The 72,089-nt window shown below is 38.8% G+C and overlaps 1 protein-coding gene across 1 annotated transcript; it reads right to left on the reverse strand.

Moving 5' to 3' along the window:
* Positions 1 to 7,142: 7,142 nt before the first annotated feature.
* LOC149271729 (lipoma-preferred partner homolog) lies at positions 7,143 to 56,455 on the reverse strand (the record flags this gene model as incomplete). The annotated part of the gene is made up of 7 exons (XM_089507168.1): positions 56,254 to 56,455; positions 53,561 to 53,563; positions 39,108 to 39,220; positions 35,188 to 35,307; positions 25,999 to 26,679; positions 9,836 to 9,947; positions 7,143 to 7,312 (listed from the first exon to the last, which is right to left on the reverse strand). Coding segments are annotated over exons 1-7 (1,401 nt in total), but the record flags the coding sequence as incomplete, so codon positions are not given.
* Positions 56,456 to 72,089: the final 15,634 nt, after the last annotated feature.

The raw sequence follows: 72,089 nt of genomic DNA on the forward strand, positions 1-72,089 counted from the left end.
TATGTCCATTAACTTGGAGGCATATGGTTATTGTCTAAAATGGCATCAGAGTTGGTAGACATCAAGTATGGACATTTATGTAAAAAGAATACCTGTGGCTTTTAGGAATATATCATGAATGTGAGTAGCAATATAGAGCTGTTGTAAATGGTGCAGGTGAATTCCCTTGAGTAATGCACTTGTCATGATGTATTTCTCCTGAAAGGTCTTTTTATAGGCAACTTTTAGATCCCAACTGCGGTATACATGTTAAAATTAACTTTGTTGCCATGTTGAGGCCATTGACCATTTGCATTTTGATTTTAACACATTTAATATTCAGAATGTCAGCCAATTTGACATTGCAAGAAAGAACACCAGAGGGCAATAACGACAAGAAAAATCATTTGTTGAGAAATTTAAGGAGCTCAGCTTCTGTAAAGGTACAGTACTTCCAAAAGAAAAGCAACAGTTAAGATATATGTCAGCAACACATTGCTTCCTAATGCTTTCCTGCTTATCTGCGTGAACAGTTGGGGCCCCCAAACCTCTCCTACACACACACTGCCACATACTTACACACTGCTACATACTTACACGCACACACTAGAGATGTGAAATTTCCAAAAAACATTTATGCCATTGGAGTATGTATTTTTCCCAGAAAAATTGTCATTTTCAGAAAAACAACATGAAGAGTGGAGTAGTTTTACAAATTGAAAACTCATTTTGTTACACAGGGAACATGAAATGCAGTGTACATAAAAGTATTATGCTTGAAATAAAAGTACAGTTTATTCTGTAAATAATAATAAAAAAATGTAAAGCTTTATCACACAAATGGAACAAGGTCTGTCATTTTAACTATACATGAGAACAGAATGTTGGTCTCACCATTTTACTCAGACTATAGGTAAACACTGCACTGTGATGGGGGGGCATTAATAGGAATCATTTAAATAAAGGTTATAAAGATAACCTCATTTTCAGACAAATGTAACCTCTTACCTGTTCGTTAAGGCCTAACTGAGAGGACAGAAACAATCAGCTACCGTATACCAACAATCAACTTCTTTATGGCAACAATCAACTTAAGGGACTTCGCTCGTATGGAGTGCAAAGTCCCTTTGAAGATGGGCCTGTGCATAAATACATGACCCATGTAGTATTAAAACCTTGATGATGTGCCTGTCCTCTCTAACCTGGTTCTAGATACTAGATTAAAATAATCAGTTCAACCATCAGAGCAGTATACAACATGAAATCACTTAAACATGTGTATTGCTGTGTTCCGTGTCAGATTGTAGATTAGAAGGCACCACTATTAAATTAAACGTGTAACATGCATACAGGGGAACATGTTCGTTGCTAATGCTTACAGGATGCTGTATGAGCTGTCATTTATCCTCACTAGATCTAGATCATAATGCTGTCTGCTGAAAAATAAAGGTGGAAACAAGAGGTTATCATCTAACCATGTAGGCGGATCAAACACTCACAGCAAAGTCAAACAACAAGAGAGTCAGGGAATAGCTCTTACACATTAAATTTTCGGCAACCCCTTTCACTGGTAAAATTTAGCTTCGAAAATGGGGCAAGACATTTTTATACGCTCAGCTTAAAAACATGAAAGATTTAACCACATTTTCATGACGGAAAGAATGAATGTTACAGCAACAATAAAAATGATTTAGCGGCGTTCATAAAAGACTGCAAGGACTAGCATACTGTCATTAAAATAATTAATCGGTCGTAAAACCCTGAAACAGATAAGGAAGAGTGAAGAAGCTGAAGGCTTTGGTTTTCAGGTTTTCTTTGACCTTAGCTTTTAACAGACCAGATCACTGGCCTCTATGTAATTCTAGACTAAGACTCATGTGTTAGATCTGGAGCCTATGAGCATGATAATAATGTAGTTACGTGTCAATTTATATATGCACTTGTTCTATACCAAAAACCTGCCAATAGCGTGTGAACTCATTTGATTTTCATCTAATGTGTATATCACCTGCAGGCCAGAAAAATTATAATTAGGTGAAAACCCCAATTCCAGACTTGCTAATAACAGACGTATACCGTATTTCCCCATGTATAAGACGCACCTTTTTTCGAAAAATCTGGGGTCTAAAAACTGGTTGAGTCTTATACAGGGGTTGTAGATTGCAGTTACTACTTCCCAGTCCTGCAGTCACACTGATGATTGGCCCCACCCCTTTCCTTATAGCATCCACATGGCTCAGCAACTGATCGAACAGTAAGTAAAAAAATATTTGGGCTGCTGAAAGTTAGGGGAGGTGGGGGTTAATTAATGGTCAGTTATGGTTAATGGGGTGTTTAGGGCTAATTTAGGGGCAGTTATGGTAAATGGGGTCTTTAGGGTTAATTTAGAGGCAGTTATGTTCATGGGGTCTTTAGGGTTAATTTAGGGGCAGTTATGGTTGATGGGGTCTTTAGGGTTAATTTAGGGGCAGTTATGGTTGATGGGGTCTTTAGGGTTAATTTAGGGGCAGTTATGGTTGATGGGGTCTTTAGGGTTAATTTAGGAGCAGTTAATGGATGGGAGTGATGAGGAGGATGAGTATGAATTTTATGATTAATAAAACTTGAGTTCAATAACTATGCAATACATTTTTTTTTTCAAGTTTCAGGCCCCAAAATTAAGGAGCGTCTTATACATATATGCAGTATGTAATTCTTTAACCAGATCTATAAACACATTGAAAAAGGTATAATTTTCCTGCTTGTAAGCCTATAACTCGCTTGTGCCATATAGGTATGGGTGCCAGTTTAAAAATACAGTCACATTTAAAGGGAAGAAAATCAAAACAACAACAAAGGGTTCATTGTGTCCTAAAACAGAGAAGGGGAGCAAGTTTTTTGTTTTTTTTTTATATAGGGATTTGAAATAATGTTTGTCATTCCATTCTCCGTATATTTGAATGAAATAATATAAGGTTAATCAAACCTTAAATATAAATATCTTGTTGGGGAAAATAATTTCGGTTAAACTATCATACAACCAAAACTTCTCTTAAAGAAACAGGCCCACTCAAAATGCGTATGTTGTGTAGACAAAATGTTATGAAAAGCATTGAATGAGAAACTGTATTTTCCTTCATGTAATATGTACAAAAGTACTGTTTTGTTCAAGCATTCATGACGTTGTCATTTAAGCAAAAAACGTCTTAGAAATTTTGCATAATTGCCTTAATGATACCACTGAGCAGCTTAAATTGAAATTACAGAGCATTTGAAATAACATACTGACAGCATTTTTCATAAATTAGTCTCTAAATGTTATACATAAAGGGGCCAATTTTATTATTCTGCCATAAAAAATCTATAAAATTAGTTTGCCTTTGATTTTGCTAAATAACTATGATTACGAAAAAGTTAAGGCAATTGCTTGTTCTCCTTTATAATGTAGATTTCATTATGGTTTCGAAAAACAAAACAAATAGGTTTATGTTGCCTAGTTTTCAGAAGGGGTTAAGAGGAAATCCATAGCAGATAGTGTATTCTTACATGATCTAAAAAATGTGCAGGAATCCCAAATGCTTTTTTTTTTTTTTTTTTTTTTAACAGAAGTCATACTAGGTCTTATTTAAGGGACACTCCAGCCATGATACGCACTTTAACGTATATGACAAATGAGTGCTCTCTTTGTTGCAAACGCATGGGGAACCCTGCAGAATCCACCATAGACATTTACCCATTCCCTTACTATTTGGCCAAACACATCTCCTATAACAGTTTATACTTACACCAGCCATCTGCGCAGTTGAAATACAAATTGTTTATTTCCAGTTGGGTTCCACGGCCCATAACCTGGCCGCTATATAATATCGTACATCCCTTTAAGTGCATTTACATAAATGTGTTTTATTAAGGAGCCACAAAGTCCCTTGTGCCAATTAAATGACATCTGCAATTAACTGTAACTGAACAGATATAACTACCGTGGATATAAAAAGTCTACACACCCCTCTGTTAAAATGCCAGGTTCTTGCGATGTTAAAGAACGAGACAAAGATAAATCATGTCAGAACTTTTTCCACCTTTAATGTGACCTGTAACGTGAACAATTCAATTGCAAAACAAACTGAAATCTAGACAAGGGTGTGTAGACTTTTTATATCCACTGTATTTCTTTGAGTTTATACTTCAGTCCTGGTATACAGAGATTCAAGTCACATTATGCAGGAAAAAAGTGATTATATAGCCTTATATTAATAACAGGAGAACAACAGAATGGTGTGTGATGTCCAGACTACATGTGGTTCATTAAACGAGAAGTTAAGTCTAGGTTCTTCATTTAATAAAATGAGCAGCGATTGAATCAAACACCGCGTCTTCGCATTCTGCAGAGGCGTCTACTCACTTCTTGCCATGTATGTACTGTATGTATGTTTTGTGCGCACAGATCCACCGAAAGCATGTATTCACATATGTGTTACGTTAAAGAACAAGAATGCATCTAGACAAAAGTGGTTGACTGTCCTTTTAAATTTTTTAGCGTTCCCTTCTTACAGGGCGATTCAGGTGATTCAGCACCCCCAGGGCTACCCGACATAAAAATAATCCTTTAATGTTGTTTTTAATGTTGTAAAGTAAAGCAATAATATACAGAAGTTGCTACAAACCCATTATCAACCTCCAGCGTGATCATTAAACTGTTGTGTTTCCCAAATCTTACATTACAAATTATAATAAGCTATATATATTTACTTTAAACAGGGCCCTCTTCACCTGCTGTTTCTGTAAGTCAATTTGTTATGTTATATACTACTTGTTATGTCTTGTTTACCCATTGCACAGTGCTGCAAGATATGATGGCGCTATATAAAACAATAATCATAATAATTCTAGGAATTCTCTTTATATGTACATCATTAGTGTAAGCCATCTAATTTTCCTGTTCTCGGGATCTGCATGATTATCCCTTCCCATTAACTTATCTCTGTCCTATTGTTCAGCTTCTGATTGTTGTCGATTGTTTCAGACAGCCTTAGTAAGGGTGGCTGATAGGGGAGTAAACTCCAGGACACAAAATTGATTAGATAATGGACAGATTAGATATGCCAAATGGTTCTTGTCTGCCATCAAATTCTACGTTTATTTGTTTATGTCATATGCAGTTACAGATCTTAATGTAAATCAATAAAAATATTAAAAAAATAAATAGTTAATAGATTAACAAAAGAAAAACTGCAAGCTATATATTAATGTATATGATGACAGCTTCCCTTTAATTCAAAATAGAAAAAGGCTCCAGGCACTCAAGGGTTCCATCAGACAGATTTATTGAAGGAAACGGACAACAACGTTTCGACCTCAACTTGATAAAGACCTCATTGTGAGGTCGAAACGTTGTTGTCCGTTTCCTTCAATAAATCGGTCTGATGGAACCCTTGAGTGCCTGGAGCCTTTTTCTATTTTGATTTACTGGGGAGCTGGCCCTTCCCGGCACAGCTAAGCACCTGAGTTCCTGTGGGGAGTGAGTGCTGATTCCTGATACTGGTAGCTTCCCTTTAATGGCATCATCTGCTAGCCTTAGAATATAGGGTTGGTCTTTATGCAACCTCCTCTCCAGATCTGGGTGGACAAGATGTGACGTTCCAGAAGTATTAACACTGCATCATCTCAAGCACAACTTTTCTAGATTTAAAATTATATATATATATGTATATGTAATATCTACTATAGTTCATTATTTAACACTTTTATGCAGAGATGTCAATGTATAGTTAAGGGATCCAAAGATTAGAGTGTGCAGTAAAAACTGCAAAAAAACCTATTTGTTGCGTAGACTGGTTGCTTTAAAATGAAACTATTCAAGTCAAGAAGAATATTTATTAAGCTAATCTTTAATGGGAAATCAAAGGAACCAATCTCTGGCACGAGTGTCATCAAAATATCACAAAGTCGGAGAGAGTATGATGCTATTTTCCCAGCCAAGCAGAGCATCGTTTTAACCTTCACTCATCTTCTCATAATGCGGTCCTTGGAAAAAAGACAACTGGCTGGAGTCTGCACTTTTACTGTTTCAGAAAATGTCTCAACTGGTATCATTCACATTCCTGCGTGCCAAATACTTGAAAATCGAATTTTATAAAAAGACTAAATCAGAAGACAAAATCAAAGTCACTCATGCAGCAGAGACTATTAACTGCCTTGCAAATCCAATATAGTGGCCACTGAGCTAGAGGTATAGCTACAACGTGAAAATCATTCCCACCGGGGAGTTAAGGTTTATGTTAAGTTCATTGGAACTAGAAGGACCACAGGAGACCTTGACAGGTGCAAGGGCAGGGGAGAAAATGGAGAGATATATAGTGAGAAGGGTGAGAGCTAGTAAGAAAATGGAGAGATAATGAGAAAGAACGGGGATAGATGGGAAAAAGGGGAGATAGAGAAAGAAGAGATGGAAAGAAATGGAAAAGTTGCAGAATAAAACAAGGGGAGCGATAAAAAGGGGGTGGACAAAAAGGAGAGATAAAGTGAAAGGAGATGGAAGAGAGGAAAGAAAGAAAACGGAGCGATGAGAGGAAGAGAGGAAAGAGAAAACGGACAGATGAGAGGAAGAGAGGAAAGAAAGAGAAACAGAGATGAGAAATAGGGAGAAGGGGATAAAGACAAAAAGGGAGAGATAAAGAGAGGTGCGAGGAGAGATACAATGAAGTGAAAGAGCAGAGCTAATGAGAACGGGGGATAAAAGAGCAGGAGAAATAAACATAAAGAAGAGAGAAACAGAAAGGTGAGAGATTGTACCAGCCCTGCATATTAGTTGTGTATGCCCTGACTTTTCGATGATACCTGCATTGACCGGGAATTTGAACATCAATAGCCAGAGCAGCACCAAAACACTAGAATCACTTTCTAATTATCCATGCCCTGGTCATCGTATGTCTTAAAGTATATATAAAGCTGGGTGGTGCTTTGTCAAATTTCTGGTCTAGATTATGGACAGGTTCCAAAATAGTATATATGCATCACTAAAGTCAGTATGCCTGAGCAAGAGTAAACTTTGTTTGATCAAAAGAAAACTAAAGAATACATGCAGTAAAAAGCAGTTCAATACACGTTTAACAGGAAAGTAGCGCTGCAGCAGTCCTTTAAAAGAATAGGACTTTTTTTCTAGGTTTCACGATGGCAGTACTTACGATGTAGCAGGGCTCACAAAAGGCCTTCTTTTCCACAGCATAGAAAGGCTGTCCACGCAGCTTGCTGTTGCAGGTCATGCAGGTGAAACACTCCACATGGAATACTTGGTCCATGGCTGTGCATCCAGTACCTTCTCCCACAACGTTCTCTCCACAGCGGGAACAGCGCCCTAATCCCAAGCAGACAAGCACATCGGTATAACAATCAGGGCACCTGGATATCCTCTTCACACATGGACACCTGTCAGATCTATAGGCAACTTTTGGGATTATGGCTTCATGGACTCCCATTCATGGCGTTTGCAATCCCTTTCCCACATTTAACAAGTATCCATCTGAAACCAGTTGCAGTTAACATAATATATTAAATGACAGTGTTTCCCATTATATATTTAACTCCTCTAATATCAATGGGTAAACTATCCCTGGGAACATTAGTAAAATTATTCTGAAGAAACATTTTCTTATCTTCGTAAACCTTAGTCACCTCATTGGCATAACCACACATTGCATAGTAGCATGTCATTGTAGTATTTGTACTTACAAGAGCACACGTTAACATGAATTTCTCCTATGTTTTTGCATATTCTGAATGTCTCTTAAAGGTCCTGGTTAGCAGCAGTCAAATCAAACTAAGAAACAGTTCTAAATTTGGGACGTTTCTTGCCACCAAACATAAAATGCATTCAAACAACCCATTTCTTGGTAAACACAGACTTTTTTCCCCTTACATGGTTTTTCACCAAAACTCAATCTCATTGTAATCAACTCCACACTCCACCATGTTTTAGAGTAGATCCCCCCAATTCTCATCACCTTAGCTGTCTGGCATGGAGCAAATTGCATAAAGGTCACTAGTAATCTGAATACATGCTCATTTGGACCAGGTGGGGTGATGAAAAGCACAGTATAGATGTTCAGGCAAAAAGTCAAAGAAACATATTTGGCACCAAAGCTGTTCTTACGCAACACCCAGACACAAGATATTAATGTTAATCTTTTCCCTGCTTACGTCAATAATGTAAGAGCTACACCACGCCGAAAATTAAGCTTCATGTTTAAACGTTTAGTTCGCGGTTCTTAAGAAATTCAATCAGCGTGCTATTCCATTACCGAATAACAGTATTAAAATTGTGGCTGTCGTTTACTAGCAAAGCGTACGCTGGAATCATATGGCCAGCAATTTGGACCAGATAAGAGATCCAAGATAAGCAACACAAAGCAACAAATGCATTATGGAGGCTATGGTGCTGCATAGCTTCGCACCGGAGGTGGTAGACATGATAAAAAGGCCATCAAATGTACCCTCGTAAAACTCTCACAATACATTCTGAATTAGACACACAGAGATGGGCTCCCTACGGTGCAAACTTGGCACAGGGGAAACGTCACGTATGATGTCCACATAGTCAGACTACACACCTAACACGCCATTAATACATGCTATTAAATAAGGAGTTAATCTTTCCGACGAGAGGAATGAAGGATTTAATTCACAACGTACCCAAAGCAGGCAAGTTAACTACTCAAGATCCATTTAGATGCACAATGAAAACAGCACATGCCAAGAAAAGTATCTCAAGCTTAAAGAAGGATATACTCCCTGAGAAAAAGATAACAGAGGTTCAAAGGTAATATACAAGGACAGTGACCTCATTTAACCTAAGGGACTAACATTTAATTATCTGTAAACATTTTCTGCTTGGCTTGCCATGAAGCCTGGAAGCCTGCTTGCATGGTTAATTAAATCCCTCTATTCAAAGCCTATCTGCTCCAGTACAACTTTTAATATGCTAAGATCCGGCTTTCCATATTCCGACTAATATAGTTATTAGCTGACAGCTATGTGGATGCAGCAATTACCATGCTACATGGACCCAAGGCTGGAAATATTTCATGCAAATCACAGGCACTGCCTCTGTCTATTTGCCCTTTTACAATTACTTGATCAATGGGCCATAATAACAGTGGATAAGCTGTCGGCTCTATACTAAGTGAAATGGATGAATGGAAGATAAAAACGTGAAGACAATAAATTGGCCGAGGCACGAGCAGTGTTAAGAAAGAAAATAAAAAGGTTTGATGCGAGGAAGGCTGGAGGAAAAGATTAGCATTATAAGTGAAAGAACAATTTGCTTTCATGGCAGAAGTAGTTTAAGTTCACCAGTGTGTTTTGAGGGCAGACAACGTTAGTTTATAGAACCAAAGTCTTGTGTCAGAGAAAGAATGACAATGTAAATGATCTGCGGTCACCATAAACAAGGTGCTGTTACAACAACACTTACAAGCTAATCAGCCATAGCGCATATATCTTCTGCAGTTTTACTCGCAGACAAGGAATACTCACTGATATCACAGAATACACAAAAAAGGCTCACTGAAGTTTTGTATCACTAATATAATATTGAGTGATCTAAGGAAGCAATGTACCAAGCCTGGGAGCTCCCTAGGTTTGATAGGGAGCCTCCAGATGAAGCCTTGCTTCCCTGGGTCAGTTTGGCCATGTCCTCTCCTCACCTACCAAGGGCTGTCTGGGGTTAGCCCCATACCTACACACAGCTGGCACCCAAAGGTACCCCAGGAACCCTAAAAGTTCCCAGGTATGCTTAGAACATGAGTCAGTTGGGACACCTATGCGCTTCTAAATAAGATGAAAACATATTGTACTTTTCACATAGTGGGTCAGCCCTTACCAAAGTACTCTTCAGAAGGCGGGTTCTCCATGTCGTACAACATCTTCTTAGTGAGACGGTCAAGTTCATCCTCGGGCCGAAGAGCAGAGCCTGGAGCGGGATAGCTTGGAGTCTGAAAGCGAGGTAAGACGGACAATGAGCAATACTACACAACAACGGGTATCACATTCCTACTTCGCTTTAACATACCACTTCTGCATCAAACCCGAGAGTTTATACACAAGTAGATTATTTTTAGCAAAACAATCCAAGACCGAGTTACAGTAATTCAAGTGCATCAAGGTCACTAGACGAGCAATGTACATATATTATTTGTCAATATCATGGTCCAATGAGAGATAGTACCCTTATTATGGTAGAAAAGACAAAGGCTGTGTGCGTTACACAGCTGTTAACAGGAGCCTTCTTTGCGCTGCCTATATTTTTAGCAGATTGTAAAGAATACTTGTGTTTTTTTTTGTAATTAGATTCACAGAAAACATAGTAAGTGATGCAAAAAGAACACAATGTTCAGAGCTGCCAGTCATGGTTAAATAATTAGTCGCTATTACGTGGAAGTGCTCATGATGCTCTATGCAAGGAGGAATAGGGCTTGTTATTATACGAGCAGCACAATTTAGTAATTTGTATAATGCTAACATCCTGTTCTGAAAATGACTGCTTGCAATCTGTAATACCGCATGTAAGAACGATCCACGCAATACAACACAATCACACAGACACATTTAGATGGATTACTTGTATCTCCTAATATGCAGAAGTCTTATTCTATAATTAATACATTCATTTCAAAGAGAGAGCCCTTTACTCCAGATGTGCTCTGTGCTTTCTATTTCTAACGCAGGTCTGTCACTTTTCCCAAACCCTTTATTGTGTCACCGTACGCACTAAATCACTAAATCAACTTGTAAACTGATAAAAACAAGAAATATGCAGCTATTAAAAAGACAGCCACTTCGCAGACCATGGGGGGAAAGTATTTTATCTTTGTGTTCTTTATATCTCCATAATTATTCACCCCCATCATCTTTCACATAAAATCCAGCTGTTGATTGGTTCAGGTAAACTTTTTAACGCCGGGTGAGGAGAGAGAATATCGAGAAGAAAAGATCACATAATGTTGGCTTTGCCGTAGGCGGCCACCAGTCTCCACGAGGTTAACATTTAGACTATAATCACAAAACTAATTGGCAAACAAAGTTTCAAACAAATTAATTTAGTAAAGGTAAAAGTCGTAACAGATGGCTTTTAAGTTTTATCTACTCTTATATAAGGGTTCACACCACATTTGGGCAAACAATTCAAGACGAAACCAAATTTCTATATATTTAATTTATTTAGCACCAAACTTTCAGCTCCCCGCAGAGGAATGACTGCAGACACCAAGGGCACTATCCTGTGCAGTTTTAGATATACAAGGAAACTTCTCGTCATATCTTAAAAACATATTTCCTCACCATACATTTTTTATGTTGCTGGTAACCAGATAAAAAAATGGACTAGATAATATTTTATGCAGGTTGTTGTAAAAAAACCAAAAAAAACCCCCCACACATTTCTTGCTTACTACGAAGATGGCTAATTGTTTAATACGGAACAATATACCGGGCAGTGAAAGCAGGCTTGGTTGGCGGTTTTTGTTTATTAATGTCTGTACCCTTTTGCATCAGAAAAGAGCAGCTGAAAGAAAGAGGAGATGGCATTGGTAGCAAACGCACTTGTGGTAGGAAGTCTGTCAGAGATATCATATTGTTCATACTGAAGCTTCTTAAACAGGGAGGATAATTAGATGTCTGCGTAAGCATATCCTCGCTTGGCAAATAGTTTGTGCGCAGACTACCAGCTCATGAACGCCGGCTCTCAGCAGATGTGATGCGTAGCTTTTCAGCTGCTAAGAACGAGCGCGTAACCAGTCTAAAAATACATGAACACAAAAAGACAACCGACTGCAGACAACAACCTCATGCAGGTGGTAATGGTGAAGATGAGGCACATGAGCTGTTTGGGCACAGAACAAGAGGCAGATTCCGTACGAATCGCAAGTGCAAATAATATGATGCATGTAGGTGGGAGACGAAGCAGTAGGATAGGTGGGAAGCCAGTTCAGAGAAGGTAGATCGGGCAAGCGAGGGAAGGCAATGGCCAAGTCTGATTACGATGGCACGTCGTCTTCATTGATGGGGAGAGATACAGGCTGCAGTCGAGAAATGAAGGACAAAAGGAGGGGAAAGCCTACAGTAAGAAATTGATACAAGCACAGCAAGGCAGGCCATGGTAGGAATATAGTGCAGTAAGAGGTTAATTATTAGAGAAATAAAAATTGAGTTTAGTTACAGATGTACTGTGTGGGTGCTGGTTAGTCTCATCCTTAATTACAGTTCATGGATTTTAGATGGCTTACTTTTCACTGTTGCATTGGTATTACCAAACTGCAACACAATCCACTTAACGACACAGCTAACATATGGATCTTTGGGATTGTGCTTCTCCGCAGTCTAGGCTTTGCTAAAAGTGCATTTTTTGTCATGGAGGCTCGTTTGACCATCATTTTTTTTTTTAAAGAATCGTTACCGTCTCTAAATAAAGGAACTTTGTATAGCAATAAAAGCATTTGTACCCCAAGTCCCTGCCTTACCGGGAGCATGCCCAACAATCTGCGTGAACCGGTGACATCTCTGGCTACCTGTTATATGCTTCATAAGACAATTTTTCAGGTCACGTGATTTTAATACCCACTAAAGTATATTTGCTCAATATGCTAAAGATCTCCAATAATATTGAGATCACTTTTGCATGGACTCCAGTACATGTTTGCGCAAACCAAACATTGCTTTTTTTCTCCTCCCTTAGCGGCCCCTTTTGAAAGAAGGGAGCATACTATGGTATGCTTCTCATACATGCTTGGCAGAACCACCGGAATCAACAAAATCCGAACACTGATGTTCGAGAAGTTTACATACTAATGCCTCATGGTTTCAGGAGAGGCAACCACAGGACAAAATAAATGAGACAGAAGCATAATTTCCCAACTCCACTAACGAAGATATAGTCCAATCTACATACAGTAAAATGCACTGGAGTTCATTCGCTTTAAAAAAAAAAAAATTCTAGGGACTAGACTGAAAAGGCATTGGATCCTTACTATTAGTGCCCAAGGTTCATCCTGCTAGTTACTGTCTAAGGGAATTCCTCTGTATAATTAGATTATGCGCATGCTCATCTAGAGGTGGAATTCAGGGTTTGCAGATGATGAAAACAAACCACACTACTTTCTAGCTGTTGTGCTGTTAATGGGTGCTACCAAGCACAGAACTAAATCAAGAGTGCTGCCTCTTAAGTTTCCTTTCTACACCACCTGAAATAAACCGGGCTCCTTGGACTATCAACCATTACACAGCCCCTAGATTTATGGCGCCTTGACGGGACAGAAAATAAGTGACTGTGTGGGTTTTGGCAGGATGATTATGTAAATTGTCCAGCTGGTTGGTGCAGAGAGAGGTAGAGAAACGCTGATAATAGCTGCTGAAGTGAGTCATTTAATCTGTGTTTTACTACATCTACAGCAGTGCTAATTTATCGATTCATACCCATTAAGATTATAAGCTTTTTATGCTGCTAACAGGCAGGATGATGAATAGTTCTTCCTGAGGATGAGACTCTCCACCCCGATGTACCGTTGGATCTCACTGGGAATCACATTTGGATAATCATGCCTTACAATTTAAGAAAAACCCACTCATTTAATCACTTGGTTTGCGGGCTTAGATTAAGAAAGTAACAAAACCCCCTCATTTAATAGCATGCAATTTCCAAGCCAGAATGCGAAAGAAGGGGTAACTTTTTCGACGTATATACATTACCCACAATACCGCTTTTGTTTAAGTGGATCTCAAAAAACACAATATGGGTATTGTTTTGGTAATTACCACGACCTACCAGGAATAGCCAACTCTTCCAATATATCTGGTGCAAACCAGCCTTATCAACCAATGGACTGTCCCTGCTGATTGGACTATTGTGTTTTAGGGATATTATGGTAATGAGACCATAATGTCAAACTGTGTCAGAATCACATTTTTATGCATAACCCCTCGCATTACCTAGATATTCTGTAAAAGTGCACTGGTCAACCAGTTTTTGATGCTCCATATTCTGCTTTTTATGCACGAGCTGCTACAATGAGTACACTATTGTATCAGGACTGGTGAAGGCAGAAAGAAAAAAAGCTTTTAATTAGTAGGGAGCTTCCACACTCGTACTATCCAACTTGCAGGGCTCTCTTTAAGGCAAGGTAAAAAGGGGTACAGCCGCTCCTTCACCAATTTTACCTTCTGGATGTGGCTACAAAGATCTCTCTATTTGAGGTTTAAGCCCCACCTTCCATAGAGCACCAGGAAATGTCACATCTTGGAGACTGGCATCAAGCAACACACAGAATGAATGGGCAGTGGGGGACCCATGGGAGGACATCTACAAGACGCTTATGTTAAAAGATGACCCTATGAATATGCAAATTACCGGTATAGTGTAGCATTCACTTATTTATTGATGTATATAGCACCATCATATTCCACAGCGCTGTAACAATGCTTAATTCAATCAATACCACCAAGGAGCCAGGATTTGACAAGCTGCTTTTACAATTTTTCCTTCACTCACAAGCTTTCTATGCATTACATATGCTTCTTTTTCAATATAAAAGGCCAGCAGAATGTGTGATGGCACTAGGGGGCATGCATGTGCAGTAAATGCACAGGAGCACTGCTGTGACTATCGATAAGAGAAGTACATATGTATAGTGTTCATTCACAATTATTTATACGGAGCCTTGTACAGCATTTAGAATAGGTTAGAATCTTATAAGAAAGACAATGAACGTGAAGGTTCGTGCGGGTCACTAAGTTATTCTGCCTAGTAGGCATAAGTTAATGCCAGCTTTTTTAGCTCAGTGGCTATGGCATTACTGTGCATTTCATTTTACACCTTGGCACCTTGCACTTCAATTTACACCTTGGCTCTACCATATTTAGACTTTGCAGTCATCACTGATGTCAGATGCCATAAGATAAGTCTTTTTCAAGGTATGGAATACAGCTTTGTGACATATGTTAATCTCTAAAGAGGTCAAACTAGGTAATATTTACCTCCGGACTTCTGTGTTAAAGGAGCACTCCCACCCATCAAATACACTTTAATGCATATAATAAAGCGTCCACTTCAGCAGTGTGCTGTGAGTGCCCCCTTGATCACGTTTCTGCCTGTGACTGCCTGCTACAAGCAGCCCAAAGTGGGGTGAAAACAGCATAAGGTGAAGCAGTGGGTTGCACCTTCACGTGAAGCTTAGATTTTTTTTTTCTTACTAAAGAATGCATATTAGAACTTTTAACATACGCTCCCTGTCTCTTATGCAGAAGAATTTAGTTCTTCTATAAGCAGAAACATAATACAGAAAGTGCTTTCACCTTTTAATGCTTCCGAGACCACATCTCCCAGCCTTACAGACGGCTTCTCTTAGCACCTTGAGATGAGAAAGTGTGCAATCTTTACCCATTAAGAATCTTCCTTCTGAAAATCAGTGTAACAGATTGTCAATAAGCTGTTACTAGATGGAGGGAGTCTGGCACAACAGATGTCCTTAAGTGCCCTTTCATCCTTCCTCTTATCCGAGAATTAAACTTTACAGAAGGACAGACAGAGCGAGCATTATCTAAATGACTGCTTTATATGTACAAATAATATGAACCGCCACAGAGACATTACTTTCAAAACATCACAATCACTGCTAAGCACTGCTCTAATACACAATCTGTTGCATATATTTAAAGCACCACATAAGCCGCCCTTATTTCAAATAAGTGCAATATTTTGCTTTATCTATTTTCCATTCCACGCTGTATTGTGATTTTAATACTTAGATCAGCAGTATTTGTACTTGAAAACAAAAATCACACTTGCCCCATATACACAAGTCCTTTTTTGTCATCTTTGCTTTCATGATCCTGAGGAATTTTGCAGGATAAAAAAATGGATTCTGCACAAACGTAGAAGTGTCCGTAAACCAAGCGGCGCCCATAAAGAATTGAGTAGGGCCAGCCTGACAGTGTTTCCTATACGTTAAATGTTGACCAGCGGTTGATGCCAGAGGAGGCCCCCTGCAGGCGACCAATAGAGTCACTTGCACAGACCTTTAACCCCTCCCGCGAACCTACAGATTTCCACTCCCGTTAACCCCTGCAATGCTGCATATAAGGTAGGCTACGTGGGGAAGGGACCAGGGAGATAAGGAGATTAACGAAGACGAACACAAAGATTCTTCGTGTTGTGTGTCTTCGTATACATTTTGCCGCCGCCATGTTCGCTTCTTCGGTATTTGGGCTGAACAACATAAACGCACCCTTTGCGTTCTTTGTCATGTTAGCCCGAATACGAAAATTTACATATTAGGTACCAGACTCATGCCACTGGCCACTAATGGGATCAGAAAGGACCAGGATTGGAAAGGACTGGTTTAGACACCCAGGAAAATTGGAAGCAGAAGCCAAGAGCAAACATATAGGGTAGAAGAGCTCCAGAAACTGCTTGAGAGACTCTCTAGGAACAAGTAAAAGTGGCCTGAAAGCTACAATACATTTGCATAATGTGTAAACAGTGCTACTTGTGTGTACTTAAAAGGTGCTGTTCCAGCTAGGGGGGCCCAAAGTATCCCCACATAAGTTCTGCATCATGCAGAGAGAAGTAAAAGAAAGCTGTTATTTTTCTCTTTAGTGCTCACCGTCTCTTAAAAACTGTGTTTAAACAACCAATGCAACGTTCCTCAACCAACACTACCCTTTCAACTGATACGTAAAAGTATTATAAGCAATAACATTATGTTTTATAGACAAACAGGTGCCATTAATAGCACCGAACGGGTTTTCTGTGACTCATTAGTTGAAGATGTCTCTCCTCAAGATCTGCTTGTTGTTCTAGCACAATATCACCAGTGACACTGGAGTGATTCATTGCAGTCACAATGAAGCCATTTCCACCTATTTATTTTAATCAGAGAGCTGCCAGTCTATTCTCGTTAGGGTTTCAGTATCTAACAGCTTCTGACAATGGTACATTCAGTGTCAGGAGAGGTCTTGGCTTTCTATATTTATCATTCTGTAACAAATTAAGATAATTAATTCGGCACGCAGTCAATGTTCCCTCTAATTTTTTTGTGGTTGGTGTGCACAGAAATCTTATGTTGTGCAAATATTTATATATGCCTGCTGAATACTTGTGCAAATGTTAATGATTTTGAAACAATTTCAGGTTATGACACATCTTCCCTTTCATGGCTAATAAAACTGTATTGCCCCCTACAGACTGTGTGCCTATGTGTGTAAACCTATGGTGTTAGAATGACTGCGTGTATCTAGATATGAGTAAGGTGTTATACTAGGTGTATGGATGTATGTGTAAGAATATGGTGTTAGAGGGTGTGTGTACGCATAAATCTGCTCATGAGCATCATACCTACATTGTAATTCATTCCAACCCCCACCACGATTTTCCCCAATCACATATTCATACCCCCCATCATCATATTTCACCATAATTCCCCCCTCCATCTTCATACCCTGTAACAATCTCATCTCCATACCAGCCCAGCATTATTCTCCCATCCCCATCCCTCCTCAGTATGTCCTCCTTCATATACATATAGTATAAATAATATTTACCAATATATTTATACCAATATTTACACTTATCTGCCCCTTGGTAATATTTATGCTATTTACTATGAAGTGTGTGTAGCGTGTTACTGCAGCAGTTTATTAATACGAAGAAAAGCCCAGGAACAATCACATACAGCAATGAATAAATATGTTTCAAGGACTAATCTAAAAGGCAGAAAAAATAAAATTTCCAGTATGTCCTAAAGTAGGGGCAAGAGGTTACAGAGCCTTGGATAAGCAGAAAGTAAAAATTTCTATTTCAGATATTTCAATTTTGCAGAATGTTCCCAAACACTTCATGAACCTTTAATAAGTATTAAAATGTATTCCTAAGGAAAAAAAAAAAAGAGTGGCCTATTTTACATTGGCTGAGAAATCAGTGTAGCACAGATACGGAGATTCCATCTTGCATCCTTAAAGGTATACATACAAGTCTCTTTCCGTTACGACCGTGGCTGGGCTCATAAAGCAGGTTGAAGCCTATGGAGGAAGAGTGGAGGAAGAGTGGGGGGAAGCGTGGCCATTGTGGCTGCTTTTTAAGAACGTATTGTCTACCATAACAACATTACGCAACACTGTCATATTGGCCCTGTCTTGCCTGTAGTATTACTACTCAGAATAAAAAAAAATTACACTTTCAAAGGGACATCATCATCAGCAGGTCGATGCCGTCTCTGCATATGGCCCAGCCTTACCACTTATTGCTCTTGGTAGAGTGACAGCAGAATATTGGCAGCCCTGGATCGCTACTTAAAAGATGAGATAGTTCAATAAAAGGTGTTTGCGCATCAAACAAAAAAACAACCTGAAAATCATTAATATAGCCTATTAAGGAAAGATATCAGTGCATATTCATTAAGTAGGTCACCAGAGGCTTTTTCCAAAACTTTTCTTTCCCTGGGCTCCTGCTTTTCCTTTTGTAGAAGAAGGATTTTGGCCTAATCAGGAGACAGAGATCTAACTTTCACACGTGCTGGAACTTTAGCTAGCAGCTGATTTTGGTTTCAATGGGATTTCCCAGTGTATTGGTATATTGCTTTTTAATGCCAGGATTCAAACAGCTGCCAACCACACAATGTTAACAATGCAGAGAATCACAAGTTGGATTGGTTGGAGACTTAGGACTTCACCCCTTTGAAATCACAATGAAATCTTGGAAGAAGCACAATACCCAAGGCAACAGTACGACAAGGAAAGGAAACCGCAGTCAATGGTGTTTGTTTTATATTGGGGTTACTTGAAAGACTATTGGTACTTGGGTGGCATATGGTAGAGAAGCAATGATCTTGAGTAAATATTGACTCCAGTCCTTAGTACTTGCTAAGGACCAGCAGGATGTATAGCATTTGACAGAAGCAGAAGAAACATGTCAAAAGTGTGTCACAAGCACGCCAATAAAGCACGTAGAAAGGTATTAGTTAAACCTCAGCACTACAGCAACAGATCAACTATTTGGAAGTGTACAGCCACAATGACCACAGATTATAAATACATTGGCCAGTATCATTTCAATTTTGGTAAGGGCTTCTATAAACAGAAAATAGGGGAGGACTGAAGGCCAGTTTTAATGCCGACACATGCCACCGAGGGAACTTTCATACAAATTAGAAAAAGAAAAGAAATTGGAGGCAAGGGTTTTCACCAAACATGGATGACTTTCTAAAATGTTACTTTTTTCTGATGGACAACCATTAGACAGGGTTGTTTCCTTTTAATGGCTCTTCAAGAAAACAAACAAATTGTAACTCACTCCACGTTTCCATTTCTAACATTGGTAATTGAGTACGAAATAAGAACAGAACACATTGGTTGATTTTTAACACACAATGCTATTGTAAAGAGCAATCAATAAAACCGTTTTTCAGCTGTCTGCTCCTCACAAAAATAGTTTTTATAAACATTCCTGTGTCAATAATTGGAAAAACATTAACATTTTGCAGTGGTGACGCAAAGGGAGACTTCTTTGCCTTCTTCAGCGGATAGCTTGAAGGCTCACAGCACCTTGTCACTTTACAGCATTAAGGCTTCATATAGCCGGGTAAAGAATTCAAAGAGCTAGAACACTAACCTCTAGTGCATTTTTGACCTCTTTCCATGTTTGAAATAACATTTAGATTTACAATACTTGACTTGTTGTTTTCACAACACATTTTTTTAATGGGGATATTCAGGTTTAATCTGCTATATACATGGGATGTGGAACCGATGTGACACTGACGCTAATGTGATGTGACGGAAACACATTGTAAATGACTATAATTCATTAAGACCGTTTTGACACCAGAGTAGTACCCACTGACAGTAGTGCTGATATCATCACATAATGGATTCCCAGAAGCACGAGAATAAAATCACTGGAGTCTGACTTTCAGATGGAAATGCCATTCACCAACTATTCTAAAAATATTCTTCCTTTCAGCCCCTTTATCAGTCCTTTACTCCCCACCCAAACAATGACACTGAGGCTGGCATCCAACAATAGGGTTCAGCTAATGCAGGACTAAATATAAGTCACCTTTACACTATCCTCAAAACAGGCCTTAAAAAACCCAAAGAACAGTTCCTTTTTGATAAAGAATAAATATTTGAGACCTATAGAGGCTCTAAGAGTAAGCCGCAACCTATCGTCTGCTGTATGACAACTCCTGTTATCACCATTACCAAGGTTCTCTATCTTCCTGACAAGGATTTTCACAACCAATATATACAATACATGGTGCTACAAAAATCTCAGCCAGATCCTTATGGCAGTAAAACAGGCATTATCTTAAATGACTACAAAAAACCTTGAATTAACAGACTGATTTCTTAAAAAACACGTTAATCTGTGAAATTGGCTGCACCAGTATTACTAGGAAGTGACCAGTGACTTGTAAATATCCACATTCACAGGAATTACGTATAAATCAATAAGAATAGCTGTGTAAACTACCATTATTTCAGTCTGTAATCTTCAAAACATAGGCGGGCTTACAAAAAGTGACAGATCCACGTCTACCTGGAATGTCTCAAAGATCAGGGAAAACAGAAAGTAAATAAAACTTACTTGAATGGGTATTTCTTACATTACAGAGTATTGTTTAAAATAGCTAGATTTAGATGGCATCTCACAACCTATTTTTCTCTTAAATTTCTCAAAAAATTATTTTGTTCGACAGGTCTACAGATGACATTATTGACTGGCAGTAACTCTTCTCAGGTGTAACTTCTGATCAGCTAAAACGAACGCGATGGCAAGCCTGAACCATTTGTGTTTTTTTCCACTAGGCGTTTTCTTTCTAAATATTTAATTCCTTCCGCCAATGTTTACTCAAATCTATGCTTCACATTTGTAATTTACCATTTATAAAGCAGCATTAATGTTGGTGTCCGGATATGGGGAAAAGATTGGACCAAACACAAAAGAGACCTCTTGTCTGAAATTATACAGAACACAATAGACTAATGCTCACTCCTGCGCTGATGTCCATTTCGCCAGCCTATTTTAACCGGTAGGCTTTTTCTGGCAGCAGAACACATTGTACTTTGGAGATAATTGACTTTGGAATATGATGTTGTTTATACAAAAACAGGTCAGACTGAATTCTGTGGCGGTTCCTCCTCCTACCAAGCTCTCGTCCTTACCTGCTGCTGACATCGTGGTAATGGCTCCCACGGAAAAAAAAACAAAAAAACCACAAGCACTGCAGCGGTTCTATTACAAAACCCGGCCTTATTGCTGCTAAACAATTACATATAGAACATAAATAAATGCAAGGAATTGGCACACTGCAATTGCGATCATAAGGGTCAGATAAAGGCTGGGAGCCCAAGTGCAAATGCATTTAAAGAGGAAAATAAATAGCTTGGTCTTATATACTTTTTATAAATGCAAATAATATTGCAACAAAAGATAAATGCTTGAAATGTTATTTCCATCCTTAGAAAATTGCTGTTTTTAAATTTAAAATAACAGTCTAATTTTCAAAAGTTTTTTTTATTATTTTTAATGCAATTTGGCATTTATTTTGGATTGACGCCATTGCATTTTTTCTGTATGCAAATTGGAGCTTGCATTGTTTAGCTCTTGAAAAAGGAGACTTGTGTTTCATTTAGCTGGTCCACGGCGGCCTCTACTGAAACCAGGTAGCATTCTTCTCGCACAAATGCAGTAGCACTCCTATTGCAGCCATGCTTGGAAAACAAACGTTTCAGAAAGCAGGGATGTGACTGGCTGCTGTCATTTATTTCAATATGAGATCAGCTCCCAATGACTAGGATGGGAGTTTTAATGAGAATGTACAGGAAGCATACTGCGGTATGCTTCCTGCTTTCAGCTGGGAAAATAATTAAATTCTCATTTTCTAACCCCGATAAATAAATGCCTGCACTGGCTTTACATGAAAACAGGTCTGGAGTGTTCTTTGACAGGGACTACAGATTGCCTTCATCTGGGTCCCAATGAGATAGGGATAGATAGTTTGCGTACAAAATCTCATGATTACAGATTGGTGGGAGTATTTTAAGAGTAGATTTGTGGCTCTTGGATACTACATACAAATGATGGGTGCTATATAGCTGATATACAGAGGTTGTGGAGGCTGTAAAGGTGCTGTGGTGTGTCACATGGAGTCCTTGTTGGAGAAGTGTGTGAGAGAAATGGCTGCTGTCAAATAAAGTTTGGGGAAAGTTGTGACCTTGAGAAGACAGGTGCAGAAGATGGTCAAAGACCCTGCTGTGAAGCTACCAAAATATACCCTTGGAATGCTAAGGGAGACCACACAGGATGAATTCTGTCATTTTGTAACCAGCTGACTGGCAAACTACATTTTTTAAACAGACAGTAAGCCCTTTTAACAATTTAACCTTAACGTGGTTCCCATACATTTGATGGACTATCTTCTGGACCCATCCTTGAGGAAACCCCCCACATTCTACAAGCAAACAGCAAGATTCCAAGGGCTGTGTCAGGGAATGTGTTACTGTTCTGGCTTTTTTAGTTGAATATACAAGCCCAAGGCCAATTAATTTGTACAAGACCTTGTGAGTCTTAGAATGGCGCATATTGCAGTGTTTCATGCCTTAATATTGATGCTGGAATTCTGATTTTGTCACTTAAAACAGACTCTCAACACTCAGCAGAACAGGAATATTTGACATTTTAAGAACTAGCATAGTACGTACATCTTTGGAAATTCTCGACACCACTACGTGTGGTTTACGCAGTCCTGATTGCATTCTACATGGCACTTCACACATGCACATACAAAAAAAAAAAAAGTGGCTGAAATCGTTGGCAAAAAAAGACGTCTGCTTATATGTGTTAATAAGTAAATCTGTTCCACAATCTGTTGTGTTTCCTGGTAATGGTCTTTGCTGAAGATTATCCAACATTTAACCTAATCAAGATGTTCTTTGCTTGCATTACTGTACATTCACGGGCAGCTTTACAGAATTACTCGTCTTGGCTTCAAGTTGGATTGAACATTCTCAGCTGTTTTCATCAAGCGCTTGTCCTGAGCGCAGGGAACAGCAATAAGACCATTTACATGGATGTGCAAGCTTAGCTCTCTCTGCAAGATTGGATTGTCTGGGATCTTGCCTCTCTGTAAATGAAACAATCTATTTGGCTGAAGCCGGTTTTAAAATTAGAGATCATGTGTTGTGTATTTAAGTGAAGTTAGTTGGAAGTTATTAGACTTTCTCTCCCTGCCATGGATGATATTCTCCTACATAATGATTTCCTAAGAAATTACATTCAACACTTGGGATAATAGAAGTTCAAAAACTGTGACTGCATCTACATTTCCCAAAAGGTGCTTCCAGAATTCCTTTTAAACAGAAGTGGATTATCATTAGTTACAATAAAATCAATATGAAGCAAAGAAAAGTGCTCACCATATACATATCCATAAAAAAGGCAGACATTTTTTTTCAGGAATAAGAAGCAAACATTTTATATTTAAGCTGGAGTTCACTAACGTGGGAGCCAGCAGAAAGAGCCCTGGGTATCTGCGCATGCATGCTCACAGGTGGTGGAATTCACATTCATTAACGATTATTTAGTGGTATCCGAATTCTTCTATGCATTTGCCTTCTCTGTAGCCCCAGCTCCTTGGCTTGCAGGAGATTCACTGTCCTTCTGGATTACACGTGATTACCAGGGGGTCTTATCAACGGGAGCCCCCTTTGTGTCAGGGATCGATTCGTAATTGTGTTTATTTCCTTCTTGCAGTTCTCTTTATAGTAGTCACGTAAATGTGCATTTGCAGATTTTACTCCTATGATCTGCCTGGAATGAGGCCTCCTTACAATTGAACTGCCATGTATGATTCCACCCCACAACATAATTACACACAGTGGTCATTATTTGTAAAGCTGATTGATGCAAAAATGGCCTTCTAACTATAGCAATCAATGGAACGCCTCAATATGCAGGAAAGGTTGACTTATTGCTATGGTGAAAAAAAAAACTTTTCAAACTTACGTACAAAAATTACATAAGTCACCCTTTTCTTTTGATGCATGTAAAGAGCCGATATATTCTGCAGCTCAGTATGACGAAGTTATACATGAAAATGTTATTTTAACAGAAGGTGTAAAGAGCCCTGCTGCCTGGAGTTTACAATTACGAATGTTACCAAGTGATTCCATATATAAAAACAAAGTTAACTTTTTCTTTACGCTGCCATCTGAATCTACTATTTAAAGCCTGATTAAAACATCTTATAAACTTCACTAAACTTTGGTGGAGTATTAGCTGCAAAGCACCTTTATGTTCTTTCAATTGCAAGACCCATGGTTAGGTCTGTGGTTTTATCCTTGTAATTACATATCCATGTTCTGAAGGAACAGAACAAGCACTTGCAGCATGCTAAGAAGGAAATTAAATCTCTCCGGGGATTGATCAATACGTGGACTGTTTTGCTAGAGAACGGACATTAAATATAAGAAGAATAAATAATAATAATAAAAAAAAAAAATGTACTAGGGAATGGTCATGCACCTTCCGGAACCAAGACGAAGTGTTACGGGTTAGGCAAGATTTACGTTTCCATAGCAATCCGAAGATGTTTTTCTTCGTTCGGTAAATATGGATTCTGAAAGGTCTGGATGTCACACAAAGTGAATGCTGCAATGAACGTCCACTTGGACCGTCCCATTCCCCTCTATTCCTCATTCGTTCTGTGGCTTCGGCTCCAGAAATTCAACAGACATACCTCTCTCCCAGGCTTAGTACTTTCTTTCTACACCCTGTGTGAATTAGTATTTCCTTCCAAGTCTCAAGAGTCATGGACTCTACAACCACTATCTGAAATATGCTTTTCTTTGGAAGATTAATTCTTTGGAACATGTTTTCGCTCAGTGGTTACTCGACAACCGTTGTGGGTTCAGTAGGTCAGTTCCTATCCAAAATCACTGTCTCACAAATGACTAGTTAAAGGGGAACCCACATTGGAAAAATGTTTTGAAGCTGAAGTTGCTTTCTCTTCTCCTAGACCAACGCACACCAGAGATTTTGATAGGTCAGTTGAAGCACAAAAATCACAGACAAACCTGAACTAAGCAAAATGGCTCTAGAATGGGAATAACCAGAAGTCATTTTGAAACATGGCTGGGACCTCTCTATATAGTTTATGTAACTAGTCTAGATACGGGATCTTCAGCCTCTTGTACAATAACTAACCCCGGGGTCATTGTTTAATGTTTCATACATTCAAGTAGTATTACAATAATAGGATTTGGTTAGGAAGAGCATAACGAAAAACGGGTAATCTGCTAACGCTGACAAACATACACATTAGAGAAGTAGATACAAAACTTACGAAAATATATATTTCCACAGAAAGTGTTTTACTCCTGCAGGTGATCGCAAACCGGTATGTTTGTGTATGTAAGGATGCAGTTTATGATGCCTAACAGACCATACCATTAGTTTGGTTTTTTTACCTCTTGCATGCATGTATCAACTGAATTTGCCAGATAAGTACTTTAGATCAGTATTTCACATACCCATCACTCCATGTGTCTAAATCAGAGCACCTGTGCCAGAAGGTGTGATAATAGGGGAGGCAGGAGAACCAGCAGCAGAAGGCAGCAGGACCACACCTAACCCAAGAGCAACCAAAGTGGTCACATGAGAGCAGCACAAACCTTTAGAGATTTTACAAGTCATGATCCCCTACTGGGGACTGTCCCACAAAAATCAGGACTGTTGAGAGGAATTTTAGTTCATCCCATAAAAGTGAATATCTGCATTGTCATTCCCAGCACTTGAAGACAAGAGAGTATCAAGTTTAAGCACCAATATTCAGTTTCCAAAAACATAACAGGGAACATTGTTCTGTTAAAAATATGTACTGTAAACATGGGCTTAGATTTAAAAATAAATAAATGAAAAGATGACTTAAGTCTACAGTGCGGTATGTCTAAGATTTCCTTAAATATAAATAAAATATATTTTTGAGATAGACTTACTTTTGACTGCTGTGGTGGTGGGGCATAGGGTTGGTCAGTGATGTAAGTCTTCTTAGAGTTGGGGGGTGGATAAGATCCAGCAGGCTGCTGACCCACAGCAGGTCCGGACATGTAAGCTGGTTCTGGTTTCCATCCTCCCTGCTGTCCGTAGGGGGCCTCAGAGCCATTCCTCCCTCCGTAGCCCTGTGGAGCTGGATAGTAGGGATCTTGATACCTGACCTGGTTGCCCTGGGGGTAGACATTTCTCGGTTCAGGGTAGTAACGTGCAGGTTGTGGAGGTATATATTCAGGACCACTTGGCTGAGAAGCATATTGGGCAGGTCCTGGAGACCGGGCCTGCTGTGGAGTGTAGTACTGATTAGGAGCAATGTTATAAGGCTGACCAGGCTGGGGGCCAGGGGGTACATAATGGGGACTGGGCTGTGCCGATTTGACCTGCACATTGAATGTGGGACGGTTGGGAGTAGAAGCTGTAGCGTAAGATGCAGGCACTGGCTGTGGCCTTGGAGCCCCTGGTGATCCTGCTAGTGGAGGCTGGGAAGTGGACTGTGGTTGAGGTTTGGCTGCTGACTTTTTGGTTGCCGTCAGGGGAGGCTGATTTGGGATAATCATTCTTTTGTGTCCAGTCACTGGTGTTCCCACTGTGGGATGGGGCAAAGTGCCAGTTTGCCCCCCAGAGCCCTGTAATGAAGAGCATAAGTAGTCAGGGTTAATGAGGTATAAATCTAAAAAAAGGTTCATCGGTTAAACAGATTAGGAGCTTTGGTAACTTGAAAAGAAAGAAAAAGAAAAAAAACAATCTTGCTGCATGAAAGGCTCAGTTCAACATATACGACACATTAAATTGTGCTACCCAGCATGTTAAACAAATAAATCACTTGTGTCATTTTGTTTTGTCCCAGAAGGCTTAAGGTCACATATCTATCAGTGCCTGCACTTATGTTACAGGACAGATAAGCATTTCCTGAAAACCTAAGAAAGCATATGTTATTATTAGAGGTTTGGGCTGTAAACCGTACTATTAATGAGGTTTCAAATACTCGGATATTGAGCTCCGATATATATATAAACCTTGTCTTTTAATCGAGCAAATATGGTGTATATATATACATATACACACACACCGTATTTGCTCGATTATAAGACAAGGTTTATGATATATATATATATATATATATATATATATATATATATATCCATCCACCAATGCGGCTTGAAAGCACCAGGTAACATTGTTAAAGCAGGAGTCCTGTGAATACACGTACACACATTGACTCCAACATAGGGAGAGGTTAAAACCAATAAGATGGACAACATTTCACACAGTTTATGCTGTTGCCAAACAGTTATTTCGGCAACACTTGCAGAACTATACCCAGCATGATTAAAATTCAAACAAGAAATACTATTTCAAAAAAAAAAAAAAGGTGACTGCCAGCAATATTAACTCAATCCACACTCATGAAGGGGGAAAAAAAAAACCCAGTATGGTTTAAACTAAAAACAGGCTTTCCAGTATTTTTTTCTTCTTCATATACATTTTTTTAAGTTTAAAAGGGATGAACCAAAAATCATGTGTTTTTCCACAAATCATGAGACTTCCACAGGACGGGTGATAACACGAGTTTGTGAAAACACACAAAGGGCACTTAATCCTGCAGGAAGAATGGACATGTCTACTGCAGCAAACACAGATTAAAATAAATTATCCTTGTGAACACAGCACATCCTCACAGACAAGGGAAGGTCTTATAACACCAAAGTACAGCCATTTCCATGGCAACATGCTAAAAACATTTTTTTCTCTCTGAATGCCCCCTAGACTTCCAGGGACACTATGTACTATGTCACACTTCTTCAGCGCTGGAACATTCCACCCGGGCTGGGCAGGACAGATCTATTAAAGAGCAGAATTAGCTCATGCTGCACGGCTGCTGTCTAAATGTCTTCTCAAATGCATGGTCCTCTTAGAAACACTACTGATTATTCACACACACACACACACACACACACACGCATATCCCTGGCATCGCAAAGAAAATCTGGCTTCAGAGGAGAAGACCAGCTAGCCAGCAGATGAGTTAGTTGGTGCAACTGTGCCCGACCAGCAGAAGAAAACGCTACATCTACATTTTAAGGTAACAATACTGCAATACTTAATAAAGAAGCCATATGGCACATTTGAAACACAGTCCTGACTTGGCCCGTTTCATAGTAAATCCTCTGGTCCTATGGCTCCGATTCTGTGGATGTGCCAACTTGCATACCACCACTGCTAAGCACGCTTAGTGTCTCATGAACCTAAAACACATCTTATACATATACATCTTACTCCTATCTAATGCTAAGCGGAATACGGAAAAAAATCCTTCATGGCTGTTTCGCATTACCTCTTAATGAAAAACACACACTTCTTTTTCGCTTTTGATTTCTTTTTTTTTTTTTGGCATCGTCCATATTGAGTAATTCTAAACAGATAAGGGATTTTTCGAAGAACTAATATTTTCTGGAAACCGTGCGTTTATTACTGAACTATTCGATGAGTTTGCATAACTTTTTATTTCACCGTTATGAAACCAGTAGTGATCCAGTGCCACCCATGTTGCCGTAATTTGACAGGTTTCTCAAAAACATGGTGTTCTACCATCTCTACTGGTAAACACTTGTAAAAGGAGCCCAAAATACCTTCCTTTCATGTGCAAGGCTATGCTTAGCCATATTTTCTTAAACCTCTGTTAACTCTGCAAGTTCAGAATCAATAGAATTTTTCCGTATGATATAGTGGCTGTAAGGATTGCACTTCAGCAGGCATTTTAATTCACTTAAAGCCCAACACTGATTTTATGAAGTAAAAAATAAATAAATAAATAAATAATTAAAAAAAAAAAGGTAGGCTGGCATTCTTCCAGACTGTCTCAGTAATCATAAGGAGAACAGCGGAGTCACAGCCCTGATCCAAGCATATCGGCCATTCCTTCACCATGGAGGCGCTTTTATCTCAATCATATTATTTACTGATAATGGCACGAGAAAAAAAAAAAATCTATTTTTTTTTCTAATCAAAGTGATATTGTATTGTAAACATCGACAGACAGACAATTAGCAGTCGTGTGACAGTCGGCTTTCTGGCACACACGAATTTTTTCTTCAAATAAAAAAAAAATAATTTGGGGAGTAACGTGAAATCCCCATTTGCAGATTATGAATGACCCCTTTTTTTGGCAAAACCGCCTGTTAGTCATGATGTGAAATGATAAAATTGTATTTCCATCAAAACAAAAACATTTTAATTAAAATGGGCCAACAGAAGGGTCCACATCTCTTAAAAAATGTACCGGACGCAACAAGAACAGTGGAATAAAGTCAGAAAGATATTAAACGGAAAAGCCAAGCGGCATATTTTATGCTAACAGGTGAGTAATAAGAATAAGCCTTTGTTTGCTGGAAACACTCAATGTTTTGCACTTTACTAAAAGGTACATGTGCCCGAAGAGAACACTCAACAGCCAAGAACTTTTAGAAGACAATTCTAATAGGGTTAGGAAACCTACATGTTAGCCCAGGGCTAAAGAATCAGGCCAAGAATTCTGTGCAGCCTTGCCTGAGAACAAGCACTTGAATTTCTAATTGAGAGCCCTATGCTCAAGCTGGGATATCCAAAACCTGAGGCATGAATTACGTACGACCCTGCGACCAGGGTGATTTTAGCATAGCCGAGATTTTCTAGCACATGATCTAAGTCTGATTGCATTGGGAAAGCACTAACATCTGGTCAGTTTTGGAATTACTACCGAGGCGTGACGGACCCGCGTCCAAAGGTGGAAAGCAGGATTGATGCTGCTACAGAAGCAAGACAAGCTACATTGAAGCTGCATCTAATTGCAGATATTCACAACAAAGAATACATTCCAGTGCTCATTTAATTTGCAGTGAGCATGGAAAATATGGTCTCAGTAATGAAACATATTGCTCTTTATTCCATGACCGGCGCATCTAAGTAGTTTTTTGCTGGACCAGTAAGAAAGTCAACCCATTGTCCAGTTAGTGGTGCTTATCAAAACCTCAGAAGCTTCATAATCCATAGGGGAATTACCTTAAAAAGTCCAGGTCTTCACTGTAACTGTCCAGTCCATCATAGCCACTTCAAAGACATCTCACTGAGCGCCAAATGGGCGAGTTTTGCATTCAAGCTTTAAGAGATCTGGCAAAAATGGGCTCAGAGCCAACTGCATGAAAGGGAACCCAATAGCATAGACATTATGATGGATACTCACATTCTGATGCGTTGGGAACACATTCTCCAGTATTGTATTGCGTGTTTTGTATTTAGCATGACAGCCATCGTCGGTATGTTTTTTTTTTATATTTTATAATAAATAAAAAGTTGGTGTTCCTCATATTCCGCTAAACATTAACGTTTTTGGAAATGCAGCATTAGAAACGTCATTCGCCATATTGTCCGGCGAACACCCAGAAATAATTAATAAAAATTTTGACTCATTTATAATTTTGCTGGAAACACTTGTTACGCGACACAAAAGCAGGCACTGACATGTTGTTGCCATAGAAACTAGGAAGGCTTAAAAATGTATGAATGTCTCTTGAAGGCTGTTTATGGGTTGGTTAGGTACCCCAAAAACATTTACAGTCATATGAAATTACCATTATATTATCACTATATCAACCACACTTTTTTAAGGTAGGGAGCAAATGCTTAAGAATACTTAACTAAGCCGTCTGGCCTGCATTTGCATTGAGACATACTGTTCCTGCAGTCCATATTTATCCTTGTCAAGCACAGAAGGAAAGATGGCTGGAGGAAAGTACAGTATGTTCCACAGCAGGTTGCAGCCAGCTGACGACTTAATGTATAACAAGACACAGAGGCAGAAATCAATAGTGCGGAGTGTGCTGATGTCAAACGTAGAGATGTCACTTAAGGGAAAGCTAAGACGGTCAAGAGTTACGGGAACATAACAGCAGTGCAAAGAATAAGACGAACAGCAATGGAATGGACTGGAACAATATGACACGTCATGGGAAAATCCAGTTCAGAACTTACATGTCCACTCCAGCAGCTTGTCATATCCTCAACATGTATAACATTACATAGAGATCATATAAAGCAGATCATATAGTGTCACTAGACAGCCCCCAGTAAAAGATACAATGCAAACAGGAGGTAAGGGTAGTTAAGCATGACCCCCAATGATAGTTAGTCAGGCCCCCGTAAGGGCACCCCACTTAGCAAGGACCCCTCAAGCCAGAGGAACCCTTGGCATTGCATATGATTTTATTCCTAAAACAGACTACATTAGTGTCTAAAACACCATCTGTCCAGGTTTAAGTCAAAATCTAATGACGAATATAGCTATGATTAAATCTCTCTCTCCTCAAAAAGTATCAATTAATTTTCATATCCATCATCAGCCGAATCCAGCAGTATCTGAGAAATAGTGCACGCTGTGATTTCATTACTAATGGAAACATTAAAAGCCAAGGTGAAGAAGAGACAGCGCAACACAACCGCTATGTGCTCACTTTCATCAAATATATATATAAAAAGGACTCAGCCCCTCCCAGCATATCATTACCATAAAGTAATGAAAGTGGATCTTATATATCATTAGGTCTCATTGAGCGGGCAAATGTAGACCGGTTTCCTTTGGCGTATCCCCCATGTGCCATTCAGGATGGTTCCACAAGTTGCCGTTTCCGTGCTGTCTGCACAATTATATATCCCAAACGGTGTCCATGCAAAAATTGTGTTTTATTAAAATATCCTGGCAGAGAAAGACTTTCAATTCAGAGATAATTAAAAAGCACCTTCAACCAAAGATCATCTTTTGTTTTGGTAAGTCTAAAATTTTGTGCGATACACTACTTGTTATGCCCCGTTTACCCATCGTACAGGACTGTTGTCGCAATATAATTCAATAAAAAATAATAAATACTAAGGAAACTATCCAACACCAACATACTCAGCCAATCCTTTCTGGGCACCCATGCCTTGTCATATTATAGCATTGGTATATTTATATATCAAGTATTGAAAGCCCCTTTAAAGTAATACTTATTAACCCACTAGATATGGGTAAAGGTAATGAAACCAAAGGATAGAGAAGCAAGGAATGACACACTTGTGTTATAATTTGTAAATGCTTTTTACGATTTCATTTTTGCCTAATTCACAATGGACGCATGCTGCTGAACGTGCTGTAGCGCATTACTGTGTATAAGCCAACTAGACAAGCCAAGAAAACGCATTCCAACCAAATCTGCCGGTGCCGCAGTCAGATACAAGTCACTTGAGTGCCAGGGCAGGTCTGAATGCCAAATTATTAGGCTAACAAGTTCCAGGTGAAGAACTGCTGAACATCTAAATGCATGATCCAGAGGACATAATTAAAGGACATAATATAATTGCAAATAATGCCTCTCAGACTCGTGACTGTCTGGTCCACTGGAAAAAAATAAAATAAAATATATACATAACAAATGCAGGATTATATTACCCAGCTCATCCTAAATCTGATGCACAAATAAAAAAGGCATCTTTATGTATGCCAGAACCTCTCTCTATATGAGTGTCTGTTTACGTAGCCTATTGTATAATGAACTACACAAAAGATGTATAAAAGGTCACATCTAGAATAGCCATAAATCCTAGCAAATGACTCTAGACCTTATGACCCACTCCAAACAAGTTAATATTTAGCACATATCACTGTTTTTTATTTTGTCCAAGAGAACTATTATACTCTGCTTTTTTCCCCCCCAAGGCCAATATATATATATATATATATATATATATTATCTATATCATGGTTTACATTAATCTGTGGAGAAAGTGGAGGTGATTGTGTCATTGTATAGGCACGGTGGACCACAGGGTTCACAATCACCTTCTTCTGGAGGCACAAATGGGACTACAAAGACAGTGAGATGGCTGGAACTTCTTGGTCCTTCCTTGAAGAGAGGAACCACTAACACAAGAGGAGTTAATGAACATAAAGTATGGAAATTTAAAAAATGCATGTGATTACATTTTGAGCCTTTATAGCAGGAATGGGCATAACGTTCTTATCTGTTACCATCTCAACATTTAAAAAAATGAACCCACACAGACACCTTGCCAGTGTGTGTAGCAGTGGACTAAACAAAATCAAGCGAGAAAAATAGAAGTGCAGCCCACTACAAAAAATAAAACAAAAATTACAGAAAATAAATAAAGGTGCTGTACAGCTGTAAACAAGGCCTACCTACTACTAAGAATGATTTGGGAATAGACTAACTCCTCTATGCATCTAACGCTTAGTGCTAGAAAAAGTTCCTATTGTTTATCTGTTTATCTTTAAACAGTAATTTCCTTTATCACCACATAAAAGACAAAAAGGAGAAACATATTTGATGAGAATATTGCAGCAAAGCCAAATTATCCCCTCACGGGCACAAATGGAATCATTTGCAATTCATACACAACAGAGGAAGAGGCAGGAACATTCAATTGTCCCACTGCATATATTATGTGTTTTGCTGCATGGCTCCCTGGGTGAACGTTGGCTCCCGTCTATATTTCCACCTCTTTGTTCATTGCGGCAGGTACATCATTGCCGAGTCCCCTCGATGCTAACTGATGTCTGAGCGCTTTCAATTGACATACCACATAACCACTTTGCTCAATAAATGCTGGTTTGAAATACAGAGATTGTATACAACATAGTATGCTGAAAAGAATATATGTAAGCGCAAGAAGATTCTACTGTACTGTCTTATTTCTTTCAAGAAGTCCCGGGATGAAGAGAAAGGCCATGAGAAGGCCAGAAAAACAAAGAACAAAGCCTACTGGTACATTTGTACTCAAAATTGAATTATTAGCCTTCATGTGGCTTTCGACCATAAGACAGTCAGATTTTAAATTAAAAAAATGTGATATATCACATAAACCGAATGCAAGCAGACACGTTCATCTCCCTTTAAAAACACTTCAAGTCTCTTGATAGAACAATCAGAAATACAAGAAGTATATCTTGGATTCATCAGTAAGTATGGGATGGCTACGGCAATGCTAATTCTTACGGCCCCAAAGAAAACAGACCGCCCAAATGTTATCATTTAAAAGCATCTGACTCTATTATGGCCAAACTAGACAAGAAAAGAAGAAAGGGGCTGCACCAGTGGCTTCTTAGCACAACAGGAGTTTAAATTACTGGCAAATGAGCTATGTTTTTAATATGACAAGCTGTGCAATTTGTGTAACATAGGGAATTACATCTGCCTTGCATGTAGTACAGTCTTATGATACAATATTACAGACTGATCTCAAATTTAATTAAAAATTGGTCAGAATCATCACAAAATATTTGAACATTGATCAGGAGTGATCCGACGTACACCAGAGTTACTTTCCAGGGCAATTAAGTGTGTATTTTCTTTTTTGTTGGTGGCGATCGAGCTGGCAAGGGAGATCGCCGGGACACAAAATAAAGTAACAAACAGCTAGTTATGCAAGAAACCATAAAAAAACTCCAAGCTTTTCACATTTAGGATTCTGTGTTAAAGCTCAAGCCCACCACACATGTTAAGCTCTTAGAAAAGAGGGACATCAGGGGAGGAAAGTAGAGGAAAAGTAAGGATTTGGCCCCCAAAGAGGAGCTGTTTGGTCGCATACTATACAAGCAATAAGACTTGTTTGGACAGTATGCGACTTGAATAAAAGATTGCGATTTGGTGCCTTCTCAGTAGGATAGGCTGGTACCTTGATGATTTAGACGCATTTGAGTGGTGCACTGAGTATTTGATGATGGCAACTTCTAGCACCGCTATTTCCAAGAAAAAATGTAAATGGGTTTAAAAGGTTACCACGCAGTTCAAATGTCAGCAGATCTCACACTATGTGTGAATATAAGTCGCATAGCAGTGCTCCTTGATGTAACTCCATCCTTACTAAAAATACAGCTTCAATAGAATGAGGTGATGTGCAAGGTCAGCAGAAGCCATGAAACTGCTTGCCTTCACACTGTACAGTATGTAGCAGCAGGTCTCGCGGCATTCCATACTGTGTTCTATTACCACTCACAGGCAAAGTTATGGCTGGAAGACCACACAAGGTATAACTAAAAGGCTAAGGTTCCAGGAGACTAACGTGAACATACTGATGTTTTTATTGTTCTCCTATAAGAGCCATACCTGGGTGCGGGGTTTGTATGGAGAGCTGCTTTCCAAATCAGCCAGTATGCTGGTCAACGAGTCAATCTCTGCATCTAAGCTTGAACGTCGCTCCTCTATGGTCTTGCCCCCGGTATTTATCTGTGGAACATAAGCAATATAAAATTACTTATACCAGAATATAATATACTTACATATGATATATAGCAACAACCATGGTTCCTCTGTTTTACTGCTGGTGGCTAGAGCTAGACTATAATTACATAATATAGTCTAATTACATAATCTGAGCTTCACCCCCCCCCCAAAAAGGACTTGTTTTATCTATTTGTCAGCCCATGAACATTTGTGTATCTGATATATGTTTATAGCTCTATAGCCTTTCCCACACCATTAAAATTATATAGTGAAATCAGTGAGTTTATAAATTCTATTCCCTTGCAAACACTCAGTTTAGCGAATACACCCCCTTAGTCACTGTGTCCACACTATTATGTTTACAGATTTCAGTGTATGACAGCATTGGGATATAAATGAAAATAAAATGACATTTTCCGTGATCTCATCAACATGAAGATCTAACATTATTCCCCCTAATCCATTAAGGTAATACCTTGACACATTTTACGCAAATACAATGCAGACACATCCTACACTTGTTACTGTGCCGTGAGCTCCCTACTAAAACTGCAAAGATGGATTTTTGCACCGAGCCCATCTGTCATAGCTGTCTGTACGGGTATCTGATCCTTGCAGCAGTAATGGAGTAATATTACGTGTGCCACTCACTCGTGGAGCATTGCTAATCCCTAATACTTCACGACTGGCTGAGCACGGCTCGTGCAGATGGGTTACATACGTATACGGATGGCAATCAAAGCTCCTGTCTGGGAAACATAGGCGCAAATGACTGAAAACTGCCCAGTTAGTCTCCGTCGCATTTAATGCATCAAGAGCCACTATTTGCTGAGCTTTTCTGAGTCCTGGGTTTAGCCATATTTTATTGAACTACTTTTTTCAGTTCATAAAACCAAAAGCAAGGTATATTCCAACAACAGACACGTTCAAGTCATATAGAAATTCCAATAAACAAATGCAAGGTTCTTTTTTAACCCCTTAAGGACCAGGCTGTGTTTTACCTTTTGTACCATTGGGACCGAGGCGGTTTCAACACTTTTGCGGTGTTCGTGTTCATTTAGTGAACCCACACAAATTATATGTTGTTTTTTTCAGGACAAGAAGGGCTTTCTTCAGATACCATTGTTTTGATCATATTATCTAATTTCCCATAAAAAAAATAAAATATCATGAAAAATTAAAAAAAACCCAACATTTTCTGACTTTTACCCCAAAAATCTTTTACTCATCCAAAAAAGCTAATGAAAAAACCTACTAAATATATTCTACTATTTGTCCTGAGTTTAGAAATACCCAACATTTTTATGTTTTTTTGCTTTTTTCTGCACGTTGTGGAGCATTAAGTACAAGTAGTCAAAACCATTTTTTCCAAATCTGGTAATTCTTCCCCCATGTGCCATTTCGGGTATCGTTGAAGCCGGCCAACACAATTTACCCCAACAAATCACATATTTTTAAAAACTAGACACCCCAAGGTATTTCAAATGCTACAATTTTAACTCTTTCCATGCACTAATTCTACCACCAGTCTTTGTCAAACTTTGTGGTAGTGATTTATTTTGTGTTTTTTATCGCTAAAATTGCTCTTCAGGTATAGATTTACAGCTCCTGGTATACAACACTTTCAAACAACACCCCAATATGTGTTCAGCAACATCTCCCGAGTACAGTCATACCCCCAATGCATGGGTTTGTCGGGTTGTTTGGGAGGTAAAACGCCACATTTAGGAAGTGCACATTTTTTAACTTGGAACTTTTACATCTGGTCCTACTGCCCCCATGTCCTAATAGGACCATCCTTGAAGCAAGCTAATTCAATTTACCCCATCATACCATATATTTTTGAAAACTAGACATCCCAAGGTATTTCAAATGCTAGTATTTTAACCCTTTCCATGCATGAGATTCTACCACCAGCCTTTGCCACACTTTGTGGTAGTATTTTTTTTTTTAATTTTTTTTTTTTACACAAGTTGTACTTTGGGTATAAATTTATAGCTCCAGGTATACGTCAAACAACACCCTAATATGTATTCAACAACATCTCTTGAGTACAGTGATACCGCCCATGCATGGGTTTGACTGCTGTTTGGGGTTAAAATGCCACATTTTGGAAGTGCGCTTTTTTCCCCCCATTTCGGTCAGTCTGTGCCTATGCTCTATCTTTGAGCCCGGCCACTACAATTTACCCCATCAAACCATTAATTTTTTTAAATTAGACACCCCTTGGGTATTTGAAATGCTTTTATTTAAATTCTTCCATGTCAGGATTTTTGGGAAGATACAGCGCTAATTTTAGCATTTGCTCATAATAATAAAACTTTATTTTTTTATTTTATTCTTTTTGGACTTTTTTTTTTTTACATTTTGCTGGAACTGGATAGTTCCTCTGATGCATAATTTTTAAATGTTACCATTTTTTTTTAAGCCTTTTTTTTTTATATTTTACTAATCACATAGTGATTAGAAAGCTGGGCTCCATTGACTTGTATGGTTGAATGCAGTACCTGTATTCAACCTGCAAGTGGAGCCAGAGTTCTCTAGAGGCTCTGGAGACAGCTGTCACAGCCCGTCCTGGGATAAGTGTTTGGTGTCGCTGAATGCCTCCTGATCGAGGCATTCCAGCGACACCATTGAAGTTTAGGAGGTGATCGTTGATCGCCTCCTAAACGCTTTTAAAAACGGGCGTCCGCCGCAATACAATGTATGGCGGTTGTTGACGCCCCGGGGAGGGGCCAGACATGGCCCATTATGCCGATCTCAGTGTTGCTGAATGCCTCGACATCGAGGCATTACAGCAATACCGTTTAAGATTAGAAAGTGATCGTTGATCACTTTCTAAGCTTGTTTAAGTCTCATGACGTGTCAGGCACGTCATAGGTCGTTAAGTCACCGTTTTGCATGACGTGCCTGACCCGGCAATGGACGTTAAGGGGTTAAACTAAGGAAGTGTGTATTAGCAGAAACATTTTGTGCTTTTTACATTGATAACATATTATTCTGTATGTACAGGCACACGTGTATCTAGGGAAGCTTTGAAGAAACTAAAAACTGAAGGCATTGAAGGGAAAAAAACATGATTTTTGTGGAATAGCATCAGATCCTCTGATGGGATCAGGAACTAGCTGTTAGACACACACAGCACAAGCATACTACGTCTCTAAAGTACAGCAATAGTTCAGCGGGACTATCAGGAGGTTATTTTACACGGTGGTAGCAATCTGTAGTCCTCTTCTTACTGTTGGCCTGTCTCTCTCAATTACTTCTAGCTGTTGCTCAGACTGCATACAGGAAGAACGGTCAAATAGACGGTGGGTTCGAGATGGTTAAGCCTCAACCAACCTTTTACAACAAACAGTTACGTTTTCATTTTACTTGTATCTCATCACAGTAGGTGTGCACTATGAAGTGCCAAATCCTGACAATTTCTCCCCGACGAGATGAGTTTACCCATAAGACACAGTTAATGATTCTTCATCTCACTTCAACTAGTCTACATCTAATACCTGGTTGATTACTCTACATCTAACGCATAGTAGATTAGTCATGTAATGTATACTTCACATATACAACATATCTTCCAACGCTAAGCACATGTGAATCTCTACCTTGTATACTTTAACTCTTGCCAAGTGATGACTATCTGGCATAACATCTCCTTTCTTGATATCATTAACTTTGTTACACTCTAAGATATGCCCGCAAGTAGACTTTTCCTTCTGAGATCTGTTGGCCAGGAGAAGCCAACTGGACAAGGTGACAGACAGAATTGACTTATTTCAAATAAAAATCTCCTGACTTACCTGGACGTTAAACATTGCTTCGTCAGACGCAGGAGGTGGAGGAAAGTTATGTGCTGGAGCGTGCTGGAGGTTACTTGTATCTTCAGGGGGCGGAGGAGGAGGAGGGGGGAAATCTGAAAGACGAAAGTTAAGCACTTTATTAATATAAGGACTGTATTTATCAAGTGGTTCTAGACCAGGATATTCCATTAGTTTCTATGGCAACTTCTACAAATCTATTAACATTTTTGCTGGCCTTTTTAGAAAAAAATAAAATAAGTTAGAATATCATATTCCTCATGTTTTCCTTCAGTGCTGGGATAATAAAGCCTCAAGGGAAGTATTATTGCTATTTTCAAGATCTGCTGGAATAGAACTTCAGGTCTTACAATGCCTTTATTTAGGGGATGGAGAGATAACTGGTAGGTTCTAGAGCTCAGGTGGAACGCTTGAGGTGCATAGCCACAGAGAGGCAGACTAGACGGGCCAAATGGCTATTATCTGCTGGCAAATCCCACATTTCTACAAGCTGGCCATGCTAGAGAGCTCCCTACAATTTACTCATCCATAAATATCATTTTATTCGAATTCTGTTTCATGATAGCAACCATAATCTATAGAATATGAAACAGACACACTTTACACGTAGCTTAGGCTCTAACTTGCTCCATCTCCCTTGAATTTCTTTATAAGCCTGACATGGGGTGGGAAAAAAACAAAAGAGAAGCCACCACTGAACACTGCTCGAGATGTCAGAGTTTGCTTGGGGGATTTGTGATATATTAATCTGGTCAATCCACCGTCAAGCCCTTTATGTGCAGACAGAACATAATCCAGCATCTTGCGCATAACACTTCTGAATTGTGACACATCGTAGCAGGGATGAAACAGTACCAGGCAATACAAGTTTAGCAATGCCATAAACCAGTCCTGTTTAACAGCCTGCAGCTCCGATTTAAAAAAATATATACCGGTATATTAAAAAAACAAAAAAACAAAACAAAAAAAAACCAGACAGAAACAAATCCTGTAATTAGTTGTCAGTGGGTGGCTGTGTTTGTATCTAAATACTTTCCAACCGCCTGCTATCTGCTTGTCATTTACTCGAAATGCTGCCAAGTGCAGACACGGTAACATTTCATTACAGAGCAACTTCCATTCTCCATTTTTTCCTCTATAGTTAAAATAACAGAGGGACGGAGTCAGGGTACACCGGTTTCCCCCATGTACGTATAAAGAGTCCACACAGGACTGGCATTATGCTTACATATGTCCCCGAGACATCTTCATTATACAGTACTGTATACTAGATACCTCCAGGGTTAGATGGCAGGGCATATGCCGACGGTTACTGGAAGCCTTGGTATACCCCATAATATAACTCGCCTCCCCAGCCAGCGAGTGTGAACGCGTGTGTGCTTTTATCACAAACACAAAAGTTTTAAGAAGCTTTTCCTATCAATGCCTCCTGCGGCATCACATGACAAATAAGTGTTCCCAGCAAAAGTAGGAATTACAACATTTTACATTGGAAGCATTTTGGGAATGATGCTGCAGTGCAGGTGGAACATCTTTAATAACAATGGATGTTGGTAATTCAGTGTGTAACTATTTTCAAACAGAGTACTTTGAAGCTAAAAATAACAAAAATAAATTCTGTAGTCATAAATAAGTGCTAAGAGCAAAAAAGCTTAGCGATGCTTCCGATTAAACGCAGCACATTAGACACCAAACCAGTAGAGGGAACTGTTATAGACTATGCTTTTAGCTCAGTGCAATAGTGCAATGTATTATGTTTAAAACTTCACATTAATAAAAAAAAAATAAAAAAAAGAAGTGTCTAGATGAGGCATTACTAGCATGTCTAATGAAAATCTATACCTTCTTCTCACAACAGCAATAACGGGAGGGGAGAAAGAACGTAACGGGAAGAAATAACAGATCCAGGGAATAAGGAGTTAATGCGGCTTCAGCCAGTTCTAATACATAAATTGCCGGTGGCATTACATGAAGTTTATTTGCATACAGAGCTGTAAAACATAGGATTTACAGCAAAGTGCCAAAAACACAGGATGATGCCACAAAGTGTCCCACGGCTGAGGCTTCAAAAAATAAATAAAAATCCACCCCCTCTTCTCTTAACCATCAACGTTAATCATGTGGCTCTTAATAAATAATCCAATAAAATAGTGCATTAGTCATTGTACTGCACTATGGAATATGATGGCACTATACAAATCAACAAATAACAATAAGACAAGATTCAAACCCCTCCAGAAGCCCCCAAAAAGTTATGTGGGTCACAGAACAGATTGCAGACTGTTATTTTTGACTCCCTAATACTATTCTTAACAATGTATGCAAATCTGATAAACCACCAGTTCCCTCTTAATAACAGGAATCAATTACAGAGCCTACATATTCGTCACCATAACGTTATGCATGGGGTGCTTTCCATGGAGTCGGGTGGGGAGTACGCGCCACTCGCACGCTACTCCAATGTAAACAGGGGTCCCGATTTCTAATAAATTAACATGAGCTTTGTTGCCTTGCGGAGAATTCTTGGAAATCGGTAATTGCTCAACTTTACTACAGATTCCACCTCTCCTTGCTTGCAGGAATAAAGCACTAAAAATAAGCCATTACGTAAAAGCCAGGTTGTACCAAGCATCAGATAAAATCTGTTCTCTGTTGCACGGAACGATCAAACAAGAATATCAAAACACACAACAGCTTTATTTAGAAGGCTTGACGGAAGCAGAAAATATGTATTTACGCATAACCTACAAGAGGGAAAAAAAACAAACCCCTGTAGTTTAACTCTTGGTGTGCTGAGACCATAAACTCATAATGCAGCATGAAGCAGGGGTTGTCTACATTTAGTGGGTCCTTTGTGGTTAAAGTGTTTGGAAAATTAAACAATGTCTGGTAGAGAGGGGAAAAAGAATCCCTTCCAGCCACCTGTCTCGGTACCCAAGTGCTTAGTGATAATGGACTCTCAGGATCAAATACAGGGCATCCCGGGTCATACTTTTCTTAGTGGTAGATATCAGGTTACTTAACTACTGAATGGTTTCATATAGCGCCTTGATGTGACCATTCCATTGTCACCTTTAATGAATTACTAAAATTAAATACTTGTGACGGATTGTAACAGGTTATATCTGAAAGGTCTTGGGGTCAGCTCATGCAGAGATGTTCCTAGGAATTATTGTACTCTACATGTTGTACAGAGTGCTTAACTACACACATTTTGGCTACTCCAGGTTTTATAATACAAACCTAAAAAATGACACATTCAATAACTGTATCATAGCCTCCTTCAACCCTGATTACTGCATAGAGCAACTCCACTAACGCTGCATTAGGTCACGATGTAGACTGCTTGTAATTTAATGGCTAAATCAATAATATAAAAGTCCTCCTCCGTAAAGCAACATTCAGACATACATTATTTTTCCCCCTCTGTCCACAGGTTTCAAAAGCTCGCTAATCCATACTATTAACAAATTATTATCATTTATTGCTTTATATAGCACCATCGAATTCCATAGCGCTGTACAATGAGTAGAATTGTACTTCAATATATGTTGCCGTTCCAGCAAGAACTGATGGAACGAGCCAGGTAGTAGTAGTAATCAGAGTATTATTTTAATTTTTTTTTAGTAAGGTTGAATTTTTCATTTAATAATAGTAAAAAAACTGGTTCATATGCACAACAATATAATGTCACGAAGTAAGGCACTCTGCGATACAACATTCCTGGGAACGGTGAATGGCGGTCATGGACAAAAATACTGAACAACAATTACTATAAGTCACCGGTTACACGAAGAAATAAATCTAACGTTTGATTGCAATTGCAGAAATATTCCTCTAACAATAAACATGACAATTCTGTATTCAAGGCAATGAGAAGAGGTGACACATCTGGCTCCGATATACCGTATTTGCTCGATTATAAGACGACCCCCCAAATCTTAATATTAATTTAGGAAAAAAAGGAAAAAGCCTGAATATAAGACGACCCTATAGGAAAAAAGTTTTACCAGTAAATGGTAATTCATTTAAACTATTTTTTTAATAAAAGCTTATGATTGAGAAAAATATTTTGGTTTTATTTCCTTCTATTTTCCAACCTGCCCCCCAGTTATGCACATCTGCCCCAGAAATGCCTTATACCCCCTATATGCCACTGTGCCCCATGATATGCCTTTTAACCCTATATGCCACTGTGCCCCATGATATGCCTTTTAACCCTATATGCCACTCTGGCACTTAGAGGTTTAAAAGGCATATTATGGGGAAGAGTGGCATATAGGGAGGTTTAAGGCATTTCAGGAGGCAGAGTGGCGTATAGAGGGTTAAAAAGGCATTTCTGGAGGCAGAGTGGCATTAAGGGGGTTAAAAGGCATTTCACAGAGCACCCTGCCTCCAGAAATGCCTTATGCCCCCCATTTAACACCCCCCCCCACTTACCGGTACTTCTGAGTCTCCTGTCATGTAGCTGGGGCAGCGTGTAGACTCACGCTGCAGGCGGAAGGAGGCGTGGCTAGCACCGGGGGTTGTCTGCGCGCCGGTGCAGGGAACTCTAATCTTTGACAGCCGGGGAATGTCTGTGCGATGCACGCAGACAACCCCCGCTGCTAGCCACACCTCCTTCCGGCTGCAGCGTGAGTCTACACGCTGCCCCAGCTACATGACAGCTGCACACCGGGGACTCTGAAGTACCGGTAAGTGGGGCGGGGGGGCTGAGACAGGAGGATCCAGATCCCCTGCAGCTGCGGGGGATCTGGATCTTAGTCGTCTCATAGTCAGACTTTGAGGTCTGATTATAAGACGACCCCGATTATAAGACGAGGGGTATTTTTCAGAGCATTTGCTCTGAAAAAAACCTCGTCTTATAATCGAGCAAATACGGTATATTTAAATTGATTTAGATTTGTGAATTGGGAGTTCATGGAGGACCTGCTATTGTGTTAGAATGGGGTGAAAAAAATACTTGTGATGTGTTTAGATTTAAAGCGCTAGTACTGCTTCAACTGAAGCCCAATTTATATAAAAGGCTCACAATTTGGAGTAGTTAAAATAGGAATGAAATATTGAGGTTCTCAGGTATTATTATTTAATATATCTCGTATCATTAATATTTTCCCTTTAACCCCTTAAGGACCGGGCTCATTTTTCGTTTTGTACCCTGTGGGACCGAGGCTGTTTTGACACTTTTGTGGTGCTTGTGTTCAGCTGTAATTTTCTCCTCACCCATTTAGTGTACCCACATAAGTTATATATTGTTTTTTTCAGGACAAGATGGGCTTTCTTCAGATACCATTATTTTGATCATATCATCTTATTGACTATAAAAAAAAAATAAAAAAAACATGGTGAAAAATTGAAAAAAATACACATTTTATGACTTTTATTTGAAAAATCTTTTACTCACCTAAAAAAGCAAGTAAAAAAACTAGCTAAATAGATTCTACTACTTGTCCTGAGTTTAGAAATACCCAATGTTTTTATGTTTTTTTTGCTGTTTTTTGTAAGTTATAGGGCAATAAGTACAAGCAGCGTTTTATGATTTCCAAATCTTTTTGAACAAATCTGGTCAGTCTGCCTCCATCTCCTCTTTGGAATATCTTTGAAGCCGGTTAACTCAATTTAACCCATTCAAACCATAAATTTTTGAAAACTAGACACCCCAGGGTATTCCAAATGTGGTTATTTTAACCCTTTCCATGCACCAATTATAGAATTACACTTTGTCAAACTTTCTAATAGTAATTTTTTTAATTTTTTTTCACACAAATTGTACTTTAGTTATAGATATACAGGTTCTGGTATATGTCACTGTCAAACAACACCCCATTGTGTGTTCAGGAACATCTCCTGAGTGCAGTGATACCCGACATGCATGGGTTTGTCGGGTTGTTTGAGATTTAAAATGCCACATTTGGGAAGTGCGCTTTTTTTCTCAATTTTGGTCAGTCTGTACCTATGCCCTATCTTTGAGCTCGGCCACTCCAATTTACCCCATCAGCCATTTTTTATATATATTAGACACCCCTTGGATATTTGAAGTGCTTTTATTTTAACTCTTTTTGAGATTTTTGAGAAATTTTAGCACTTGCTCAAAATAATAAACTTTATTTTTTTATTTTATTTTATTTTTTTAATACTTTTTTTATATTTTTTTTTTTTACACATTTTGCTTGTACTGGATGGTTCATCACGTGACATCACTGCATAATTATTTTTAAATGTTAGCACTTTTTTTTTTTTTTTTTTTCATTTTTTCTTTTTTTTTTCAATATTTTGCTAATCACAGTGATTAGAAAGCTGGGTTCCATTGACTTGCTTGGTTGAATGCAGTACCTGTATTCAACCTGCAAGTGGAGCCAGAGTTCTCTAGAGGGTCAGGAGACCGTCTAGCGAACTTTCTTCTTTATTATTTTTTTTCCCGGGCCGCCGCCATCTTTCTGATGGCGAAGATCACCGGCAGCTGCGGCTGTGACCGCTCTCCGGAGCGGTCACAGCCCATCCAAAGGTAAGTGTTTGGTGTCGCTGGATGCCTCCTGATCGAGGCATTCCAGTGACACCATTTAAGTTTAGGAGGCGATCGTTGATCGCCTCCTAAACGCTTTTAAAACGGGCGTCCGCCGCCATACAATGTATGGCGGCTGTTGACGCCCCGGGGAGGGGCCAGACATGGCCCCCGATGCCGATCTCGGCGTTACTGAATGCCTCGACATCGAGGCATTACAGTAACGCCGTTTAAGCGAAGAAAGTGATCGTTGATCACTTTCTAAGCTTATTTAATTTTTTGACGGTTCAGGACCGTCCAAGGTCATTTAGTGACCTTCTTGTCATGACGGTCCTGAACCGGCAAAGGTCGCGAAGGGGTTAAATAGGGAAATAAACCGATGGAAACACTTATTTACACATAATAAAACAGTGCTGTATACATGAAATATGATGGTGCTATATAATTCAAATAAGATTTTGATATTGCCTCGGGGCTGAGATTGTGGTCGGTCACATTATATTATAAACGACTGCTTAACAAACACGCTGAGCTTGATTCTTTACTACAATGCTAATTAAGTCTGTTCCTCCATAGGCTTTCATTAGTCAGAGTTTCTGGCGGGTGATTAAGACTGAGCCATTGTATTGTTTACCACAGGCAGTATGATAGGGAGTCGGGGTGTTTGTGTAGCAGATTGGGTTAAAATAACAGAACTAAACACATTCAATGACACGTATAAATTAGAAACAGCTCTATACTTCTAATAAAAACGTATTTCATTTTTATAATAGTGATAAAAAAAATTACTAGGGGTACCACTTTAACGAGACCACGGGAAAGAGAACCCCCTTCCTGAGTTTATTAGTGGCAATCAAATTGCGCCAAGGATCAGCACCCTCTGAGGTTTTGCTCACGCGTTTTATAAGCCAGAACGCTAAGCCCATCAGAACCCTGCAAAATTCTCATTTTCACAGGAGCGGATTTAATTTATTTTATTGGGAACGCCAAAGTCATAAAAGGTTTTATATCAAGCAAAAATAATGCAGACTGCCCCATGCCAGCTGAAATATTGCGGTTATGGATTTATTCTGCAAGGAAAGGTCACCAACTGTTTAAGTCTTAAACAGTTTTAATCATCCCCAAATTCTCTAAGCAGGATGGAAAAAAGGAAGCGCGGAACGCACAGCAGCAGGAACTCTAATTAAAAAGGACCAATTCAACTAATTTTATTTGGGATTAATTATTCACGTTTCACTGTTTGACACACACAAGGAATAGCAATTAGTAATTTCAGTGATGGGAGAATAGTTGGGAACGTAATCAGCTCAAATGAATAAACGTTCTGAAGGTGTGATAATGAATTATCTCCACAGTATGCGAGTGCATAAATCTTGCAGATCGGCTTCATGGATCTGGAGATCTACCAAGGTTTCATACAGCCATGCGGTTTCCTAGCAACACACAGAAACAAACTCCCGTACAAAACATCTGTCCACCAGTGTCTTTTGTATCATAGAAGGCAGAAAACACACCATTCCAAGCCATTCTCGGCTGGATTCTCTCGAATATGCAAAGAAAAGGAAAAAAAAAATGTGACGTGGCAGAATTTTTAGGCAACAGTGTCTGTATTAACAGGCACACAGATGGTGCGTCTTTCAGAGTCAGGAAAAAAAGCCGAACGCGAGGCAGATCGCATATCTATCAAGTCGTATGTGGATTGAACACTTCACAATGTCAATGTCTTTAAACAGAAAATCCAAACTGAAAACGATCGGCAGCAGAGAATGGAAACCAGTGAGACAGATGACTGTCCATGTCTTCAGCGCCAACGTGATAGAGCCTCATAAGTTGTTCTCCAATGGTAGCCAGCTTCAAAAGTGCATTTCCAACATCATACATAACCAAACTTCCAGATTAATAAAAGGTGTTCCAATTATTCCACATGAAATTTTACAGTACTGAAGTTACTAAACCAGTCACTTTAAAGATGAAAATATGATACTTTATTTTGATTTGACAGAGAGAGAGAAAGGGACGGCTACGCCTAGATCCTATGTAATGCAATTCAAGTTTTCTTGATTAGCTAAATCTTGGTGTCTTCTCTTTATATGAAAAACGTAACAAATTTTTACGTTAAAGAAAATAAAATATTGGTTTCACTGCTAGATTAAGCATTAACGTCCAATAGTTCAAGTTTTTGTCTTTGTAAATTTGGCTCCTGGATTTTTATCAACATAGTAAATAAACCACAATGGCACTTAGTAATTTCTTTACTGAAAATACCTAAAGCTTGTGTGGTTTTTATTGTTAATGTTTTGTCAATCAGTGAAAATGTTTTGAGATATTTAGTTTAAAACTTCCACAGCAACTTAACAACAGAGGATAGACAATTTAGATTGAGAGACAATCAGAGATCATGAGCACTGGAACTGAAGATACCAAGATTAATTTTAATAACTATGTATTGTTTAACGCATAAACACTATTACATACATTAAGCGTACAGAACTATAAAATAAAGCATTTGAAATGTTACAGATCTGCTCTAAATTCCTCTACTCCCTGGTTTAAAAAGCCTAAACAGCCAAGGGCAGAAGGCTCATGAATGGTTGATGATGACAAACATCTACAGTCCCAAAAGTGGTTTAGCGACTGCCCAAGAACATTTTCCCTGAATCACATCTCAAGTCAACTCGGTTAAATGTAGCTTTTTTTTTTCTGAGAAGTAATTGCTTATGTGAAATATATCAACATATACTAAGAGCAACAGAAACTCTCCATAAAGCCCCAAGTTGTGGAACAAGTGTCCCTCTTTGGACATTTCCAATGTTGGAAGGTACGCAGCAGAAGATCCATTCTACTTGGGGGGGGTCTATTTACTAAAGACCAATAGCCTGACTCTGGTAGTTAGTGTCTGCAGAACATGGCCTCAGCTTTGATTAAGTGTGTTTGGTCCATCTAAGACGGCAGCTCAGCAGTCCGCGAACCATGTTGAGTTTAATGCAGTTAGTGAAGACTTGAGTTGGTGGTCGCATTTACCAACATGGTTTTACCAAGATGGCTTTCAATTGACTAATAGTACTTTAAGACCTTTAATGCCTAAATGCCAAACAGCCATAAAAGCTTTTATGTTGAGGTAGAATTTTTTATGGTTACCAACTGATTAGAGAGCTGTTATTATGACAAATATAAATAGAGTGCGGCAACACAAAAAGTTTAAATTTACATTGTACTGTTTTTTTTTTATATAATTAAGTACTATTAATAAAGCACAGACATGCAAGATATCCACATTATGACTTAAGATGTATATTCGAGGGGGAGGGGGTCCATTGGAATATCACAGGGCAAAACTATCAAAAGTTTAAATGTTTGTTACCAGAAGAAAGTTAAGACACCATTACATGTTTTTGTATTATAATATTTGAGAGGTGCTCTGAACCCTTATCTAGATAATATGAAAGTGCATGCAATCTAGACATCGGACATTCCCTGTTACTTTACAACTGAAAGCATTAAAGCGGATCTACCACCCTTCCCAAAGCCTACATTTCACAGTTCACATAGGACTTGGTGCAACATGGTGCTACTTAAGCCTCCTTTTCTTTAAATGGTGCTCTAAAGCACATATGTAGTTAAAACATAGCAAAATTTAAGTGCTATAGTAACATACATCATTGAGAGACACGGAGGTATTACATTTTTAATGAAACCAGTGGACGAGCTGAAGATGTTGAGTATGTGTCTCAGAAGATGCACATGGTAACTGGTAGAAAGAGTTGGCCCTTAGCCATGAGCAGTTGGCCTTTTTATAAGAAAGGTCTAGCGCAGTGCTTAAGAGGATTACAATTTATATGGGGTTCAGCAGAAAGAAAAAAAGCCAGATACAAACAAGTTCAAGTGGGTAAAGTGTTGCATGTGTCTGTGATCTGTCGGCTATTTAATGATGGTAATACCTGTTGTCTTGTACCCTTTGAACATTAGACGAGGGGAAAGGGACGTGAGGTATACAAATCATAGCTCCCTAGCATTGGCAGAAACGCAAATATGGAGACTTCAAAGCAAAGCTAGCTTTGGAGTCTTTCCATTTATACACTTTCATTTCCACCATTACTTAATTTCGGCCCATCTTTTTTGCAACCTCTACCTATAACGTCACCCTCCTAGTGATTTTCACTGGTTGTGCTAGGCTATGAAGCAGAAGGCATCATACCAGAAAGCTGGATAAGGGGTCACTCCTGGCACTACCTACAGGTGTCCATTGATGCAGACCACAAAAAGAGATTGACATGCAAAAGACAGCATTGGTTTCTTTGGGGAGAAAGCAATAACTGTAGCCGTGTCATACACTGTATAATTTTGCAACCAACAAAGAGACCAACCCACTAAAGGTTATTATGCTTTATTTGAATTGTTAGCATGAAACTTAAACACCAAGGAAAACTTTTCCCACAGGAAAATGTAGGAAAGATATTTAATATAAACACACATCATGTAAAGAATTACCATTACAGTGGTGCAAAAGCTTCATAGCAACCACACCGCTGCAGAGATGATAATTGAAGGCGATGTTTCCTAAAGGGGAACCACAACATCTCATAACTACTTCAGTAGGGACTGTAGAAACTCCCATGTAATAGGAAATATTAACTGATTGGCGTAAGGTTTGGCCCCAAAAAAATTTATTTAAAGGTTAGCCTTTATTACCTCATTTACTTTTGGTGTTTTGTTCATTTGGTTTAGAAGCCTAGGTGTGGTGAGGGTGGCAGGTGGGTAACAAAAACATGAAGCTCTTTCAGTATAATCATGGTCTACTTTATATCCAGAGAAACCCAGAGCCAGTGGGGGGGGGGGGATCATGTCCACATTTTACATATTAGTGACAACAGGCAGTCTGTAGGATGGGCAACAGATTCCCTATTGTGACGCTACGTTACATGTACTTATCAGCAACATGTGATATACGCACCATTAAAAAATATCTGGGGGTCTTCCTAGCAATCAGACGTCTGAATGGCGTTTTATTACATCGCAACCAGAACATCAACATTTCCCTCGGGATACCAACTCATGTATTTACTGTATTTGCTCGATTATAAGACGACCCCCCAAAATCTGAATATTAACTTAGGAAAAAAAGAAAAAGCCTGAATATAAGACGACCCTAAAGGAAAAAAGTTTTACCAGTAAATGTTAATTCATCTAAACTATTTTTTTTTAAATAAAAGCTATGATTGAGAAAAATATTTTTTTTGTTTTTATTTCCTTGTACTTTCCAACCTGTCCCCCAGTTACGCACATCTGCCCCCAGGCTTGCCACACCAATATGGCACTGTGGCCCATGATATGCCTTTTAACCCTCTATATGCCACTGTGCCCCATGGTATGCCTTTTGACCCCCTATGTGCCACTCTGCCTCCAGAAATGCCTTATACCCCTATATCCCATTCTGGCATTTAGGGGGTTAAAATGCATATTATGGGGCAGAGTGGCATATAGGGAGGTATAAGGCATTCCAGGAGGCAGAGTGGCATTAAGGGAGTTAAAAGGCATTGTATAGAGCACTCTGCCTCCAGAAATGCCTTATACCCCTATATGCCACTCTGGCATTTAGGGGGTTAAAAGGCATATTATGGGGCAGAGTGGCATATAGGGAGGTATAAGGCATTTCAGGAGGCAGAGTGCTCTCTGCCGTGGCGTTAAAGGGGCAGGTCCCCTGCAGCGGTGCGGGGGATCTGGATCTTAGTCTCATAATCAGACCTCTATTTGAGGTCTGATTAGAAGACGACCCCGATTAGAAGACGAGGGGTATTTTTCAGAGCATTTGCTCTGAAAAAAACCTCGTCTTATAATCGAGCAAATACGGTATTAAACTTTTAACGTGGGTACGAGGAAAAGAAGTGGTGTTGGAGGATGGCCGGCCAACAAAAGGAAGTTTCAGATCTAACAACCGTACAATCCCACAACTGAAACTACAAGGGGGTTATACAAGTGAAGTAAATGCCCCTAGGAGGCTCAAGGTCTGCAGGATCAATTGGCCTTTATTATATATCCACACAGCACATATTCCTTTGAGACCGACGTCTTCCCCTGTTGTAGTTCTGAAAATGTCCATATCCACATGACATAATTCAAAAGGCAATAAAATGGAGGAAAATGATCATTAACACAATCTATAAACAAGATTAACAAAACCCAACATGCTTCTGTTAACATTAAGTGTTTGATAGGTTTTTTTTCTCTCTCTAATCTTGTGAAGCACATACTTGTATTACACAGCCAGGCACTTTTAGAGCATTAAACTGGATGTTCCGATTTCCTGAGGCAAGACGACTAATGTGCCTTAAAGTACCCAATGCAGGAAGAATGTAAAACTACTGGAGCTTATTCTATAGACCATAAAGTATAGGTTAGGTGAACAGATATAAACTATTTCACCTCGTTAAACGCATTATAAAAGGGAAACTCCAACATGTTTCCTCTGCAAGAAATGGTGGAGATGGCTCAGCAGATAAACAGCAGATTTAACCATGCAGGCCCAGCTCAAGTCACAAAGGATAAAGTCTTCACTTAAACACACAATTGTATGTATAGTAACAGTGACCAGACGTAAATGTGCTTTACTTTGCGACTTAACCTCATGGCAGTGTCTAGGTCCCATGAGCTGATAAGTACCGGTAGTATTATTATTATTATTATCTCTGCTAATTAGTATATGTGGATAGCTTTAAATAGCTACACAAAACAATACATCTGAATATCAATTTAGGAAAAAAAAGAAAAAGCCTGGATATAAGATGACCCTACAGGGAAAAAAGTTTTACCAGTAAATGATAATTCATGTAAACTATTTTTTTTTTTTTTTTTAAAGCTATGATTGAGAAAAATATTTTGTTTTTATTTCCTTTTAATTTCCAACCTGCCCCCCCCTAGTTATGCACATCTGCCCCCAGGCTTGCCAATCTGCCTTAGAAATGCCTTATACCCCTATATGCCACTGTGCCCCATGATATGCCTTTTAACCCTCTATATGACACTGTGCCTCATGATATGCCTTTTGACCCCCTATGTGCCACTCTGCCTCCAGAAATGCCTTATACCCCTTTATGCCACTCTGGTATTTAGGGGGTTAAAAAGCATATTATGGGGCAGTGTGGCATATAGGGAGGTATAGGGCATTTCTGGAGGCAGAGTGGCATTAAGGGGGTTAAAAGGCATTTCATAGAGCACTCTGCCTACAGATATGCCTTATGCCCCCCATTTAACACCCCCCCCCAAAAAACCAACAAAAAAACAAACAAAAAAAAACAAAAAAAAAAAAAACTTACTGGCGCGGGGGATCTGGATCTTAGTCTCATAGTCAGACCTATTTGAGGTCTGATTATAAGACGACACTGATTATAAGACGAGGGGTACTTTTCAGAGCATCTGCTCCGGAAACCTTGTCTTATAATCGAGCAAATACGGTATGTCTTCATAAATTAGTACATAAATCTTTGCTTATATTGTCAGGTTGGGGGACCCGTGCCTGGAGCAGACCAAGGGGTCTAGAATTATGATTAAACTAATAATATTCAGTAGAGCTTCTTGTTCCTGAAAATGTAATGTAAAAATTCAAACCAAATACTTTTGGGTCTGTCCACTAAATGCAGAGTAGTAGTTTTAATTCCCTCATTTTACTTTTTATTACGATCGTCATACCCCAGTGAGCCTCTGCTGAAAGAAGAGCTTGGCTGGCCCTGTATAATGTATAGTTAAATCAGAGATATTTTATTTTCAAAATCTGCTCACCCATTGAATTATGCATTATACAGGACCAGCGTTTGCCCTGAGTGAGATGAAACCCAAATTCTCCCTTTAGTGAACACTTTTGGTGTTATTCCAAATGCCCAAAAGAGCTTCATCTAAAGAGTAGCTCTGGTTCAAGTTGCCAAAAACATGACATCATAACCTCCTGTAGTTTGTTCTTCTTTGTTCTAAAAGTATGTACTTCAGCTTTTTTTGTTTGTTTTTCATACTGTTGGCCATGTACATCACAGAACCCTGCATACAGCACTGTTTCTTGGAAATATCTGTATTATGGTATCATTCTGAAAGGGGATTTCCACACTGCAAAGAACAGATGGGTTCCTATAACTACAGCAAATGGGTTTTTCTTTTTAATAACTTCCCTTTCAAACCGATAAACATTGTTACATATATTCAAGAAATACCTAATATACAAATAGGGCTGTGGGAGTTGATGTGAAAGCTATGGTTAGGCCAGAAAAGAGGAATTTGGTGTTATAAAAATATATGCACTTTGCAGAAGTTCAGCTGGGCATAATGAGTATTATTGGTAAGATAGAGGAAGTCTGTACTCTGATTTCCAGGACATATGCATTGTTTTAACTCTTTGGGACATGAAAATAAGGAATATTTTAAAGAACCTTCCTTTACTGGGATTCCAGTATATTTTTAGAAACAAAATCGGGAAATAAACACAAATGCAATCTACCAAAAATGGTCTATTTGGGCTATGAAAGACAGACATCGTATGGTAGCGGTTCTACTTCTTGCTACCTTTTCCCTAATTTAGGATCTGGGACAAGTCGCCTGAGTAATTAGGAAAGAATATGTTCTGCTCCGCTCCACAAACATCATGAAGGGACCCAGATGAGTGTAGCCTGGGGTACATTAAAACAGGAATACTATATAATGCAGGATGGGGCGATAGGATGCACCCTTTTTCAACTGCCCCCGTTAAAGTCTTCTTCAGAAGAGCTAAGCCACAGATAATACAGGTGATGCACCAATAAAATACAGTGACAAACATATTTGCCTCTAACCAGCTTCAAGTGGTTCACATTTTTTAAGCTTGTGGCAGTTTAAAAATGAGCCATGTTAAATGGAATACGATTGGCGACGGCTAGTAGGAGCGATAACAAGGGCTCCGTGTTCTTTAGCTCCCTTAGCACACTCTAACATCCAGTCTGTGAATGTTTGGGTGCACACCATGAAAATGCAATCTAGTACATCCACTGGGTAGATTATTCTTTTATATTGCCAGATTACGGTTATCAGTTGAGGTATTCTGGACCCCAGAACAAAACAACTTTGCTCTGTTAGAGCCACACAGCGGTAACCCCTTAGCGTGCCTGTCATTCTATGGAGAACAGACTTATAGGATCCTTTTTTCTTGGTCACATAGCCCTGTCTGTCTAGAATTCCACTAATACTTTCTAATGTTCCCAGTGATCTTGAAAAAAAAACAATGTACGCTGAAGATGAGCTGGACTAACTGCACACACAATTGTATGGGACAACCCCAACGCCCAAGGGTGTTTAGCCTATGTGCCTTGGTCCACATGGTTGTAATAGGGATGTTCTGGTCTGTTTACCGAGAGAATCCCTGACATCACTACAGTTTTCAGTATCAGAATAATCTGAATTAAGACACTAACACTTTTCACACCCATTTCCTGTGCCATATTAGAGGCCAGACTTTATGCATCTACATAATATTTGTACATTATGATTTACAAACAGACAAGCATGTAAAATATGTAGTAGTTTGAAAGAAGGCTAAAAACCTTTAATCCACTAGCAGTCAGGTACTGAACAATAGACATACTGTTCATATGGATTTAACACCATCAAGGCGCAACACATATATTTCCACTTAAGACACAGAGAAACATAATACAATCACAGACTGAAGCCCGCATACATGAAAGCTGAATGGTTTTATCTCAGGTCAGTGAACAGAAGAGTGATGTTAAAAATGTGTTGTGACTGTTCCTTTTAAAATATCTACTGCAAATGGCAACATGATTTAAATACACATTGGGTTAGGTTGTGGAGAATTTGACAATTAAAATAGAATCACTAAAAGTTTATGGCTACTGTAGAGGAGATGAACTCACCACATTTAGAGCATGAGACTTTGATAATCACAGGAGACCTGCTGCTTTAAGCTTTTGCATGCCACAGGTGATGTTATGTGTCCCCTTTTCCTGCTTTTTGTTTAATCGTGAATACTGACATTCTGTATTTCTGATAATCAGATAAAGCCTTGATTGAAAAACTTAAAAAGACCATAACAAGCTCATTGATGGTTTATTTGACACTTAGACATGAGCTCAGTAACGCATGTGCTCCATGAACTTCTAAGGCTCCCTCTGAAAGCAGGGATGGGAGCAGGGTGATCACATTGGCCCCGTTTTCCAGAATTCGGATAGTTTTCGCATGCTGCTGACAGGTAGAGTGCTGCCTTACAGTGTGTGCGATCTAAAAGAGAAGGGAACCAACCACTCCCAAATACTGCAGGGCACATCTTTACACATTAAATGTCCTGGAAATGGTCAATGTGGTCACTGGGGTGTTACTTCTGTTACTAGTGTTTGTATAATGCAGTCTTCCACTGTACAACACTGTGGAATATTTGAGCTTAGTAACTAAATGTCCACAACATATTTTTGGTCTTTATGATGCCTGCGTGGTTGTGAGGGCTCCAACTAAACTGCTGATAACTATTTATAGGGAGCAGAAAAAGAAGATGTTTGATATCAACATTTTTCTACCAATAGGAAGATCTCAGAATGATTATTTTGTGCAGTAGTTCTACCTTACTAAAAATGGCAGCCTATGCCAGCAATTACATACCATCACCGCCTTCAGATGGTCCTCCTCTGTATGGATTGTATTTGGGTTTTGGAGCAACAACAGGTGCAAATTTCTTGGGAGCCTGTTGAGTTGATACTGAGATGCTAGGGATCCCGAAACCTTGAGTGGTCTCCATCCGGGCACTCACATGCCCCATTCCATCTCCTGAACTCTTTGGTGGGAGCCATGACGGATTAGACATGTTTAAATTCTAGAAAAATCAATGATAATGGATCAGATTTATCCATTCATTCTGGATTTCTTTGTATCTACACAGTAAATGACAGCTAATTTAGTAAACTGACCAAGCTTATAATGTTACTTATTTGAAAGAGGGTAACCTAGAAAGCTGTATTTAAAACATGAGTATGTAAGCATCTAAAATAGAATTACTTTTTTCTTGTCTTGAAGATACATAGAACATTTTCTGAACCGGTCCTCATTTTCTGGCTACTCCAATATTGTATTTTTATGGAAAAAACATTAAGGGTGCGCACAGTATCATATCTGATTTGGGTAAAGACCTTTACAGCTCTAGAATTTGGTTCAATATTGGCAGCTCTCAGTTTTAAGGCCTACAGAAGAGCTATGGTGAACTCAGAACAGATGCTTTGTCAGCAAGATCTGATAATCTGTCTACTAGAATAATTGGTAAATGTAGCAGAGAGGGTTACTGCTGTAGTCTTTTTTTGTCACTTTCTTTGACTTGTGTTTTATTCTTACAGCAAGGTCAATGACTTGTGTGGTTTTTTTTTTTGTTTTTTTTTTAACAACATAAGAGAACTGACAGACACAAATAACGACAAATTGGCAGTCCCTCCCTTCAACATCAAAAGGATTCCCTAAATGGAAAAAATGCTTGTCAGTGTGATATTTTAACATTAAAGCCAAGAGAAAAACATGTACATACACAATGTTAAAAACACATTATCACCGACTTTAAGCAATGCTATCTATGGCTTTGTGGTAGATTTAATATAAGACGTATTAAGACACAAACCAAATGGGGCCAATCAGAGCCATGCTCCATGTGGTTCTGTGCCAGATTTTCTGAAAAGCAGACTAGCTGAATGCTAACTTAATGCTAATTTGGTCCACGTAACCTCCATTTCACTCATGGCTTCAATAAAAATGCTTTACACATAGTACCTACATTCCAAGTGCATCAAGCACTTCAAGAGATCTACATTTTACAAGAACTACATTACGTCTGTTTGCCAGCAGGTTTTCCTCTGCTAAGACTTATCACCACAGGCAACCTGAAAGCCACAGCTATCTGGAAAAAGTCATGGCTGGTACTTCTATTGATTTCAACCATTGACTGCTATCCTTCAATTTAGCAGTAACTGCTTTTTTTTTTTTTTTTAATGGAGCCCCCCCAGCCCTATGTTCATGCTACATGCATTTTGCAGGGACTCCAATGCACTGTCCTGCAAGCAAATCAAAGCAGGCATTGTTTAATAGATTCCCTATGTAACTCTTCCCCCAGCTGCCTCTAGTGAACGCAGGGTGCATGGACATTTAAGCCTTAAATACTGCTTGGTAGACGGCTTCCAATTCTACAAGGCTTTCAAATATAAATAGTAGTTTGAAATAAGCTTAATATCTTTATATTTTCACACAAAAAATGGGTACTGCAATTCACACTTTATTTTTACATTTAGTAATCATCGTTATGCTGAAAGAAACTGTTCCAAGAAATGTTCTTAATGCTTCCCCAATGGGTTATGAATCAGATTTTCACACTATATTCATATCCTGAGTGTCTGCAACTAAAATGTGTTTCTGTTGATGAGCGACATATCACAAACTTTGCTGAGTGCGTGTAAAGTTGATTGAACAGAACAAGACTAGAGAGAAAAAAAAGCTAGTTTTCTGGTCTGTTCAACCCCAATTCAGCAAAGTACTACCAATTGCCGACCAAAAATGAAAACCCTTCCCCGGGTTTATGCTCCACCACACAGTGAACTTTAGATGATACAGTAACCAAACTTCTTACGGTGCCTGTGGATAATTTACTGTGCAATTTTATAAAATAGATACATTTGAACTGTTCTAGAAAGATGACCCAAATCTCAACATCTCTGATGTTTTTAACTTTCTGGTAAAAGATGCAGAGTGGCATAAATGTTTGCCACCTTGGACTTATCTTCTTCAGGTGCAATGATTGAGATTCCATCTGAAACTTCTAAAGTCTCTAAAGTTTGTGTTGGCTCAATAAAAGGTCTCTCTTGACTAAAGAGGCAAATTAGGGGCATGACCCTAATAGACATTTTAGACATCTACCAGAAATATACCATGGAAAAAATGTTTTCTCCTTCAGCATAAAATATTTAATACAGTCCCTTTATCTGCAGACCTGTAATAAAAAATGGTGGAATATGCCCTTTACTTTTATTCCAGTCTTTACTGTGGGGCCATCATTAGTAGTTTGCCATGCCTTTTGTTTCTTTTAACAAATTACATATGTGTATGTATGCGTCTGCAGAGGTGCTCTGGATTTATTTGTGATATCTAGCCCACTCGGGCATGTCTGCAGAGTCTTAAATGGAATTATAGACTCCAAAAAAGCACAGAGTATCCTTTACAAGAAGAGTAAAAACTAACTGGTGGGCAAAATAACACTGAATATATCAATTTTCAGAGCTAAATATGGTAAAATCCACAGGCGGGCCAGGAACGCTGCCAAAGGGACACAGAAATCGTCCAATTGTTTATTTTCTGTGCACATTTTGCATTTGACAAACACACACTTGTACCAAGTGCCAAAACTGAGGTTCCTCTGCTGCCAGTTTAAGACTTGGCCAGGAATGACTGTCATGAGGCCAAACTATTTTCTAACCCAGATTACTGTCTATTTTTTCACTTTGAGGGATGTCCTCTGTATGGTTAGTGAATGTTTAGATAATACCAAACTGGCTTCCATTACCCTCATATACGGTCTACGGGGTTTTACGGTAAATGCGGAGCCGTCTATTGGCGAAAGAGTGAAAACTGTAAGCTCCTGTTCAAGCTGGAAATATATTCGAACATCACAAAAGTGAAGAATTAATAATGAAATCTAACAGCTAACCTTTACAGAACATTCTGACATGTTTATTTCCAATGAATAGAAAAGAACAGATAAATGGAGAATAGTGGCGGTACTGTATAAAACGTGATTCTGATGCAAACCTGATCAAGCTCTGGTGATAAAACCACTTTTTTTTTTTTTTTTAAACATTGCAACAGAATTACATAACATCCAACGTATTTTCTGTGTATGAAGTGTAAGTATTACACAAGGCAATGTATTTATGAACATCACAGCAGATCTATCTGTGATAAACTGCCATTAAAAACTCTGACAGACATGTAAGCTCATCAAATACAAACAAACATTCTCATATGCACAAATACACACTAAATTTTATATGCACAAACACTATTAAATGGGTTTACTCTGCGCTGAATGGGATGACGCAGTATATGGGACGGGCTTGCAGGGTTCTAGCCTCTGATCACTGCTTTGCAAACTGCTCCTTTCATGAAGACCCACTACATATACTTGAAACATCTCAGAACACATCACTGCATGCAATGCTCATTTAAAAAAAATAATAATAATTGTTCCCTCTTTAAAGACACATATGGTATGTTAAAAAGTGCATGGCTATCTATGGGAAGCTACTTTTTTTGTTTGGTCAGCGACTGTCGCTTAAGCTCTATAGTATTACATACACATTATCACACCACATAAATTATGTTTGAGGCTCAGATCCTTCAGAGGCTTTAGATGCCCTTCAGACATGTATTCATACATTTACATATGAGGACATGTTTAAAGACATGAGTAAAGGTCATTTGATTAGTACACCTGATACAAGGAAGAAATTCAATACTCAAACTTTTCCCTGCATTCTACCAAGCTCGGATCTGTTGAGATAAAGTAGGCACAGTTTCTAAAATTAAATCTCTAAAATAATTACACCGTTCTACAAAAAAGTATGCGTCATAGGATGCAGTTGAACTTTTACAAACATACTGGTGAGATTTACTGGCAATCTGCAATCTAAAGAGCTCTAATGTTTTAAGGAATCATTAAATACCTTTGACAGACTGAGGAGGAAGGACAAGACATTTAGTACAGTAGACACAGATCCCCTGCATATATTGTGCCAAGTAGACTACTCTAAAATAGGCCTTGCTGCTTCTAATGGGCTAGGAACATCACGTTGCAATGTCGATTGAGAAGACTTAATTACTAAACACATTTTCTAACTAGGAAGCAAATGATAGAGCAATCTGCTTCCTTACCTCTGAGGAGGATGCTTGTTCCAGATCACGGTCACAACTGTGCAATGTCTGAATAGGAGAAAAAGAAAAAAAAAAACATGTTTCTTATAAACAGCTTTGTACTGCTTAAACAATGTTACTATTTGCTCTGTACCGTCCAAATGGCTGATACATTATTTGAAGAACAGAGGGGGACAGCATTATGGTTAGAAATTAACATATCTGTAACAGATTGAGGGGTAGAAAGAATGGGCAGAAATATATAATATATTATATATTTCTGCCCATTCTTTCTACCCCTCAATCTGTTGCATAGATTAATAACGTTGTAATGTTCACTATATATGCATGTGTGTATTTATTTATGCCTAATAAGTAAAACTGATGGAGCCATATTGCGCCAAGAGAAGATGGAGCCATATTGCGCCAAGAGAAGATGGAGCCATATTGCGCCAAGAGAAGATGGAGCCATATTGCGCCAAGAGAAGATGGAGCCATACTGCGCCAAGAGAAGATGGAGCCATACTGCGCCAAGAGAAGATGGAGCCATACTGCGCCAAGAGAAGATGGAGCCATCGGTGCAAGAACCATACAGAGGTAACATAGAAGAAACAATCTTTTGGAACCTAAGCGGTCCCGTCTCTTATCTTAAGAGACCTCTTCTCCTGAAACCTTGTATGACGACATCTTTTATATGTATTTATATGATGGCTCAATTAAAGATTTCAACTTCAGAATACATACACACACACACACACACACACACACAGATGCTACTAATTAACAAGAGACAACTAAACTTATAGATTGTTTCCGCTCTTTGAAAATATTTTTTTTATAATTCTTTACAACCTACTTTTTATATACAAATTGAATGTTTGCTTTCATGAACACAAACTTATTCCAGATCAGGGTCGGTTCAGAATTCTTCTCGAAGAATCACCCCAATAATTAAAATAGATACAATACTGCATATTTCCACTTTGATTTTGATTCTAGATGAGTTTTAACAAGATGGAAAAAAAATCTAAGCATTAACATTTAAAGAGCCAAATCGTCCACTCATAAAAACCAAAAGAACGTTAGATAAGTTCTCATTTTAGTTTAGCATGCAAATGAGTCTTATAGAATTACTTTGTGACGTGGCTAAGTATGTCATCTCCTCCGCAAGAAAAAAAATGAAATACTGAATTTATTTATAACAATTAAAAAGAAAAGTTGATTCTTGATAATGACGAAGGCAAGTTAAAGACCTAATAGAAGAAGGGGGGGGGGTAATAATTTTCCTTACAATAACAGAGAATATTTCAAAATCTAATGCCACTCAAACAGGATTTTGATCTTCAATAATAAAAAAAAAATTCAATTATAGCTGCAGACCTATGTTTGAGTACAAGAGCAATTGAACTCCTTGTACTTGTTACATTTCTAAATATAAGCTGGTTGGCATGACAACAAAGATTGATGGATCTCTTTTAAGTACTGTATATTTAATTGTCAGCATTTTGCAACGAGTCACAGAAATGTTGTGTGAAAGGTCCAGTCGTCATGGATACTGTGGGCTATTAAAGAAAAAAGGTACATTATAAAAAGAGGAATACAAACAAATGAAATAATAGTTGAGCCAGTGGAAAATTATTGGTAAGCAAAGGAAGCCTTTAAAAAAATAACATATGGTTCTGTTTGCATCACATTACTAAAACTCAGCAACATTTAACAGTATTTATTCTTTTTTATGCATGTAAACATAATAATGTAAAACAATGCTACTGAATTGTAGGAGGAAAATATAAAATAAAGATACTATTGGTGATCTAGATTTATCTTATTGTTTAAAGGTCAACCTGCATATGTGGCTCTAGCATGCTAAGTGATGAAATAATGATTCCATCATTTTGGCCTGGCATTCTTCATTGTGATTTGAGTGGATAGTGCATATGGGAGTCAACAAAGTATGTCTGTAGTATAGTGAAATATTTCAGTTCCCTAACTTTTTCATACATTATGAATCCTGACTTAACAAGCAAATGGTATATAGTCAGCAAGCTCCGGGTCTCAGGGTACAATATTCCCTAACTATAAGGCACAGGTAAACGTCTTGGTTTGCAGATGCGGCTTACGACATTTCATCCTTTGCGCTAACAAATGAAGCCATGCATGATCTTGCCAGACAGCTTTTCTCTATTATGAGATCTCGATGAAAAGCATTTTTTAGGGGCTCATCTGAGTTATATTTGCTAAAGCCACAGTGTTTCACTTACAGGAGAGTTTTGGATTTCAAAGTCACGGGACTCTATTTTTAGAGTGTTTTAAATGTAACGTTAGATGCAAGGCTATGCCACCACTCGTTTGGGAAGACGAACTGGTGGTTTGGATGTAGAGTATGTAATTATGATAATAGGATTACTAGCAGCCATTGGGAAACTAAATATAAATACCTTGGTATGTTACTCTCAAGCTTCCAAATAAAACTATGGAGGAAGATATTCAGCAGACACATTCAGTTACCTTTCCTTCCTCTGCCAATCAACTAATTCAAATACTCCAACCTACCCGGATCGCTAGAAGATGTCGCTTTGTGTCTTGTCAGACTCCAGCTAGATAAGAATACGCCATACACAAATTCACTGGTTATTACAATTTGAACGGATCCAAATGCACAAGTGTAATAATAGGTTAGAGGACTTGTCAAATCCTTACTTTTTAACATAGTTTATCAAAGCTACATGTAAGCTTGTGCTTTTCTTTCTCCAGTCGGTTTAACTGTATTAGAGAGATTTATTTAAAAGGGACTCGGGGAAGAAACACTGTGACTAACTTTGACAAAACAAACATGACTATTTATTCTTTTGAAGTACTCTCACTTCTCCTTATAACCACCTCACAAAGACTGTCAGAACAAATAAGACAATAAGACGTCCACCAAAAAAAATAAATAATCGCGTAGATCCCATTAATAGCAAGCGAAGACGACAGCTCCCATGGCATACGTACAAGATGGGTTTTCTACACTACTTATATTGATCTTCGTTACTTGGGTTTTTATGGTTAACAGAGGCATGCTTCCTTTTAAAAGTGCTGTTCCACATACGCTGATTAACGTAATACTTGGAACTAAAAGCAGTATTAGAAACGTCGTTCCTAGTACCCTTGAATGCACGAAGAGTTTCCTAGCCATTCATGGTTTTTGCCGGAAACACCTAGTTGCCCAGCCACACAAAATGGGCACTAATCGGTTGTTGCCACAGAAACTGAATAGGAGTCTTTAAAACAATACAAACTTTGAAGTAATTAAAAATTCAGATGGAAGAACAGTTAAGGTTTACTTGCTTAACACTGATGAGGGGAATTCAATTTTTTCTCTCTATATATACATATATACACAGCATGCACAAGCTTTACGTAAGATAACCATGCAAATACCAAAAATTTACATAGTTACCAGTGCTAAAAAAAAACCAAAAAAAAAAAACCACCCAGTAACACAGAAACATCCCGTTATATAATTATTATATAATATGGAAATGGTTTCCCTTGAAGACCCAAACGAAAGCCAGCAGTTTGTGTTGTTGTTCCCCAGACAGGCGAAGCATAGCCAAACATCTCTCAAACTGTTCTCCAGACCACAATATCTCAGCCAACATCTTTCTGATCACGGGTTTAGAGAGAAACAGTTCTACATGGTTCTAAGTACATGCAGGAGTTCTAGGCCAAGATAATGGCATATATCCGACACTTTCTCAGTGCTAGAATGTATTATTGTATCCAATAGTGCTTATAGATCACTGTACCAATGTAAGCGTCTATAGGAAACAACTGTCCGCCACTGTTAGTCCCATTAAAGCAAGTGACGACTGGCACCAAACCAATTAATTACATCGGGATCACAGCATCACGGTAACAGAACAATACACGGAATATCTGTCCGCATGCAGGGGGACGCCTTATCCCTGCAGTAACAGTCTTAGCTACAGCTGCGCATTTTAAAGTCGGCACTAACTTGTATCAAAGAAGAGTCAAGTGGACGAAGAGGCAGCTCTTTTGGTAAGAGTTAAAAGAAGCTCCCAGCTTACACAGCGCCAGTTATAGACCCCCAAAGACGCCTAAGTTATGTAAGAAGCTGGGCTACCTGACAGATATATGTCACTAGAAGGAAAGTTCCCTGGAAGTGATCCATAACTAATGATCACAAAATGTCACATCATGTTAAAGGAGCTGGTTTCATGTTGCAAATCCAACCCACGCATGTGATTTCTGGGACACAGACATTCCATTTTAAGCAAAGCACAATTCCGTTCAGATCTGTACTCGTCTGGAGAAAGGATTCACGAGAAGCTATTATATAATAATTCTAATATTTAAAGCAACGTAAGTGCTATAACTGATGGTATTAGACCGTAAAAACACGGGCATGTGATACAAACAGAAATCTATATTCATACAAGATACATTTTCTTTATCGAGAAAACAAACATATTTTTATTGTTTAAAAGGCAAAACATGTAGAGCTGTTAAACTGCTTCGCCCCTTGAGTCTCAACAACAATTTGGGCTCTGTCTCTCCATGGTAAAGCAGATGAGAGAGGCAGTCTGTTTCTAGCTTCTGTGAATTCTTATAGGAACGTTCAGACTATTGACAGGACGGATGGTAAATTCAATTGTCATCTGCTGCGCACAGCTCTAATCACGGGAAAGGCAGCTGGCCTGAAGATAGAGTTCAGTAAATAAAGTTGTTTAAGGGAGAGCATCCATGCATATTGATTCCAGTATATATTTACTCTATTCTCAGTGATATATATGGTTTGCACTTGGGTTTTAATCTTAGGTCTCTCAATTAGAGACTAATACGCTACAAAACGTAAGCTAGTGCCAATTATACGATTCAGTTCTCTTTTTTTTCTTCCTTGTTTTTTGGTATACCATTAAAGGTTGGTGAATTGTCAGTGCTATTCTGAACAAAACCACCATAATTATCCTTGTACGATGTCACTTAATATATCTGTAAGATAAGATATACACCATAAATCCCCATTTCTCAATAATGCCCGTTTCCCTTTTTGGGTAAAAATGTCTTATTCCCTTTTTCTAAATCAGAGACGCACAATTTCAGTCTTAGAGGACCTCCAACAGGCCACAGTTTTTGGAAACTGCTTGAGCACAATCATTTAATCATTCATTTAACTACTTATTTCCAGGCAAGGACACAGGGAATTCCTGGCCTGTTTGCAGTCCTTGAGGGTCAGACTTGTGCACTCATGTTTTAATTAATGGTTGCAAAGAAAATTGGTGCAGGCATTCTATAGTTATTGTTAGAAGAGGAGTCCTCCATGTCATTAAATTCCCCCACTGGCTGTTGGTTTGCAAACCATAAAAAAACATTAGGGTCCATGTAAAATAGTCACCAATACAGATTTAGCATGATAAATAGGATTGGATTGCCCCAATAGTAGGATTGGATCGAGCCTAGTATCCGAGAGATCACTTAATGTTGTTGATGCTTAATATATTAATGCGGAAAAGAGAGATGACCTTCAAGGTCTTCTAAAATGTGAGGGACACTATGATTAAGACATCTGACACATGCAGTGCTTTCTAGAAAAGCAAATGTATTGTCATTAAGTCATGCATTACTCAGATGATACCAGTACACCTGTTTATCAAACTTTAATGCCAGTACAAGAGAAACCGTTCCAACCGGACACATTTTCACAAGGAAGCAAAGTGTTAGCGGATGCCAGGCCAACGAGCAGAGCCGGAAAGTACCCAACACAAAGATAGTTTGGGTCTCATGACAGATCAATCATGCAACTGAAACTACAAGGTTGGGGTCATGTATAAGTGATCCAATGTACAGATCCTGTATATAGTTTGTTAAAGGGACATTATATTTAGCAACGGCTCACTTTAAATTCTCAGAAGCCGGTGGATGGAAGCAGCAGATTGCTTGGAAAATTGCCCATTTACCAAGTCCCTTTTCTCTTACAAACAATACTACTGTATTTCCTTGTAATATGCATCTGGATTGTTGCAACTACCTACTAACGTGCCTCCCATTCTTCCCCAGCTGCAATACAGTCTGATCACCTTTGCCAAACTAATTCTTACCCCATCGCTCTTCATCTGCTGCCCCCCTGGCTCCACATACCCTCTAGAATAAAATGTCATTGTCTGACCTATCTAAATATTTGGTTTTATCTAAAAAATAAATATTCTACTAAATGTTTTCTTAGATCCGTCCACCAAGGAACCCTGGTGAGTTTCAACATCAAGAAGGGCTGTGTTAACTTTTCAAACTTATTAGCGAAGATCTTGTGTTGGAAATGTCCATATCTGTCAGTATACACCTGAGTATGTTTGTATGCGTTGCTTTTTTTGCCGCTGGGGGAATAAGCTTTACAAAGCTATTTTCCTCCCAGGCCCATTCTAGTGTATAGTTTCAACTGGATTTAATGGTCAAACATAACACTGCCGCAGCCATAAAGAAGCAGAGGACGAGTTTTCCCAGTCTGAGAGAAGAAAACCCACAGCCCTGAAGATTCGGGTGGCTCAGACATCCTTAAGAAGGGTTGGATTATAACACTGCAAAAAATATGTAATCCTCTATTCCATCTATCGTTTGACTGAAAACAATACATTTAAAATAAGCAAAAAAAAAAAATTAAACAAAATATCAATATCGCATATAAGCAACAATGATGAAAATAATTCTCTATAATATTTAGTATGGATTATATACCGAGCGTGGATCAGGCTAACAGCAGATGGTGACACTAGGAGGCAGAATGAGCTCAGTCCAAAATACATATACGAAATTACATGCAGTAAAGATCATAGAATTATAAGAGGTACAGCGATAACCGGGTAAACCAAAAGTTTATATGTTATTTATTATTATGTTTACATGTACTTTGGCTCTCCTTTTGGTTTGTATGATTGTATTCTGTAAATTGCATTGTATTTTCAATAAAAAAAATTAAAAAAAATTGAGGCACAGAAAAATTACCCACAAACAATGACCTGTTTGATCATAGTGATCAAACAGGTCATGCTGTATTAATTAATTTTAAATGGCGCTGGAACACGAGGAAAGTGAAACAGTACTCCACTGTGAGCGTTTGAAGGCCACAAACTTTGACATGGATGGTTATGACACACGCAGACATCGGCATCACTTTTTTAAACCAGGAGACAAAGTTTCATCTCTTCTCAGCAGATTCTCCGAATTCCACACATCCTGTTTCATTATGATCAAAACACTCAACTCCAGTAACATCAGCTTCCCTTTTTGAGAACCCGTACTTAGTACTTAGTGTTCGTTACAAAACGCAGTAACAAATGGATTGAAAACAGAAAAAAAAAAAGTTTAACCTGTTGATGACCCTGTGAACGTAATAAATATTGACAATCACTAGGACATAATACCACGTTGTTGGTTTTTATGCATCGTTAGAAATATTTCCCTGTCAATGCACAGGAGATCAGGCTGCCTCCTGGCATATTGCTGTCTCCAAGCTAACAGGTTCAGCGTCGATACACTTACTGGATTTGAACGTTCCCTTTCTGGATGAGTCAGTTGTGACACTGCTGGATGTAGCCCTGCTTCCTGATCATTATGTGATCAGCTACAGTTAGATCTTAGGGAGAAGAAGAATGAGAAATAAGGGTGGGGGGGGGGATAAAAACCAACTGAGAGCAGTGCAAAAAAATTCTGAAATAACAGTAAACATACATACAGTGCCAACTGTGCCCCCAAACAGCTTAACAATGCCAACTGTGCAAACAAACAGTTGCAGAGAAAAGGAAGGTTACAATTTAAGATGTATGTATAATTCTATATACACACACACACACACACACACACACACATAGATACACATCCACAGATTACACACACACAAAGTCAACCAAGTAAAGGGGTCGCAGAGTTTGAGGTAACACACCTGCATTGGTGCTGCTAGCGAGAGCTAATGATTAATCAGAAACACGCACGCTGTACAAGTCACCTGCACTTTGTCACATAAAGTAGAGTTGCAGCGACAGAAGGCAGTGCGTGAAAGAAAACCCCAACTCTCTCGATTCATTCAGTGTCACCGAGTAACATCTGCGTTCAGACCCCACAAATGGAGTAAATTCATTGCCAATCTGTATTGACTGAACTGATTTACTCATTTGCACTCTGGGAGCTGCCGTCTAAGATAGTTATGCAGAGGTTGCCAATAAATTCAAGCAGGGATCTCAGGTATGTGCATGTGAGAAAGGAGTTTCATGTGAGGCTTCATACATCATTAAGTCAGAGTCCAATATGAAGAAGTCACCTATTGACAAGTGTAACACTGAGAACCTGACCATTCATCCAGGGACCATGGGATCCCCCTGAGACTCGCAGGCAAACTTACATTTCTGCAAACTCACCTTTAGTGACTATACCCACAATTTGGATTAGGTAGGAAAATATATTTTGTGAATGCTCTGAAACCTTAAATCACTTGCAGTGGAGTATAAATACATTTAGCTTACGGACAGACGCACACAGAATCAACAAACTAAAAAACAAGTGAACAATGTATAGTTACGTTTGCTATAGAGAGTATGTGGAGTTGCTCTGGACCTTAGAGGGTTAATCCCCCTGCATAGAAGGTTTTACTCATCTCCCTGTGGAATCAGGGTTACATGGCTGATCGCATTTTCTCTGTAACCACAAACTGGGACAGCACCTCAGTGATAGAGTACCTTGTGATATTTTATGGCTTACTCAAGCAGCTGGTGACAGACGTCAGAATTTTTACGCTAAAGCTTAACCATTCTAGCATGATCAAAGTTTTTTTTCCAGAACAGAGAAGCTCTTTGGCAGAGTAGGACCAAACCATGCAAAAAAAAATAAAAAAAAAAAAATTTGCAAAATATATAAAAAAGCTAATCATCCGAGTATGCAATTGTTCCACAGAATGATGGCAGCATCGAGGTGGATTCATTTTCCATTTGCTCACTGGTCTCCTGATCTTGATATTCCAAAATGGTTTGCTTTCTATGAAAAAGTGTTGTGTGTATTATGCTGGCTGGGAATCCTTTAAAGTCCATGTGTTGCCCAATAAATGTCTGATTTAACACACATCAGATTTCTTCATTGTTATTATTTATTGCGTTATATAGCCCCAAGCCCCATTATCTGTAGCGGTGTACAATAGGTAGACAGGACATAAGAAGTTGAGGCCCGCTCAAACAAGCTTACAACGTCATTAAAAGTTGCATGTCTCCTTCCAAGGACTTATATAACAAGCTTAGGCCAACGTCCATTAAGTATTGAATACTGTATTTCCCAATTCCCATCACTGAAAGCGTATCAAGATGGGGCTTTGCTTACTGTATTCGTAAGTTTAAGTGTGACAGCAGACGGGTCTAGGCAAGCACATAACCTGCTTAGGAATCATGGAATGGCAGCCAGAAGGCTTACGGTGGAAGAGCATACAAGAAAACCACCAAAAAGAAAATTACAAACATTTGGAATATGTCCACCTGCTCTACAGAAGTGACTTAGAAAGAAACACTATATTATTTTAATTAAGTATTAATGGTTGGTGAACACGCCAAGCCTCACGCTGCTGAACCAAACCCAATACACCCAACAGGAAGTCTATAAGGACACACAAGACGAGGCATTTTATCTGCCTCAGTTTAAGCTCACGCAGCAAGGCTTTTGGCAATCTGGGCTGAGCCAGGTGTTATACCTACATATACACAGGATCCTCAGGCTGTATAGAGCATAGACACGTTTACAAACACTTAAGAGCATTAACAGTTTATTCGGCACTAACTAATTGCGCAGTAACAATGTAAGTTGACGTTTTCCGTGCGTAGTTTAATATGCTTTTAGAGAAGGCACCTTAAATACTTCATTTCGGACAATACAAAAAACCTTACACTGACAGCTGATTGTATATATATATGTTAACATTTGACACACATCTTATTTCATTATCGGCACAATTTCTGAATGCATATACAGAATGAGAAATAAAAATATCCTATCACTTGATTCCACATGTGATTATACGTACAAGTCTATGGTATGTATAGGTAGAATGTCCTGTCTACAATAAATGTCATCAGACAAATCAGACAAATTTTTGGACCATTCATTTTCGGTCAGCAAATTCCGTTCCCTGCCCGAAATGTATTGCCCAGTGACCATATTCACTACACTTTCATTTTCGTTCCCTCTCTCATGCTCTCTAAATGCTTCCCTACCTTCTCTGCTGACCACTTCCAGATCTTCTTCATTTTTTACCTTGTCTTTTCTCCTCTCTCCTATCTTCGCGGACATAACCCTGCGAGAACTTGCACCAAGTGTTGCCAGTTTGGCCAAAGTCCCCACCGGGTTATGTCCCGACATGTGGACAAAGATAAAATGAAGATGCAGAAGCAGTCAGCAAAGAAGGTAGGGAGAGAGAAACTTTTGAGCTTTTTGTTTTGTTTTCCTCTGATTCATGGGGTCTGGCTTTTTGTAGGTTTGTACGAATTGCCAGGTTTACCAAGCTTCTATAAATTTGCAATTTGTATGAATCCAAATGCACAAGATATACACGCACACATACACACAAACATTTTGCTACAGGAAAGGGTTAAGTTTCTGCTCCAAAAGGCATAATGAGCAGCTCAATATCAACCCTTCACATATCCTCCTCCTGTACCACATCATATACAGCAGTAAATCCTGCTGACATTACACACGTGGTACCATAAGTGGTAGCACCCATTCGCCACCAACTCAAGACTCTATGGGGCAATTCTTGCCCTTATGTATGAGTACCCCCCAATGAAGCCACTCTCCTGGAAGAGAGAAAGCTCTGAGTAGCATACCCTGGAAAGTTCCAAGGTATGGCGATTACCTGGACTGTGCAACAAGAAATTAAACTTGCTTTCCAGATTTCCTGCATATTTTACATTATTTAGGGGGTCAGCAATATCACTTCTCACTGCAGAGCACGCGCTACCAACTGTACAGCACAATCATTCATAAAATACCAAAACAGCAAGAGTAAGGAAAACCTGATAAAGAAAAAAAAGTATATCCACCCACAGACAGCCCCAAACTGCTGTTATAACCACTTTATAAACAAATTGCTTCCTCTTAACTGTTATTTTGGTGTTGGATCATGTATTGCTGCTTAAAACTAAACCATTACGCTGATGATTCTTTAAGGGGGATCGCTGCGGAGCCTGACAGATACGAAGCAAATCGCAATACGGATCATACCTGCAAATGGGACTCACGCCGTCTAATTAGTATTTATAAATATAGCGTTTTTACCAGTTTTAGCATAGATGCACACAAGGATCAGATTACCCACCAAGGATAAGGGATTGGTTTTCACAAACAAAATATCTAATTAAGTCGGTCATTCAGAAGGAGCAACAATGATTGTCCTTTCTGGAAAAATCTTTAAAATATTGCTTTTTTTCAGCTAAGAAAAAACAAAACATTAAGGGACAGTCTCCCGACCAAGACAGCCATACCATGAATAAGTTATTTAGTAAGTACTGCAACATGCGTTTTTTACTTTA

Source organism: Sceloporus occidentalis, unplaced genomic scaffold, assembly GCF_023333645.1.
Source record: "Sceloporus occidentalis isolate IW3139 unplaced genomic scaffold, rSceOcc1.0.p SCAF_468, whole genome shotgun sequence".
In the NCBI taxonomy this organism is placed as follows: domain Eukaryota; kingdom Metazoa; phylum Chordata; class Lepidosauria; order Squamata; family Phrynosomatidae; genus Sceloporus; species Sceloporus occidentalis.